Raw genomic sequence first — 72,089 nt, forward strand, 5'->3', positions numbered from 1 at the left:
CTTCTGCTTGGAAAGAGATTGTTTATCTTTCCAGCGAGGAGTCTGTTGGATCTTCCAATGGGGAGTTAAGTTCCTGGTCTACCATCTTTGCAGGTGTGTTGAGTGACTTGGGTATTGACCCAGAAGAGAAGAAAAAGAAACCCAAGAAGAAGAAGAAAGTCATCACCATAGATGCTGATAAGACCAGCAAGAAAGGTGGTAGCAGCCACGCAACTTCTGGTGTTGCTGATAAAGGTACCCTCCGTCTTCGTCAAAGTAACTTAGAAGATTACGTTATTATCAGTGACTCACTTGAAGGTTTATCGCGCATAGGCGAGAAGAAGGCGGGAGCTGCTGGTTCAAAGAGCTCAGGGAGCGGGGGTTCTCGCAACCCTGATGCTGGGGCCACTCCGTCTTCTTTCGCGCATGAAGAAGAGGATGACGAAGAGGAAGTAGAAGAGGAAGAGCCTGCTGTGCAGTTGATTAGGAAAAGGAGCAGGGAGGCCGCGGTTGGTGCCTCTATGATGTCAAAGCCTGGTGGCGTCCCTCTGATCGGGAAAAAGAGCAACCTGCGCTCTCTGTACAAGTTTTCCCCTGGTTAGTTTCTGTTACCTTGCTTTGCTTGCTGTTCCTTCTATTTAACACTTCATTTTTTGCAGAGGCCAAAAAGAAGACCCCTGAAAAGAAGGGTGTCACTATCACAGAACACTCGGAGCCGGCACAGAAAAAGCCCAGGGTTACCAAGGTTACCATCAAACCCTTCAAGGGTACTGATCCTCAGAAGGAGAAAACAAAGGCTGGCGAGAAGCCTATTGAGAAAGAGATGGAGAAAAAAGGGGCATGTTGACCAGCCTCCTACTGAACCCAAGGAGCCCGAGGTTACTGCTGCTATTCCTCTTGAAAAGGCGCAGGGTCCGGAGGAAGTTCATATCACCGGGCATGATCAGCCCATTTATGAGAGGGGGAAAGGTCCGAAGGTGAAGAAACCGGTTAAACCTTTATCAGCTGATGCCCCCGTTCAAACTACTCAAGTAGCCTCTGCTGGTGGTTCTGGTTCGGCTGTTGATAAAGAAAAACTTGCTGCTGCTGGTGGCGCGAGCTCTGGTGGCCCTGGAGGTTTTGTGCTGCAATCTCCTATCGGTCCAAAAGATACTATCTGAGATTTGTATTACAAGACATATACCGAGGAGTTGCGCGGCAATGCTCCACACCAAGCTCTGTGGGGTCTGAAGCAAAAAGACACATTCAAGGATTTCTCGGCATGTCGATAATGGTTGTTAAATTCCTTCACTCCTGGCAAAGTGAATCACCAAAGGGCGCGAACCCATGATGGGTTGTACCAATTCTATGTTGTTGGGGAGGCCAACACTCGCGCTGCCAATCACCAGATTGTGCGCAAATGGCGCACAATGGACTGATTTGGAGAAATATCGTGACCGCATGTTGAAAGAAGTGAGAGATTATGAGACTGCTAAAGCTGCCTTTGTTGAGAAAAAGGCGAAACTTGAATCTGATAGGAAATCAGAAGAGTGGGGTCGCGAAGGCCTTGCGGCTGAGGAGCTATTGTCCAAGGAGCGTGGTGAGTTCAAGAGAATATGTGAAAAGGACAACCAGCGCGCGTACGCGGCTCTCAAAAAGATTACGGAGCTTGAGGGTAAGGTTGTGGAATTGACCGGGAAGGTTGAAGATGCGCAGGCAACAAAGGAGAATGCTGAGGTTTGTGACACGTTTATCTTTTTCTCCCTTTGTGTTTTGTTTGTATAATGTGTTTTGAATCTTCTACCCCTCGTAGGTTGAGCTGGCTGAGGTGAAGTTGCAGTTGTCAAGAAAAAACAAGGATCTGGTCGCCAAGGACGTCGAGATTGTCGAGCTAAAACGTCGCCTACAAGAGCAGGTTGACAAAAGTGAGTCCTTGGAGATCGATCTTGAGGCTGAAAGATCGAAAGCTGCTTCTGCTGAGGAAGCCAGGAAAAAGACCGAGGAGGCGCGTGCCATAAGTTCGACTGCCCTGAACGTGGCGCAAAATAACTATGCTGATGTCACACCCCTAATTTCCACGTGTCACCGGTGGGCCCGGTGGGGGATTAACGTGACGTAGTTGATATCATCATAGTCAAACAACACAAATTATATTGCACAGCGGAAGCAGAGATAGATTCATTTCAACTTAAATTATTGTAATATTCGAGTATCACAAAATGTCGAAATAGAATCCACAGGCAGAATCAAATAAACAGGAAACTTCATTTCAACAGACTTCATACATCCTAAGCTTGCGAGACCTCTATGGATGCTTAAGGAGTGACCAGCCTATTACGCGTAGTACCTGCACTTAGTCTTTTTGGAAAATACGTCAGTTTACACTGGTAAATACAATTTAACTGACTCATTTTGAAAATGTTTAAAATTGATTTAAATGCTCGTGGCATAAAACTTTTTATAACTTGGGATAATTATTTGCTTAATAATCTTGTAAAAGAATTACATGTTCGTTCTGCGTTCAGTAGCCCGGGTCGTGCCGGGTTAAAGTTTAATAGACACACCACTTAATATAATTCCGCCACGAGACTTCTCTCGTACCGACGATTATACATGTTGTACAACACTACGGGTGTACGCCTACACCCGAGTGCTAAGGTCGTGGCCATTCTTTGAATGATGCCAAGGATATCCGGGACATGGTCATTAAGCCCCCAAAGGCGTTAAACAAACAAAACAACATTTTCAAACGGGTTAATTTGACTGCACATAACCAAGACCGGTTATGGTCAATTCCCCGACCAAGCGGAATTTTATATACCGTACTCCAAGCCCGTATAGGGAAAATAAGTTAAACGTATTTACCTGAGCAAAGTATAAACCAAATATAACGAGTGCAAGTAGCTTTTACTGGGCTCCTAGATCTGGAAATTAAGGTTTAATAACCTATTAGAATCCTAACGGGTCTTAAGCTTAGACCGGTTAGTTTTATATAAAGATTACGGTTTTAAACGCACAATAAGGCGAAGACCGTTTAAGAATGTGGTTTTGACCCAACAAGCTTGCACACTTGTTTTATATGGGTAATATAATCACATTCTGAATTTTGAGACCAAAAAGATATGGTTTGACCCGTTTCGGCTAAAATGGCCAAACTAGTCACTTAAGCCGATCCGAACGCGTATAATGCGTAACGAGTAACCATAAGAGTCAAATACAAGTTTCTGAAGTCAATATGCTCAAAATATGTTGTGATATCAGAATGATATCTTCCATTATGCCCCAAATGATTATAAACCAAAACTATGCCTCAAAAGGGCGTTTTGGTCATTTTATAAGGTGAAAAAAGGTTAAATGATAACCTGAGTTACATGTCTGATTCAATTAGTAAATATACTTAATTTACTAAGTCATAACAGTAGGGTATCAAATTTATGTGAAATTTATTATCTTTAACCTTACTATGCACCGTAGGGGCATTTTGGTAATTTCACATGTGCCTAAAAGGTCAATTCTGGAATTCTGAGTTCAAAACATTTGCCTATTGTTTAGAATATAACAATTTACTAATTACATCAGTAGGTTCAAACCCTTAAGCTTAATAGGCTCTAGTGCACACTTAAGCGTTAAAAATGCCTAAAAAGGCGATTTGGAGCCATTTCTGGGTTTTCTGTAAAAAGCTGATATTTTTAATATTCCAGAAGGCTCAAAATAATTTATTTATCATAACAAATCAGTAGAAATTGGTTTGAAGTCAAAAGGATTTGTAAAACTCATTTTATGGCTAAAAAGGGCAAAACCGACATAAACCGAATTATTCTTAGAACACTAAGTTATGCTCAGCTTAAAAATAAATAAAAATCACCAAAAATCCCAAAATATTATTTTATAACAGTGGGTAAAAAGTTTGGTATAAAAATTTGGGTTTTGATAGGCTATACATAATTTACGCTATTTAATTATCAAAGAAGCCCTTAATTACGCTATTGAGCATAACTCTTAATCTAGACCTCAAACTGACTTTAAATTTTGGGTGCAAGTTTATAAATCAGTAGCTAAGGTGGTTACCCTTTTACATTTTCAAAAATCACGTTTTAAGGTCAAATGGGCATAATGGTCAACATATAAGCGATTAACGGAAACATGCACGTGAATAGGATATCCAATGAACCAAGTTGTATAATCTCAGAGAGTTATACTAACATGTAAATAGGTTCAAAAGAAGCTCTAAGGCAATTCTAATCTTGGCTTAAACGGGTCAGAACTGAAAGTCAAAGTAGAAGTCAAACTTTGCGACTTTCGGTTCCAAACCGAGCCTAAACTGAAAATTGTCGAGTTGAACATGTTCTTACATTAATTACCAAGTTATTTTAATGATCAAACAGGTTGCATGTAACCTACATTGCTAAATATGCATTAATTCGCAAATAACCTTTCTGTTGACTTTTTATAATAAACTTTGACTCGACAATTAACATAGTTAGAGTGGGATTCTGGAAATACCCTTTTGAGGGTTTGTTACCCACATAATTACCTACTTAAAGGTATCTTTAATTCGTGATTTGACAGAGCACATTATAATTAATCATGAAGTCAAACCTTAATTACGACGGTTTGACTTTTAGCTAATTAACTAAGCTAGAAAGGATTAAGGGAGGTTAAGGGCACTTATAAGAGTCCTAAGAAGGATTAGGGACCTAATGAAAGTTGGTTGCTGTCCAGGGAAGCTCCAGAGAAGTCTTGAACCAATATTTCAAATGAGCATGTAAAGTGTTTACAACTTCAAGCCTTTTTATAGTGAACCTTGAGGTCCAAGATGATGCCAAGATAGTCTAGAGTGGTTACAAGATCATCCCAGGTGTCTCTATGATGCTATAAACTGCCTAGCAAGTCCCTGGTTTTAAAAACCATTCCTTTAAGTCGGTGTAACAGGCTGAACAGGCAGCTGTCCAAAATCTGCTGCCAGCGACAGCCTTACGGACCGTAAGCTTAAGGCCTTGCGGTCTGTAAGCTCCTCTTGCGGACCGTATGCTGAAACAGTTACGGTCCATAACCGACCCTTGCTGAAATCGCCCAGGTACCCTTCTTACGGACCGTAAGCCAGGGGCCTTGCGGTCCGTAACCGATGGTCAGAGGACAAAAATTTCACAAACTTCAAGTCTTGACCATGCAACCTCGTGGATTCCGAATTACATGCTAACTTTCTCAGTTGTGGGACCTAGTGGCTCAGCCATTGCATGCTTGTATGTCCCTTACATGTTTCTACAACCTTGGCATCTTGTAATCTTTTAAAGTGACGGATATTTCTAAGTCTTGGATTCTCACAAGAGTTGGTCATGATAGTTAACTATTATTAATTTCTTTTACACAAGAATCTTATTCAGCATTTTAGTAGCAATATTCTCAATAATCCAAATTCCATATAAAAGATGGAACTTTAGAAACGACCGGTTAATACATATATATATATAAGATGTTTATCAAACGATTTAAGGATCTTGGGATTTATAAATTTGGGTCGCTCAGAGGTATTTTAATAACATGTCGCCCTTGGGTCGTTCAGAGGTATTTTGAAATAACATGACGCCTTTGCATTTAAAATCCTACCATACATCTTTATATTTATTCCGGTTTCCCTGACACGTTTGTCCCTCATGACACGTGTCTTTATTTTATTGGACAGGAATTTCCGAGTGTTACATCCTCACCCCCTTAAAAGAAATCTCGACCTCGAGATTTAAGGAAACAATTGAGGGTATTTTTCCTGCATTTTGGACTCTAACTCCCATGTATATTCAGGACCTCTGCGAGCGTCCCACTTTACCTTGACAATAGGTACAAGCTTTCTTCGAAGCTTTTTCACCTGTCGATCTTCAATCGACACAGGTTTTTCCACAAATTTTAAGCTCTCGTCAATATGCACATCCGTGTGTGGTATGACTAGCGACTCGTCAGCTAGACATTTCTTCAGATTGCAGACGTGGAATACATTATGAATACCATCGAGCTCCTCAGGTAAGTTTAACTTATAAGCCACTGATCCTACACATTCGATGATCACGAATGGTCCTATATACCTTGGGCTTAACTTACCTTTCTTTCCAAATCGCATCACCCCTTTCCAAGGTGATACTTTGAGCAAAACCTTATCGCCAACCTCAAACTTGAGAGGTTTTCGCCTTTCATTCGCATAGCTCTTCTGCCTATCTCGAGCAGCTTTCAGGCGGTCGCGAATTTGGACAATCTTGTCCGTTGTCTCGAAGACTAAGTCAGGACCTGATAATTGCGTATCTCCCACTTCTACCCAGCAAATGGGCGTTCTGCACTTTCTACCATATAGTGCTTCCAAAGGCGCAGCCTTAATACTAGTATGGTAGCTATTATTGTAGGAGAACTCGACCAATGGTAAATGCCTGTCCCAACTTCCTCCTAGATCAATTACACATGCACGCAGCATGTCTTCCAGCGTCTGAATAGTACGCTCACTCTGCCCATCCGTCTGAGGATGGTAAGCCGTACTGAAATACAATTGAGTGCCCAGAGACTGTTGGAAACTCTTCCAGAAATGAGATGTGTATCTAGTATCCCGATCTAAGATAAGAGATACTGGTACGCCATGCAAGGTCACAATCTTATCCACATACAACTGGGCTAGCATGTCAGAGCTGAAGGTCTCTTTAATGGGCAGGAAATGTGCTGACTTAGTCAGTCTATCAACTATGACCCATATAGTATCATTTCCCTTCGGCGTCTTAGGTAATTTGGTAATGAAGTCCATCGTCACCATTTCCCATTTCCATGTGGGAATTTCAGGCTGTTGCAGTAAACCTGACGGCTTCTGATGTTCAGCTTTGACTTTAGCACACGTCAAGCATTTAGCTACATAAGCAGTTATAGACTTTTTCAAGCCTATCCACCAATAATTCGCCTTTAAATCCTGGTACATCTTATCAACTCCAGGATGGACGGAATATTTGGAACTGTGGGCTTCCTTGAGGATAACATCACGAAGTCCTCCATATACAGGAACCCATATTCGTCCATTTAATCTCAACATTCCGTCTTTATCGTAGGACAACTGTTCTTCAGCTACTCCTAATTTCTCCTCAGGATAGTAAGCTTCCAACCCAGCTTCCTTTTGTGTGGCTAACAACCTTTCATTCAAACTACTCTTGATTTCAATGCTCTTGGCATTGATCCTTATCGGCTTCACTCTTTCCTTCCTGCTCAAAGCATCTGCGACTACATTGGCCTTGCCTGGATGGTACCTTATTTCACAATCATAATCGTTCAAGGTTTCCATCCATCGTCGCTGCCTCATGTTCAAATCCTTCTGATTGAACAGGTGTTGAAGGCTCTTATGGTCGGAATAGATTACACACTTCGTCCCATACAAATAATGCCTCCAAAGCTTTAGTGCAAATACAACGGCACCCAACTCCAAGTCATGGGTGGTGTAATTCTTCTCGTGCACCTTTAGTTGACGTGAAGCGTAGGCTATGACCTTGCCCTTTTGCATTAACACACAACCCATTCCGGTGTGTGATGCATCACAATACACCACAAATTCTTCAATGCCTTCTGGTAGAGTCAGCACTGGTGCGTTACTTAACTTCTGCTTTAAGATATCAAAAGATTCTTGCTGCTTAGGCCCCCAATTGAACTTAATGTTCTTACATGTTAACGACGTCAAGGGTGCAGCGATTCTGGAGAAGTTTTCAATAAAACGCCTATAGTATCCAGCCAAACCTAGGAAGCTACGAATCTCTGAAGGTCTCTTGGGCTCCTGCCAGTTCATGATAGCTTCTATCTTGGCGGGATCCACTTGAATTCCACGCTCACTCACAACGTGTCCAAGGAACTGGACTTCGCGAAGCCAAAATTCACACTTTGAAAACTTGGCATAGAGCTTCTCTTGATGGAGCAGCTTAAGAATGCACCGAAGATGCCTCTCATGGTCAGCTTGGTTCTTTGAATAGATGAGGATGTCGTCAATGAAGACGATGACAAATTTATCCAGATAAGGCTTGCATACGCGATTCATGAGATCCATGAATGCGGCAGGTGCGTTAGTGAGCCCAAAAGGCATCACTAGGAACTCGTAGTGATCATAACGAGTCCTAAACGCGGTCTTATGAACATCCTCCTCCTTAACCTTCAGTTGATGATAGCCTGACCTGAGATCTATCTTAGAAAAGTAACTCGCTCCCTGAAGCTGGTCGAATAGATCATCGATTCTAGGCAAAGGATATCTGTTCTTGATAGTAACCTTGTTTAGCTCACGGTAATCAATGCATAGACGCATTGATCCATCCTTCTTTTTGACAAACAGAATCGGCGCTCCCCATGGAGATGAACTAGGTCTAATGAAACCTTTAGCTAGTAAATCATCTAGCTGTGTTCTTAATTCCTTCATCTCTGTTGGTGCTAATCTATATGGTGCTCTGGCTACTGGTGCAGCTCCGGGGATGATGTCAATCCTAAATTCCACCTGCCTGTCTGGTGGCAAACCAGGTAGTTCCTCCGGAAAAACCTCGGGATAGTCAGAAATGACCGGTATGTATTCGATCCTGGGCTTCTTCTCGTCAATGGTTACTTTTGCCATATAAATGACACAACCCATACTCGTGCATCCGGATGCCTTAAGCATGGCCACACGCTCTGGCATTCCGTGTTGAGTATCTCCCTGAATAGTGAGTGGCTCACCAGATGGGGTCTTGATTACTACCTGTTTCTTATTGCACACTATCCGGGCTTGGTTACGCGATAACCAATCCATTCCTATCACTACATCAAAGCCTGGTAGCTTAAAGGGTAACAAGGACAAAGGAAAAGAGTGGTTCCTAATGGATAAGACACATCCATCTAACACAGTCGAAACTGTTTCTATTGTTCCATCAGCTAATTCCACTTCATATTTCATACTTAAAACTTTAACAGGTAACTTCAACAGTTCACAGAACTTATTATCTACAAAGGACCTATCCGCCCCAGAGTCAAATAATACCCTTGCGTAGACATCATTAATGAGAAAAGTACCTGTTATGACATTATCGTCCTGAATGGCTTCCTTTGCGTCCATGCGGAAGACTCTTGCATTAGTCTTCTTTCCCTCCTCCGTTTTCTTGGCAAGCTTCGGGCAGTTGAGTCTAGTATGTCCCTTTTCATTACAATTGTAGCAGGTGGCATCCTTAAGCTTCTTGTAGTCTAATGCCTTATGATCCGGGGACTTGCAAATCCCACATAATTTCTGCTGAGATTGGGATCTAGACTCCTGCCTGCATTTCCCGAAATGGTGCTTCTTACAAACCTTGCACCTGGGCTTTTCACCCGCCTGTTGATCTCCCTTCTTAGATCCCGACCCTTTCTTGTGGTCGTCATTGCCCTTACGCTTCTTATCTGAGCGTCGCGAACCATCATCCTCGCGTTTTCGTTTCTCGGCATCTGCGGCCCTCAGTGATCTCTGTCTAACTGCGTCTTTTGTAAGGGACAGAGATATGTCAGCCACTGATCGAAAAGTAGTGGGCCGAGAGGCCTTGACGCTTGCTTTAATTTCTGGGGCCAGACCCCCAATGAAACGAGCTATCCTTTTTGGTTCAGGTGTTACAAGGTAGGGAACTAGCCTTGACAAGGTATTGAAGGTTGTGAGGTAAGCCTGGCAGTCCAGGTTCTTCATCACCAAAGATAGAAAATCAGACTCTATTCCTTCAACCTCATGCTGGGGACAGTAATTCTCTTTGATTAGGGCAACAAATTGTTCCCAAGACATGTTGTATAGCGGTATCTTTCCGGTGGCTTGAATCAGCGACTTCCACCATTAAAGTGCATCACCTTTGAAGGATTGTGTCACAAACTTCACAATATCCCTTTCAGCACAGCCACTTATATCCACTACTGTCTCCATCTCATCAAGCCAAGTCATACAGTCCACCGCCCCTTTTTCCCCAGTGAAATCCCGGGGTTTACAAGACACAAAGTATTTATACGTGCAACCCTTGGCACGTGGGGCATCATAAAGCACAATCTTCTTGGAATGGTTATCATTTTCATTTGAAGAGTGTCTATCATCCTCCTTCTTGGATTCCTCCTTCTTGGATTCCTCCTTTTTAGACTTGGGTTTGACAGAAGGTGGCTTGCTGTGAGCCTCAGAATGAGTCTTAGACTTATTATGTGGTGTGGACAGGGTTTTACTGTGGGTCCCACTGTACTCACTGTACTGCCTTTCTAATGCCTTTGTAACCGCGTCATCCACCAGTGCTTTCAACTCCGCACCAGTTAACTGTATCTTTGCATTATCGTGGTTCTCCACCGGACGACTATTCACTTCATCCGACCCCGCCATGTAGCTTCAATTGCTACATATAAACAATAATGGGCAAGGTTTTATTTAATAGCTAATACAGTAGTTTATGAATTTTATTAACCATGGTTTTAAATAGCCATTGCAGGTTAACTTATTAATCATATAATAATTCAGGATCTGTATTATAATCCTATATTATAGTTAAGAATTAACATATAACTTAGTCACAAGGACAGTGTTAGTTTATAACCCGGATTCTTACAGAATCAAGGTATTAGGGTCTGAATCACAGTTCATTACCCTATTCTAGACAGTGAGTTGCAGACTCAAACTGTCTTTTAGTCCTTAGGACATTAATTATTACCCGTAGGCACTTCATTCTCAAGGAATGGACATTTACTTACAGGGAATTTTATATTAACCCAATTTTCAATGATGGCTCATGTGACTTTTATTGTGTCACAATTTGCCCAGTATGTTAACATACTTACAGATGTTGACCGAATTTGGAATCTTCTAGACAGGTTCTACCATCTTGGCCATGTCTATGACGACACGTGGCTAGGTCTTACCCCTTAGATTCTTTTAATAACGCAGATCAATCCTAAGTTGAGACGTTAATTATGGACCTGAATCTAATTATGGAGATACCTTCTTGGCCTTGTCTTAAAATGACACGTGGCTAGGTCTTGTCCCTTTTTAGATTTTGCCATTTATGTTAATGGTAGGTCTTCTTTAATTTATGAAATGTTATTTTCATTTTTACCTTTTTATTTTAAGTTTATTCATATACTTATTTGTAGCGATAATCATGAAAATTTTAAATGCAACATTTCATTAAATAAAGATTCAATAGTACCATACTTGCCCTAAACGGGACTTCTACAAATAACATGCCCACGCAGGGGCGAAATACAACTAACAACAAACAAAATAACAAACAAACCCACGCAGGGGTTAACTGAAAGATATGCCCACGCAGGGGCAAAATACAAAGAGACAAGCTCGCGCAGGAGCTGAATACAGAAATAACAAGTCCACGCAGGGACTGATTACAACTAAGCAACAAACAACAAGGTCTTCAGTGACCCCTCCTCTTGGACTTCCCCTTTAGCAAGTCTGACAGACCCTTGAAGAAGCCTTGCCGCTCTCTGCGGTCTTCTCGAACTTCTTGTTCGACCTGGTTTAACCTATTAAGAACCTCCTGCTGACCCTCCGGGGGAATAAGCTGTGGCTGCGGTGGCTGGTACAACGGCTGAGGAGGAGGTGGCTGCTGGAACACATACGGAGGGTACCCGGTAGTCCAAGGACCACCATAGGGCCCTTCAGGGTGTCGAGCGTTGTAATCCCAAGCCTCCTGATATGGGTCCACGTTGGCATAGTTAAAGCTGTTGTGGCCCGACATTTCAAACGGGTTGTATGCCGCCGAATAAGCAGGAATTGGGTTGTCAAAACCCGAAGGAGGTGCCACAGGCACTGAGTTGACTTCTGGTATGGGGTTTGATGGACCCCCCTGTCACACCCCAACCGATGGCGGAATCATCGGGGCGCGGCACTAGGCGAATCAGATTGCTCAAGAGAATCCATAACAACTATATTGCGATAATATTTATTACATTTGTCATCCCATACTAACAAACAATACAATCACGTAAATCATCACAGATTTCTTGTCCTCTCGAACAATTCAAATCCGACAACCTAGATTTTTGATGAGTTTCTAGACTTCCTAGCTTGATTTGATGTAAACTTCGACTAAACCTGCAACATACGTTAAAACTTTGTCAATACATAAGTATTGGCGAGTATACAGGTTTGATATGTGATAGTGTAATAGATTAAAAGTGCTGCGAATTTCCACATGCATAAACGTAATACACAACATATATACTCACAAAACTGATACTACCAGCTAAGTCCTCGATGCTCGACTCTTGATGGCATAACTAGACCCCGTCGGGCGAAATAGTACTATACTAGTCTTGGTGGGACGTCACGAGTATAAGTCCTAGCATACATGTACTAGCATCACGTATATCTATGCAAACAGTTATTCGCAAGTGATAAATAGTCCAATTAAATCATTCGTTTGATAAGTTTGGTTGTTATGGAACGTATGTTACACCCAAAATTCGATAAAAGGGGTCAAGTATACTCACAGCGCGTTTTCGGTTAGGTTTGCGGAATCGGTGCCGGAGAATGTCCTGATTTCAGACAATTTATGTGAGTGATAGATTACTATGCGTTAAACGGTATCGATTTGCGTGAAATCGGGCTAAATTGGGTTAAAATTGGACAAAATGGTGAAATTGGGCTGAAAATTGTAATTGGGCTGGATATTGTAATTGGGCTGGCCCAGTCGAACAGCTGCTCGATCGACTAGCTGTTCGATCGACTAGCTGCTCGATCGACTAGCTGTTCGATCGACTAGCTGTTCGATCGACTAGCTGTTCGATCGACTAGCTGTTCGATCGACTAGCTGCTCGATCGACTAGCTGCTCGATCGACTAGCTGTTCGATCGATTGGGCCACTCGATTGGCCATCCTGTTCGGCTGTTTTCGATGATTTTTCGAGCGTTTTTCGGCATTTTGGGTTAGGACGTTACGATGAGGTGTTAAGCAACTGAAATCCCGTCAATTCCGACCTGTTTTAACGGCCGGGAATCACCCCGTTCGTCGGAACTGGTCGTTTTTGTCGGTTTTTCCGTGTTTAACTCGAAATCGATCATTTTATCACTAGATCTGATGTAAAAACCTTGATTTTACTTAGGAAATGCCCTGGATCTGAGTTGTTCTTGATGATATGAGGTCAACACTTGAAGTTCATAAGAACTTTGTGATGAAATCTATCCGAACATCCCAAATCCGTGGCCCTTTGATTAGAAAAACATTGATTTGGTTGAGATTCATGAAGAATCGTATGTAAATCATCCGAATCTGAGTTGTTCTTCATGGGATGACATCACCTTTGAAGAACTTTATGGTGACATCACCTTAGAACAGCCCAAATCCGTTGATTTCACGGTTGAAAATTGGGATTTGAAAGATAGAAAGATGAAGGATTGCATTTGGATCAAGAAAGTACAAGATTCGGGTTGAAAACTTACAAGAATCGGAAGAAATCGAGAGATTTGAGGGCTGGAGCGTCTTGGTCGGTTAGGAGCAGCAACACAAGTGTTTGGGAGTGAATGGAGGGGTATTTATAGGCAAGGAAGGGGAAAGGAAGGTACAACAGCAGTTGGATCGGCTGGCCCAGTCGATCGGTTGGCCCAGTCGATCGGCTGGCCCAGTCGATCGGCTGGCCCAGTCGATCGGCTGGCCCAGTCGATCGGTTGGCCCAGTCGATCGGCTGGCCCAGTCGATCGACTGGCCCATTCGATCGGACTGGCCTATCTGATTGGGCCGGTCTGACCAATTGGACTAGCCTGATCGAATTGATCCGTTCGGAAGCCTTTTGATCCCGTTTTTGGTGCGATTTCGACGGTTTGAGCCATATTTTCATATATTTATATAATTATTAAATTATTTATTATTATTAATCACAAAAGGGCCGTATATACGTATTTATGTATCCAATTCCCAGTGCGGTGATCGAGTTACGCGTGCCTTCGAGTGCGTTCTTCGATGTGATGTGCCACAATGATTTTCGGGGCACCACTTACTCATATTGCCATCATCGTCATGACGGTTAGAGTCATAGTACTCACCCGATAACCCTCGTTAGCGTTGATTACTCACATTTTGACACCTCACGCTCATCGAGAAGGGTAGTTTAGGCCCATATTCGACATCATCGTGAGTGTTATGCAAAATAGGTTTGTAATAGCGATAGAATATGCGTAGTTATTCGATTATTCTTCGATTTAGCGATATAATTGATATGATTTCATTATGATCCGAATCTCCGGTGCTAGGCGTAACGAGTGTGTCGAGTAGTAACAACGCACGAAGGTGCGGGTTGTTACAGTATCCCCTCCTTTAGGAAATTTCGTCCCGAAATTAATCCAATAGTAGGGTCGTAAGAGTTGATGCGATTGAGAGTAGAGATTAATAGCGTCCAGATAACGAGCGATCGATTAAGATTTGACGAGTGAGAACGGAGAGAAGATACGATTCGATTAGTTAAAAGTGGTAACACACACAAAGAGCAATTCCCTAGCGTTTTAAACTTACCAATACTCGATTAATCTTCGAAGTTAATTAAGAAAAATCTCCTCATGGCGCGGTGTCGACCGTTTTGATGTCCACACCAGCGCTATGTGGAGGGTTTTGTTGTTTGATAACAGGTTTTGAGTTTTACATTTTTAAAAGAATCAGGTGGCAAAATAAGTTTTAAGAAAACTTTCCTACAACGTGGGTTCGAGCGGAACTCGACTGCCGAACCCTCGTTCTTGGGAAGATTCCTGTCGGTCATTGCAAAGGTTTTTAAGAAAAGAATTGGACTTATGAAATTTTCATTGGGCACGGAGCCAAACTGATTCAATGTTTTCTCCATGTTGTAAGGAATTTCATTTGTCCAACGGTTTTAGTAAAAATTTTATAAAAATAGGTTTTCCTTAATGCTATGGAAAAATAACTTACATCGGGCCCCACGTGGCACCTTCCCACAAAAGTTCGTTAATATGGTTAAAACACTTATATATAGGAAGTACCAGCGGCGTATCCACCATGCTTTACCCATATTAACTCTGTTTCATGAGGCAGTGTCATGCGTGCCGATAAGACACAGATAGAATTTCGATTCCCTTGATCCTAGCGATGAGGTGCTAGACCGAGGTTTGAATAGAAATAAGTTGGATGCAAACCATGCGTAGGCAGCGGGTGCGAGTAGTCCGGTCGCATAACGCTGATATGGTATGCTTGGTTGGGCAACGAATGACACGATTTTGATTTGGGTAAATGAGATTTCGATTTGATTACACACGAAGTTTGCATGGCACGTTTCCACAAGACTTGCTAATATGGCAAACACCATGTTTCCATATTAGTTTTATCTTGTGAAGCAATGTCGTGCACCCTAACATTACACCACCTGCGATGACTTCCAAGTAACATTCGAACATCGATTGACAATAGATTTCAACAGATTGATAAGAGACGATTGTTGCGTTGCGAGTGATAGACGATTGATTGAACTGATTACACCACGAATAGTACTAAGGCTAGCCCACACGGCCTTTTTCCACAAAGTCAACTAATATGGTCAAAACATCACCGTGTTTCAACCTTGTTAGTTTCGTCTCGTGAAGCGAGGTCTTGTGCGCTAACATGACACGTAGAATGCGTGCATTGATAAGTAATAGCGAACCACGTTAAGAGTATCGAGTTGATGGATTAGGTGCGAGGCGCGTCAATAGTGGAAGACGGCGAGTGGTTCTCGATACTCGTCTAGCGAATCCACAATAGGCGATCCACACCAGCTGATAGAAGTTCACACAATTGACAACAACTAGCGTTAGAGATTTCTAGACAAACACATGACACGATTGCGATTCCGAGCCATATATCGATTGATTTGATTGCGAGATTGATTCGGCAAAACTGCGATTAAGTTGCGTTCTAGACTTTACGACCAGTCTCGCGTTGCTCCAATTGCTCTTCGGGGTGAACTTACCTAAGTTCATCGATGTGGCAATTTGTGTACGCGGACTTACGAGAAGCCTCGCAGTGATGCGGTTTAGTTTTGTTACGCCCTGTGATTGATGGTAGAGTGTCAAATTAACCATAATAGTATAATAGGTCTAATAACGTCCAACTCCACATGGCACTTTCTTCACGAAGTTTCGGTAGTATGGTAAAGCGTACCCCCGCGTCACCCCTATTACTTATGCCCCGTGCTTTGGTGTCACACTTTGTTGACACGACCAAGACCCTTGACCGTGCTTTGAAACGTTATGGCACTTTCTTCACGAAGTTTCGGTAGTATGGTAAAGCGTACCCCCGCGTCACCCCTACTACTTATGCCCCGTGCTTTGGTGTCACACGTTGTTGACACGACCAAGACCCTTGACCGTGCTTTGAAACGTTATGGCACTTTCTTCACGAAGTTTCGGTAGTATGGTAAAGCGTACCCCCGCGTCACCCCTACTACTTATGCCCCGTGCTTTGGTGTCACACGTTGTTGACACGACCAAGACCCTTGACCGTGCTTTTAAACGTTATGGCACCATTAGAACTTCACTACGATCTCCGTGCACTGACCAAGGTAATCCCGTGTGCACCCGTGATTAGTTGTCCCTTGCACGTATACCGTAGCTCATTCTAAGAGTGTTATTGGGATAAAATACATAATATAGTACATAGTGCTAGCGTTTAGATAGTGCTCGATTGTAAGAGAAATAGAATCCACACACGATGATATATGAAATAAGTCCCAGAAATGATAACGATAAGTCGGATTATTACAACAACATTAGGATCAAAATAACGTTGTTGTGGATACTTGTGGAGACGGCGGTTGCTGATGACTTCCTTCCAGGTCACGGTCTTGTACGGCACTGCGACGTATAATGCCCATACCAGTTGCAATTTGCGCAATAGCGACATTTTGCTTCTAGCGGGTGATGATACGTGCATGTGAAACACAGGGGATGAGATCCATTGTAAGCTCGCTTTGACTGAACTGGAACTGATCGGAGAGGTTCGGGTTGCGGCAGTCCAGTTGTTGAAGAGTCTGGGCTCACTGTCTTTCGCTTGCGGCTCGGTTGGGCTTCTTGAGTTGATGTAGCGTCGTCTTCGGATTCGTCTGACGATTTGGCGGAGGCATTGTCGGAGCAATCCTTAGAAGAATCCTCCGAGGAGCTGTCAGATGAACCACCGACCGATTCTCCAGAGGAATCGTCGGATGAGTGGATGATGATTGCTTGATGAGCTCGTTTGACAGGCTTCTTGGAGAAGAATCCGTCCACGACTCGTTTGCTGTTGAGCTCTGCGGCTAGACGGTAGGCTTCTTCGATGGTAGTAGGTTTTGCAGCTTCGACAAAATCACCCACACACTCCGGTAAGCCACGAATATACTTCGCGATAGCTTTCTTTGGAGTATCGACTTGACTTGGGCAGATTACGCTAAGCTGTTTGAACCTTGCTGTATAGCTCGCATTGTAACTTTCGGCTTGCTTGATTTCCCAAAATTCGTTTTCTAGTTTCTGGACTTCGTGAGGGGGACAATATTCTTCCTTCATGAGTTCCTTCAGCTCGCCCCATGAGAGGGCGTAAGCTGCGGAGATCCCACGTTTGTTGCGTTCGGCGGTCCACCAATCGAGTGCTCGGGATTGAAATACTCCGGTGGCGCAAGTAGTTTGAAGGTCCTCGGGGCACCCACTCTGACGAAGGGTAACCCCGATGGAATCGAACCACTGGAGTAATTGAGAAACATCTCCTTCACCCGTAAAAGGCATCGGATCACAGGCTTTGAAGTGTTTGTAGAGGAATGCAGATTCCGTCTTGACGTCTTCCGGGGCTCGAGAGTGGCTTTGAGAGTGCACTTGCGCGACAATTTGAGGAATGAGCTTGACCACTTCCTTGGTCACAATTGAGGCAATCCTCTTATCGGCGCGTCGTTGGGCTCTTCTCCTAGCTACTCGTCTCGAGATCGAGTTGTTGGAAAGCATCTAGACAGAAGGATTCGGAATGAGATTCGATCATAATGATTTCTGAACTTTTGATGCGATTTGATTCGATCAAAACTCGGTATAGAATTTAATTAAACACATAGGAGCCACATAGGAAAATTCTAGATTCCTAAACTCTCACATAATTGATTCGTTTTGTATTTAATACATATATAGATATAGTTGTAGGTTATACATAGATATTGATTCAGAATTTGTGAGGACGTGACAAGAGAAATAGCGTAAGCGAATTCTAGTACTTAGGCGTTTGTTTTGTTGCGATCATTCGGTCTTTGTTTTAGATTGCGATGGCTGTGCAAGTTGTGCGCTTGGTAAATCGAGGTTCGTAAATTCGATAAATCGAGAAATCGGTAAATCGTAAGGCTTAAATTTGAAAACTCATAGACGTAAACCATATACGTAAAATTTAGATGGAATGCCTTGGGTGTTTAGGCGTTGACTACCCAAGTAACCCGACTATACCCAACAAGTTCGGGCATACGCGTTGACCTAGGGGACTCATGCTTCCACTGGCATGCAGCTCCTGACATTCGTCTCTCTAGTCTTCGCGTAGCCTGAGTCGTTGTTATGGTCGTGACCTTGGTGAGAGCTTTTGTAAACCATTTTATGGAGTGGAACAGTTGATTAAGGTATGGGTTTCACCCCTGGCTTAACAACTTCGTTCCCATTTGTGGTTGTGCTCATCGAATAAATCCGAGAGTTCCACCAGAATTTCGAAATGGAGACCTTTTGTCGAGATGTGGATGTCACTCCTAGCTCAACAAAGAGTTCTCGTGCTAGAAAAATACGCTGAGTGAGTGATCCTATCGAGAGTTATTGGTTTTCACACCTGGTCTCGACTAGATCACTCGGTTTTGTTATGCGAGTAGTTTTGAAAACATGTGTATTGTGTCAGCCTTAGGAAAGGCTAAGTAACCTTCTAGCCTTAGGAAAGGCTCTTTGTGTGAAGCTGTAGTATGCGGTGTTCACACAATAGTTGTAACTTTCAACAAATTCGATCGAGAGTAGCAAGTTGGCCCAAACAAACCCTAACGAGTTCGTAAGAGTCGGCCTGTAGGTACTTAGACTATAGACTAGGTCAATTTTTCTAAGACATCGACCCGGACTAGGTCGAGTCTCAAACTTTGCCTAATTCCCTATAGTTATGGCTCTGATACCAATCTGTCACACCCCAACCGATGGCGGAATCATCGGGGCGCGGCACTAGGCGAATCAGATTGCTCAAGAGAATCCATAACAACTATATTGCGATAATATTTATTACATTTGTCATCCCATACTAACAAACAATACAATCACGTAAATCATCACAGATTTCTTGTCCTCTCGAACAATTCAAATCCGACAACCTAGATTTTTGATGAGTTTCTAGACTTCCTAGCTTGATTTGATGTAAACTTCGACTAAACCTGCAACATACGTTAAAACTTTGTCAATACATAAGTATTGGCGAGTATACAGGTTTGATATGTGATAGTGTAATAGATTAAAAGTGCTGCGAATTTCCACATGCATAAACGTAATACACAACATATATACTCACAAAACTGATACTACCAGCTAAGTCCTCGATGCTCGACTCTTGATGGCATAACTAGACCCCGTCGGGCGAAATAGTACTATACTAGTCTTGGTGGGACGTCACGAGTATAAGTCCTAGCATACATGTACTAGCATCACGTATATCTATGCAAACAGTTATTCGCAAGTGATAAATAGTCCAATTAAATCATTCGTTTGATAAGTTTGGTTGTTATGGAACGTATGTTACACCCAAAATTCGATAAAAGGGGTCAAGTATACTCACAGCGCGTTTTCGGTTAGGTTTGCGGAATCGGTGCCGGAGAATGTCCTGATTTCAGACAATTTATGTGAGTGATAGATTACTATGCGTTAAACGGTATCGATTTGCGTGAAATCGGGCTAAATTGGGTTAAAATTGGACAAAATGGTGAAATTGGGCTGAAAATTGTAATTGGGCTGGATATTGTAATTGGGCTGGCCCAGTCGAACAGCTGCTCGATCGACTAGCTGTTCGATCGACTAGCTGCTCGATCGACTAGCTGTTCGATCGACTAGCTGTTCGATCGACTAGCTGTTCGATCGACTAGCTGTTCGATCGACTAGCTGCTCGATCGACTAGCTGCTCGATCGACTAGCTGTTCGATCGATTGGGCCACTCGATTGGCCATCCTGTTCGGCTGTTTTCGATGATTTTTCGAGCGTTTTTCGGCATTTTGGGTTAGGACGTTACGATGAGGTGTTAAGCAACTGAAATCCCGTCAATTCCGACCTGTTTTAACGGCCGGGAATCACCCCGTTCGTCGGAACTGGTCGTTTTTGTCGGTTTTTCCGTGTTTAACTCGAAATCGATCATTTTATCACTAGATCTGATGTAAAAACCTTGATTTTACTTAGGAAATGCCCTGGATCTGAGTTGTTCTTGATGATATGAGGTCAACACTTGAAGTTCATAAGAACTTTGTGATGAAATCTATCCGAACATCCCAAATCCGTGGCCCTTTGATTAGAAAAACATTGATTTGGTTGAGATTCATGAAGAATCGTATGTAAATCATCCGAATCTGAGTTGTTCTTCATGGGATGACATCACCTTTGAAGAACTTTATGGTGACATCACCTTAGAACAGCCCAAATCCGTTGATTTCACGGTTGAAAATTGGGATTTGAAAGATAGAAAGATGAAGGATTGCATTTGGATCAAGAAAGTACAAGATTCGGGTTGAAAACTTACAAGAATCGGAAGAAATCGAGAGATTTGAGGGCTGGAGCGTCTTGGTCGGTTAGGAGCAGCAACACAAGTGTTTGGGAGTGAATGGAGGGGTATTTATAGGCAAGGAAGGGGAAAGGAAGGTACAACAGCAGTTGGATCGGCTGGCCCAGTCGATCGGTTGGCCCAGTCGATCGGCTGGCCCAGTCGATCGGCTGGCCCAGTCGATCGGTTGGCCCAGTCGATCGGCTGGCCCAGTCGATCGACTGGCCCATTCGATCGGACTGGCCTATCTGATTGGGCCGGTCTGACCAATTGGACTAGCCTGATCGAATTGATCCGTTCGGAAGCCTTTTGATCCCGTTTTTGGTGCGATTTCGACGGTTTGAGCCATATTTTCATATATTTATATAATTATTAAATTATTTATTATTATTAATCACAAAAGGGCCGTATATACGTATTTATGTATCCAATTCCCAGTGCGGTGATCGAGTTACGCGTGCCTTCGAGTGCGTTCTTCGATGTGATGTGCCACAATGATTTTCGGGGCACCACTTACTCATATTGCCATCATCGTCATGACGGTTAGAGTCATAGTACTCACCCGATAACCCTCGTTAGCGTTGATTACTCACATTTTGACACCTCACGCTCATCGAGAAGGGTAGTTTAGGCCCATATTCGACATCATCGTGAGTGTTATGCAAAATAGGTTTGTAATAGCGATAGAATATGCGTAGTTATTCGATTATTCTTCGATTTAGCGATATAATTGATATGATTTCATTATGATCCGAATCTCCGGTGCTAGGCGTAACGAGTGTGTCGAGTAGTAACAACGCACGAAGGTGCGGGTTGTTACACCCCCATTTGTGGTTCTTCCTCTTCCTCCTGAAGTGGCGGATAATGGCTGCCACTTGATGGTTGGGGTGTGCTGATGCGGACACCCCCTCGCACGGACATCCGTGCGTTCGACCTCCTCCGCCTCGGTGGCTCCGGAGGCGGCTGTTGTTCCACTGGTAGTGGTGGTGGCGGAGTGACTGCCACGAATCGTTGATCCTCAGAAGGATCTTGCTGCTGCTGTTGCTGATACGGGGACGAGTGCTCAGAGGGTGTGAAGTACCAGTCCCACTGCTTGAACCTCTCTTGATAACTATCCGGACCGCGGTATGGTGATCCGTGGAATGATGACCCATCCGAGATTTCGATGGGGTGGTTCGGCGTTCCTGTAGCAGGCTCCATTGGATCAGTATCCTCGTCCATGTCATTATCCCCAGAGAAGTGGTCTTCTGGTTCGAGTGGGTTAAAACCCCCGGGTTCTGGAAAAATGTTGGCCGGGTTGAATCGGCTTTGGAAAACTGGGGTTGGGTCACCAAAGGAATGGTGCGAGTTGGATCTCTGCAAAGGTATGAAAGAGGGTGGTTGCTCGTTGGGCTCATTTTCCGATTGAGGCCCAAAGGAGTGCTGGTAAGAAGGTGAAGAGCTGAGGGAAACTGACCGTCTCCCGGGTTCTACATAGAGCCTCCACGGCTCTTGTGGACTAGTGCTCATGGTGATGGACGGGGTACGCCGATGCGAAGGCCCGGCTTCGTGATCGTGACCCGTGACTGGTGCTTTGCCTCGACCGCGAAGAAATCTTGGTGGCATGTAGACCTGCATACAAGTTTTAGATATCAACAACAACATATATAAAATAAACCCAAAATAAAATAAAACGAAACAGAGATTGTCCTATGTTCTTTGTCTAGACTCGGAACTCGAAGAATGTGCAATTCGTGCACTGAGGCTAAACACAAAAGGCTAGTGTTTAATTCACTCAGTGTTGGCTCTGATACCAACCTGTCACACCCCTAATTTCCACGTGTCACCGGTGGGCCCTCGTAGGTTGAGCTGGCTGAGGCGAAGTTGCAGCTGTCAAGAAAAAACAAGGATCTAGTCGCCAAGGACGTCGAGATTGTCGAGCTAAAACGTTGCCTACAAGAGCAGGTTGACAAAAGTGAGTCCTTGGAGATCGATCTTGAGGCTGAAAGATCGAAAGCTGCTTCTGCCGAGGAAGCCAGGAAAAAGACCGAGGAGGCGCGTGCCATAAGTTCGACTGCCCTGAATGTGGCGCAAAATAACTATGCTGATGTCACACCCCTAATTTCCACGTGTCACCGGTGGGCCCGGTGGGGGATTAACGTGACGTAGTTGATATCATCATAGTCAAACAACACAAATTATATTGCACAGCGGAAGCAAAGATAGATTCATTTCAACTTAAATTATTGTAATATTCGAGTATCACAAAATGTCGAAATAGGATCCACAGGCAGAATCAAATAAACAGGAAACTTCATTTCAACAGACTTCATGCATCCTAAGCTTGCGAGACCTCTATGGATGCTTAAGGAGTGACCAGCCTATTACGCGTAGTACCTGCACTTAGTCTTTTTGGAAAATACGTCAGTTTACACTGGTAAATACAATTTAACTGACTCATTTTGAAAATGTTTAAAATTGATTTAAATGCTCGTGGCATAAAACTTTTTACAACTTGGGATAATTATTTGCTTAATAATCTTGTAAAAGAATTACATGTTCGTTCTGCGTTCAGTAGCCCCGGTCGTGCCGGGTTAAAGTTTAATAGACACACCACTTAATATAATTCAGCCGCAAGACTTCTCTCGTACCGACGATTATACATGTTGTACAACACTACGGGTGTACGCCTACACCCGAGTGCTAAGGTCGTGGCCATTCTTTGAATGATGCCAAGGATATCCGGGACATGGTCATTAAGCCCCCAAAGGCGTTAAACAAACAAAACAACATTTTCAAACGGGTTAATTTGACTGCACATAACCAAGACCGGTTATGGTCAATTCCCCGACCAAGCGGTATTTTATATACCGTACCCCAAGCCCGTATAGGGAAAATAAGTTAAACGTATTTACCTGAGCAAAGTATAAACCAAATATAACGAGTGCAAGTAGCTTTTACTGGCTCCTAGATCTGGAAATTAAGGTTTTAATAACCTATTAGAATCCTAACGGGTCTTAAGCTTAGACTGGTTAGTTTTATATAAAGATTACGGTTTTAAACGCACAATAAGGCGAAGACCGTTTAAGAATGTGGTTTTGACCCAACAAGCTTGCACACTTGTTTTATATGGGTAATATAATCACATTCTGAATTTTGAGACCAAACAGATATGGTTTGACCCGTTTCGGCTAAAACGGCCAAACTAGTCACTTAAGCCGATCCGAACGCGTATAATGCGTAACGAGTAACCATAAGAGTCAAATACAAGTTTTTGAAGTCAATATGCTCAAAATATGTTGTGATATCAGAATGATATCTTCCATTATGCCCCAAATGATTATAAACCAAAACTATGCCTTAAAAGGGCGTTTTGGTCATTTTATAAGGTGAAAAAGCGTTAAAATGATAACCTGAGTTACAGGTCTGATTCAATTAGTAAATATACTTAATTTACTAAGTCATAACAGTAGGGTATCAAATTTATGTGAAATTTATTATCTTTAACCTTACTATGCACCGTAGGGGCATTTTGGTAATTTCACATGTGCCTAAAAGGTCTATTCTGGAATTCTGAGTTCAAAACATTTGCCTACTGTTTAGAATATAACAATTTACTAATTACATCAGTAGGTTCAAACCCTTAAGCTTAATAGGCTCTAGTGCACACTTAAGCGTTAAAAATGCCTAAAAAGGCGATTTGGAGCCATTTCCGGGTTTTCTGTAAAAAGCTGATATTTTTAATATTCCAGAAGGCTCAAAATAATTTATTTATCATAACAAATCAGTAGAAATTGGTTTGAAGTCAAAAGGATTTGTAAAACTCATTTTATGGCTAAAAAGGGCAAAACCGGCATAAACCGAATTATTCTTAGAACACTAAGTTATGCTTAGATTAAAAATAAATAAAAATCACCAAAAATCCCAAAATATTATTTTATAACAGTGGGTAAAAAGTTTGGTATAAAAATTTGGGTTTTGATAGGCTATACATAATTTACGCTATTTAATTATCAAAGAAGCCCTTAATTACGCTATTGAGCATAACTCTTAATCTAGACCTCAAAATGACTTTAAATTTTGGGTGCAAGTTTATAAATCAGTAGCTAAGGTGCTTACCCTTTTACATTTTCAAAAATCACGTTTTAAGGTCAAATGGGCATAATGGTCAACATATAAGCGATTAACGGAAACATGCATGTGAATAGGATATCCAATTAACCAAGTTGTATAATCTCAGAGAGTTATACTAACATCTAAATAGGTTCAAAAGAAGCTCTAAGGCAATCCTAATCTTGGCTTAAACGGGTCAGAACTGAAAGTCAAAGCAGAAGTCAAACTTTTCGACTTTCGGTTCCAAACCGAGCCTAAACTGAAAATTGTCGAGTTGAACATGTTCTTACATTAATTACCAAGTTATTTTACTGATCAAACAGGTTGCATGTAACCTACATTGCTAAATATGCATTAATTCGCAAATAACCTTTCTGTTGACTTTTTATAATAAACTTTGACTCGACAATTAACATAGTTAGAGTGGGATTCTGGAAATACCCTTTTGAGGGTTTGTTACCCACATAATTACCTACTTAAAGGTATCTTTAATTCGTGATTTGACAGAGCACATTATAATTAATCACGAAGTCAAACCTTAATTACGACGGTTTGACTTTTAGCTAATTAACTAAGCTAGAAAGGATTAAGGGAGGTTAAGGGCACTTACAAGGTCCTAAGAAGGATTAGGGACCTAATGAAAGTTGGTTGCTGTCCAGGGAAGCTCCAGAGAAGTCTTGAACCAATATTTCAAATGAGCATGTAAAGTGTTTACAACTTCAAGCCCTTTTATAGTGAACCTTGAGGTCCAAGATGATGCCAAGATAGTCTAGAGTGGTTACAAGATCATCCCAGGTGTCTCTATGATGCTATAAACTACCTAGCAAGTCCCTGGTTTTAAAAACCATTCATTTAAGTCGGTGTAACAGGCTGAACAGGCAGCTGTCCAAAATCTGCTGCCAGCGACAGCCTTACGGACCGTAAGCTTAAGGCCTTGCGGTCCGTAAGCTCCTCTTGCGGACCGTATGCTGAAACAGTTACGGTCCGTAACCGACCCTTGCTGAAATCGCCCAGGTACCCTTCTTACGGACCGTAAGCCAGGGGCCTTGCGGTCCGTAACCGATGGTCAGAGGACAAAAATTTCACAAACTTCAAGTCTTGACCATGCAACCTCGTGGATTCTGAATTACATGCTAACTTTCTCAGTTGTGGGACCTAGTGGCTCAGCCATTGCATGCTTGCATGTCCCTTACATGTTTCTACAACCTTGGCATCTTGTAATCTTTTAAAGTGACGGATATTTCTAAGTCTTGGATTCTCACAAGAGTTGGTCATGATAGTTAACTATTATTAATTTCTTTTACACAAGAATCTTATTCGGCATTTTAGTAGCAATATTCTCAATAATCCAAATTCCATATAAAAGATGGAACTTTAGAAACGACCGGTTAATACATATATATATATATATATAAGATGTTTATCAAACGATTTAAGGATCTTGGGATTTATAAATTTGGGTCGCTCAGAGGTATTTTAATAACATGTCGCCCTTGGGTCGTTCAGAGGTATTTTGAAATAACATGACGCCCTTGCATTTAAAATCCTACCATACATCTTTATATTTATTCCGGTTTCCCTGACACGTTTGTCCCTCATGACACGTGTCTTTATTTTATTGGACAGGAATTTCCGAGGTGTTACAGCTGAGGTCTAGGGTATTGTTGACACACTGTCATCTGAGGCTGAATGGATGCGTGGCGGGGGATTAGTGCTGGTATTGTTCTCTTTTTAGCTTGTGCTTTGTTTAATAAAGCCAATTTCTCATTCATTTCTTTTGCTGTAGGTGGCCAACTCGATTTTGAATGCTGGGGAATTGGACAGGACTGTTGCTGCTCTCATAGATGCCTCGCGCGTGGTTGGACACCGTGGAGGTTATCTGGAATCTGCGCAGCATGCAGAGGAGATTTTCGGGCAGGAGTTTGACACAAGTCACTGTTCCGTGGCTGATGAAGCTAATGCGGAGTTTACTCATGCTGAAAATGCATACGATCACCTAGCGCTGCCTGTGATGGACTTGATCACGAAAGCTTTAGAGCATGATGACTGGTGTTCTCGTCTTAAGGCTATTCTGGACCCACCAGAGATGGTTGAGTTATCTGATGAGGAGGAGCTGGCGGGCGATGGTGGTGATGATGATGGTGCTGGTGACCAAAATGACGATGACAAAGACGATGGCGATGGTGATGGTCACGAATGAATAGATAGGCTTTTGTGCCTTGTATTTTGTTTCTAGGTTTCCAATGTAACTGATGGTGACTTGTTACTTTTGCATGTAATTATTGCTCCTCTTGTTAAATGTAATGTTTTGTTTGCTTTTCTTGTCCAGTTACAATTATTGCACTGTTGTTAGAAACTTTGGTTAAGTTAGCACGAATAAATGTAAGTGTGGCTCTTGTGTGAGTGTAACTGCCCGGTCTCACGCTATGCTCGCGGAAGACCTTGGAGGCGTAACTCAAGAGCTCGTAATTTACTGAAGTGTTTTCGTGCTAATCAAAAGTTTAACATGCATTTGTAACGTAGAAGTCATTATGGTAAGGGAAAACATAAGGCATATGCTTTCATTGATTTGAGAAACAAGCGCTTAGGCCAACGTACACCGTAAACAAGTAAGGCGATTAGCCAACATAAAAATCAGAAAAGGCGCATAGCCAACATAAGAAAGTAAAGGCGCAAGGCCAAAAGTAGTTACATATAGCACTTGCGCAGTTGTTGCGCTTTCCACGTGCGCGGGATGATGTATCCATCCAGAGTGCGCAATTTGTATGCCCCTTTCCCAAGCACTTCGTGCACTAAGTATGGGCCTTCCCACTTGGGTGCTAGTTTTCCTGGGCGTTTAGCGTTTGAAGCTTCGTTGTCTCTGAAGACGTACTCTCCTGGAATGAAGGTACAAATGCGGACCCTCGCATTATAGTACCTTTCCAGCTGTGTTTTGTACTTTGCTTCTTTAATACGCGCGATCTCGCGCCTTTCCTCCAGTAAATCTAGGTCGAGACGGCGCTCTGCTTCATTGTCAACCGTGTTGACTGCTGTCAAGCGCGGTGAGGGGAGTCCAACTTCAGCTGGGATAACTGCCTCCGAGCTGTATACTAGGCTAAAAGGAGTTTCGCCAGTGCTTGTCTTCGGCATGGTTCGATGAGCCCACGGGATGCTCGGGAGCTCATCTACCCAACCTCTTCTCTTTGTGCCCAGTCGGGCTTTTATCCCCTCGACGATACTTTTGTTGACACTTTCCACCTGACCATTGCCTTGAGGATGCGCAACGGAGGAGAAGGTGTGCTCAATTTTCATTTCCTTCAACCAATTCTGAAGATCTTTTGAAGCAAAATTGGTACCGTTATCTGTGACGATTTTGAGTGGTAAACCAAATCTGCAAATGATGTGCCCCCAGATGAACTTGCGCACCATCATTGCAGTAGTCGAGGCAAGAGCTTTGGCCTCCACCCACTTAGTGAAATAATCAACGACCACGATCCCGGAGCGTCAGGGAAAGGTCCCACCATATCAATTCCCCACTGCTGGAAAGGCCAAGCAGTGGATACAGGGATGAGATCATTCTTCGGGTGCAGGGTCTTCGGGGAGTGTCTTTGACATGAGTCACATTTGCGCAACTCCCTTAGAGCATCGACATGCATCCCTGGCCAGTAATAACCAACATTCATAATCTTTGCGACAACCATGCGTGGCCCTGCATGGATGCCGCAGATCCCTTCGTGAATCTCTCTGATCAAGTAATTCGCGTCTTGGGGGTCTACACAGCGCAATAAGGGCCCCAAAAAGGACTTTCGGTATAAAATATCGCCATTAATTTCATAATGCAGGGCCTTGTTCTGAATCTTCCTTGCTCTCTGGGAGTATTCCTTCTTGTAGATATTGAATTATAGGGGTCATCCAAGATGGCTGCCCTACTTCGATCACATTTACCTGGCGCAGCAGGACTGATGGATTCTTGAGTACTTCAATCCTTACATCTTTGGCTAGATGTTGAAAAGAAGTTGAAGCAAGCTTGCTCAAGGCGTCTGCTGGTTTGTTTTCAGAGTGGTTGATGTGAACTACCTTGTATGACTTGAAGCGTTGAAGTAGCTCTTTCGCCTGATCCAAATACATGGCCATGACCTCGCCCTTTGCATCATAACTTCCATTGATTTGACTGGCGATCAGAAGCGAATCGACATTCGCTTGTAGATTTTGAGCTCCCATTTTTATGGCGAGGCGCAAGCCTGCCAGGAATGCCTCATATTCTTCCTCATTGTTGGTGTTTTTGAAATCCAACTTGATGGTGTATGTAAATTCATGCTTCTCGGGGCTCACTAGGCGCAACCCTGCTCCTGCGCCGTCCTCATTTGATGCCCCATCAATGTACAGTAACCACAACTCATTAGATGTGTCTTTTGCGGGAGTCTCAATAATCTCACAATCTTTGATTTTTTCCACTGGGACTTCTGTGACGAAGTCTGCTAAAACTTAACCTTTAATGGCTGGGCGCGGCCTGTACAAGATGTTGTGGCCTCCCAGCTCGATCGCCCACTTTGCTAACCGCCCAGACGTCTCTGGTTTTTGCAATATTGTGCCGATGTGAAAGTTTGTAAGTACTGTGATTACATGCCCTGTAAAGTATCTTCGCAGCCTTCTAGAAGCATGAAGCAGCGCCAGTACCAACTTTTCCTTTGTTGAATATCTCGTTTCTGGATCAGTAAGCACCCTACTGACATAATAGATTGGAGTTTGAACTCCGTTCCGCTCTACCATCAATACCGACCCTACTGCCTTATCCGAAGAAGATAAGTAAAGTATGAGTGGTTCTTTCTCATACGACGCGGTCAGGGTAGGGAGTTTTATCAAACATTCCTTCATCTGCTGGAATGCGGCTTCTGCCTCGGGTGTCTACTTGAATTCTTCCTTCTTTACGCAGTTGCGCAAGGTGCTGATAAAAGGATATACTTTGCAGCATGATTTGATCGGAAACGGTTTAGCGCGGCTAAATGGCTGGCTAATCACTGCATCTCCTTGATTGTTTTTGGTGACGGCATTCGTTCTATTGCTTGAACCTTCTCTGGGTTTACTTTAAAACCGCCGTTTGTGACTATGAAGCCCAAAAACTTCCCTTCTTCCATACCAAAGGAACATTGGGCAGGATTCAATTTCATGTTCACACTTCTCAACGAGTTGAACTTTTTCTCAATATCCTTTAGCATTTGATCCTCTTCCGGACTCTTGATTACCAGATCATCGATGTAGACTTCGATGTGTTTCCCAATATCATCCGCGAAGATTTTATCCATCAGGCGCTGGTATGTCGTGCCGGCATTCTTGAGACCGAACGGCATCTTTGTATAGCAGAAGATGCCGAGATCGGTTCTAAAAGTTGTCTTGTCTTCATATTCGAGTTTCATTTGAACCTGGTGGTACCCCTTGTAACAATCTAGAAAGCACTTCCATTTGTACAATGCGAGAGAGTCTATCTTTTTATCAATCTCAGGCAAAGAGTAGCAGTCTTTGGGACATGCCTTGTTGAGATCGGTATAATCGACGCACATTCTCCATCCTCCATTTGACTTCTCCACCATTACGGGGTTTGCCACCCAACTCTGATAGCGCACCTCTCGAAGGATTCCCGCTTTTAGGAGCTCACATACTTGCTCGTTCATAGCTTTGGTCTTATCCGCTCCCAGACTACGCCTTCTTTGTACTTTTGGTTCAACAGAGGGATAAGTGTTTAGACATTGCTCTGTGACGTCGCGCGGGACACCGGTCATGTCTGCCGGAGTCCAGGAGAAAATATCCATGTTCTTGAACAAGAGCTGTTTGAGGTGCGTTCTGATGTTCTGCGAGATAGCGTGGCCTATCGTCACTGTTTGTTCATGGTATTTGCGATTTAAGACCCATTTTTCTGGCTCTACCGTGGAAACTTTGCCGCTTTGGTTGGGCGCATATCATCTGTTGACATCACTTCCTTTTTTGCATAGATAATTGCCACCCCCGTCTCAGTTGGAAACCCGATTGCTGAGTGTGGGGTGGAAGTTACCATGTTGAGCTCTCCTTGGGTCTCTCTCCCTATCAAAACATCATGACTTGATTTGACAGGCATTACCATGAAGTTGACCATTGTTGTTCTTGAGTGCTTTCCATCAGAAAGCGTGAGGGGAAAGCTGATTTGGCCTAGTGGGAAGACCATCTCATTGCAGAATCCTGACAAAGGATAATCGACTGGCTCAAGTCTTGCTTTATCTTCATCGTCGAATTGATTAAAGCATTGCTCATAGATGATATCTGTTGTACTTCCTGGGTCAACGAATACGTATTCAGTCTCGTAATGGCCGATAATGCCGATAACGATGACGGGGCGCGTTGCGCGTGGACCCCCGCGCACTACCGGGAAGATAACCTGTTGCTCTTGTCATGCTGGTTCGAAAGGTCGCTTGCCTTTATCTCTCGCGCTATATCTCGGTTCGTTGACCATATGTGTTTCCAAGCGTCTGACTTTTTTGTCTCTTCCATCATCGTTGCGCTGAATCTGCCGTGTCTCTTTGCGCACGTTCTTTACAAGATGACTCAGTTTCCCACTTTTCAAAGCTTTCTCGATTTCTTGCCTCAAGCTGATACAGTCATCTGTTAGATGGTCTGTATCTTTATGGAAGTCACAGTATAGATTGGGGTCTTGCCCCTTCTTGTTGGTCATAGGCCTTGGCGCCTTGAAATCGTGGTTCTCCGTCATGAGCACCTCTTTAGGTGTCTTTATGAGCGGAGTCTAGTACTTTTCTCGATTTTCATTCCTGACTGCCTTCCTGTACCCAATGCGATCAATAGTGTCTCACGCGTCTTCCTTGTAGCGAGATCGTTCTTCATAACGAGGTCGTTCGTCATAACCGCTAGAGTGATTGGCTTTCCACCCAGGGTTTCTGCCTTTGTTTCGTCTGCTGTTATCGCGCGAGCTTCCCTTAGAAAATCGATCCTCAGTATAAGAGTTTTTGTTGCCAGCCAGTGACTCTTCAGTTTGCGCGACTATTTTTGCGGCTTCCATGAGCTTATCCCACTCTTTGGGCATTCCATCTTTTCCTGTGATAGTCCTGATAAGGCTATCACAGCGAATAGCTTTCTTGAAATGAGCGCGCATGAGTTGCTTGCTTACACCACCAATTTCCAGACATTCTTTGTTAAAGCGCGTGATGAAATCTTCTAACCCTTCGTTCTCTCTTTGCCAATTGTCTGTTACCTCAGCTGTGTCGCGTTGGTAACGTCTCTGTTGACTGAAGTGGTTCACAAACTGTGTTCTGAAATCTACCCATGACTTGATCTTTCCTGGTGGGAGGCTGTCGAACCAAGTGCGAGCAGCTCCCGTGAAAGTTTGGATAAACAAATGGCACCACATGGGCATATTCCATCCTCCCATGCAACCAGCGCTTGTGAATACTCTGACATGATCATCCGGATCAGTCAGCCCGTTAAACTTCCCCACCGTTGGAGGCAATTTTTCTTTTGACAATGGCGCCAGAGCAATCTTTGGGATGAACTTTGAGTGTTCTGTAGCTTCGGTTGGTCGATAGGCGAGGCGAAAGTCTCGCTCTGCCTCTTCACTGTACCCAACGTGCTGCCTTGGCCTATAGTATTCATGATTTCTTTGCAAGCGCTTGAAAACTGGGGAACCCTCATCATCTTTCCATGTTGGATCATTTGGGTCTGTATCATCCCACCCGTTGTTCTTGTTGCGCGGCGTGAGCTGGCTATGAACTGGTCCTCTCTGGACATTAGACGGATAGTCATAATAGCTTTCTGTTTCTCCCCGTGAATCGCACGTGTCATGCACGCTTGGTCTTCTCTAGGGAGGAGGCTTGTTGATTCTTCCTTGGAGGTTTTGCTGTGGGGGTATTTGGCGCGCCCCCTGACTCTGGCCCTGTGGTGTAACCAAGGACGGTTCTGCCGTTAAAATTGCTTGCTATGCGCTCAAAGATTGATATGCCGCATTGATGGTGGCAATTTTCTTGGCGTACCACCAGGCTGGAGTTTCGCCTTCGGGTAGCCCTAGTAGCGCCGAAATATTCTGAGGTGGAGCTGGATTTGAGGGTCCCGCACCATTGTTTCCTGGGGTTACCGTCTGAGTGATGAGAGTGATGCTCGCGCGGGGTCCCCCAGTGTTGACTACTTCGATTTCGCCGATTTCTTCCATCTGTTGGGCTTGGACGTTTTGATTGTCCTCCCCCAACACCGCATTGGAATTTGCTCCAAAACCAAACTCGTGAACGTTTCCTTGACCAGCCATGATCGAAGGAAAAAACAACGAAAGCTCAGAAAAAAGAAGATGAAGATGATTTTATAGAAAACCGGTGGGCGCCAATGAAGAAACACGTAACTAATTTAGTTATTAATTAGCTTGGTTTATGTTTCGACCATAGTGGTTAATCTTCTTTGGTTTCCTGAGCTCCTTAATGACCAGATGATCCTGCAAAACAGAAACACCGTTAGCTCGTTAAGAGGGGAAAATGGGGGTTTCCCTCTTAACCAGACTCTAGCGTGAGAATAAGTATCCGCTTTGAGGAGATTAAAGTGAGTAAAGAGTGAGAGTAGAAGGAATAAAATGGTTTAACCTATGAACTAAGGTCTCTATTTATAGCCGGAGTGGTGTAGAGGATGTGGGCTGCTGGGCCTTGGGCCGGAAGACGACAACTTAGCGGATATGCTCCTTGTCTCACTGGTGACGACCGTTAGTGGCTTCTAGAAGCTTTCCGGTGCTGGCGCACCGTGATTGGAGCCCCGTGTCACTGTTGTCGGCCTCGTTGTCCCTCTACCACCAGCAGGTAAGTGGAGATCGTGGGACAGATGTCTCTGCCCGGTGATTGGTGCCACGTAGGCGTCCTTGAGTATATTTTGTCTCCTGTACGTCAGACAATCGTGGAGCACGATTGCGCAGAGCCTGGCGGGTGCGGATTGGCTCTTTCCATCTGCCACTTGTACCTTTGTACCCTCTGGAGTGGTCATGCGCTACCAGTCCTGTGCGAACCTTACTGAGCACGTAACCAACCCGCGCAGGATTGTAGTTGTCGAAGACTCTTATCCAGAGAGCTAAGTGTTGAAACCAATGTTCTTTCTTGTTTTATCCCCGCGTGGGGTTAATCAACACTGAAGTAGGCCGCGCGAGGTTGGGATTGAACATCTTGCTGATTAAGGAGTATGGGCCTGCGCGCGACCTGTAAGAAGGTCTGCGCGGCTTTTTAGGACCATACCCCTTCATATATATATATATATATATATATATATATATATATATATATATATATATATATATATATATATATATATATATATATAGTGGGGTTCTAGAATGAACACTACTGTATTTGTGAACTGAGTGAACAAATCCTAACTATTGATTTACATCATCAAATCGTAAAATACACTAGTGTATTTTTATCATCAAATCATGGCCGTTGATTTACACTTGTGTATACACTTATGTATTGATAATCAAAGGCTATGATTAGTTCACTAGTATTCACTGTCAAAGAGGTTGTTCACTGATGTATATTTGATGTATATATAAAATCAAGTAAACAACACTTTCCAAATTCTTTTAGTGTATTTGATTCCAGAAATTCACTAGAATTTAAATTCTGTTTCTACTTTTTAATATGTTTGATTTATAGAATTTATTAAATAGTTTCTACTTTTTAATATGTTTGATTTATAGAATTTATTAAATTCGAATATAGCTTTAATCTTTAACTAGCCAAAGAACCCGCGAGTTTCACGGGTGGCTAAACACCAACTAAACACATAAAATAATTTAAACTAAGAAGCGTTAAACTGTGATTTGTTAAGCCTAATATTTTAAGACCGTTGAGCACGTCCCAATAGTACATCTACATAATGTTCGTTACACATTAAGTTTTTGTCAACGAAACATTCATTATGATGTTTTCATGCTTTTTGTCCAAAATGACTTGCACCGGCAGTGTGAACATAAAAATATACATTAGAAATGAAGGTAGAGTCATAGATAATACACACGAATTCATCTACGTAAAGGTACTAACGAACATTGTATGACAAAAATCGTAAACGAAATGCGTTAATGCTATGCATGATATGATTGATATTTAGTAGAAAGCAATTTTAGGGAAAAAAGTAAAAGCAAAAACAAAAGAGTCTGAAGTGAGATTAACACAACAAAACATATATAGTAATAATTGTTCCAAAACTGTTACCACACATACGACATGCTTGGTAACGATATTAATTGTTTAGTTGTTACGCCATCTGTAAATAGGTACATTCCCTAGGGGTTCGGATTAAGAATTCGCAACGTGTTTTGATTCCTATCATATCGCAGCAAGAACTGAGCTCCATTTTCCAACCTAGCCTGCAACAGGAAGTTCTGCCATAAGCATATCGAGGTCTCCCACATGCCATTTCTTGCCGCATCTCTAGTGTCATTGAAAACCCGTCCTCAGTTTCTATTACCATCTCATCAAGGACAGACAAATCTACATTTGCTGCAAATGCCTTTGGGAACCGCTGCATTACAGTCTGATAAAATAAACAAATTAAAAAAATAATAAAAAAATACAAACTTCAAAACGTTACATAATATTAAAATAAAGCATTTAAAGTATGAAAAACTTACAAAACGAAAAGATAGACACCATGTTAGTTCGTATTGGTTGGCTTACAATGGCCAGAATCTGTGGAACGTCAACAAACTCTGGTTCCAACACAGGATCGGCTTCAAATACTGGAACATCATGTTCAACGTCTACAATGTCATCTTCCAATACATGCTGCTCTTGATATGCTACATCAGCATGACCATGGCCGATAAGTTCTTCTTCATAATCCATGTCTTGATTCTCCCCGTCTACTAACAAATCTTCACTAACATCCATTTCTTCTGTGTCTTCCTCTTCTTCAACACCAACACTATTGGCAACCTCGGGAACAACAGACTGTATTCCATTAGGACATAAAAGCAGAATGTTGAAAATACGTCTCGCAACCAACTCAAACACGATTACATCACCTGATATGAGATGAAGTTCCTTGGTGATTTGTGAGAAATCTTGAATGAAGTAGTTCGATCCCCAGAGCCTATTCACTTTGACATTCCACATGTGTGTACCTCCAAAACCAATTATAAAGTCATCGTCCAAAGTGTCGGTTTTGAAATACCTGTTCATAAACTCTTTCGGCAACCACTAAATCAGGAATAAAAGCAATCGTCAATAAAAAGGTCACTTGGTATGAAAATAAGTAGTACAGTATAAAGTACCAAGTTAGCGTTCTCGGGAAATAACATCTCTACAAAAAACTTGTTGTTTACACCGGAAAGACAATCAGCCTTAAAATGAGTCAACTTTAGCGTTTGAGCATCAACAACATGGTGTTGGTGCATACGTCTGTCGACTTTGTCTTGTATCGAGTCTTGTATGTATATAGATAGATCAGAGCATGTAGTTCGAGAAATCTGTCATATATGGGTGTGGAGGTAATTTCGCACGAAATTACACTTAGGTAATTTCGTACGAAATCAAGCTGTAATTGTGCACGAAATCAGATTTCGCATGAAATCTAATTTCGCTTGTGGTATTCCATGCGAAATCACACGCCTATAAATACCCAAGGTGCCTTGTCATTTGTAACTTTCTGGCTTGAATACCGAACTGCTGCCGAAGTGTCAACTCGCTGTAAATCATTTTCAAATCAATCAAGAGACAGTATAAAGTGAATGTCTAGCTGAACTGAACTCGATACGACTGTTTCCGCCTTTCGTATTGAGCAAAAACTCTTCTGATCGACTCGTTCGGGTCAGAAAACGATCCTACATGTGGTATCAGAGCTCAGGAGGAAGAGTTCTTACCAATTCAGCTGCAAATTCTGATTTCTACACCTTCTTTTCACAATTAAACTTGATTTCACGGTCAAAATGTCTTGAATTTCACACATTATGTGCGCAATAGTGTTTTAACAAACCCTTGAAAATTTCAGAACTAAAATCAGAATGTAACTTGATCAATTTGAAAAAATTCAGCTCGAGATGATGACATCAGCATAATTTCGCACGAAATAGAGCTTTGATTTCGCACGAAATTACATTTTGTGATTGATTTCGCTTAAAAGTGTTGTTAATTTCATACGAAATTAGTATTTCGTTTGAAAAATTAGTTGATTTCGCACGAAATCAGTATTTCGTGTGAATATTTCGTACGAAATCAGCCTATTTCATATCTAAGTGATATTTTGTTTGATATTTCCGCACGAAATCAGTTATTTCGTGTGAAAAGTGTTATTCCATTTGAACTGATCTCGTTTGAAGTTGTCTTGTAGGTTATTTCGTTTGAACAGGTAACATGGAAGAGGAATTCTACAATGCGTTTGCCACTCCGATTACGATTACTCAGCAAGCAATGTTGGAAAATGAAACGGGCACTATGCAAAAATCGCCAAAGCTCATGAACATTGAAAAGTATAAAGGATGGGAAGAACGTTTCGAAAACTGGGTTCAGGCAAATTACCTAGATGCTTCGAAATGTGTTGAAACAAAGTATAATAGACCGGTGAATGATGATGAAGAGGTAATTGCAATAAAAGATCTTAGTGCAGAAGAGAAAAAGAAATACAAAGATGAAAAGATGATGACAAGTTTGTTGCATCAAGCAGTTAAGGAAGATATCTTGGAATTATTGCAACACAATGGAACGGCTTATTCAATCTGGAAAGCTTTAAGATCAAAGTTTGTCGGAAGCAAAGAAATGATCAAAAACAAAAAGTCACTTTTGAAAAAGGAATTTGACTTATTATGTGGTTTGAGAACTGGGAGCACAAAGCAGATTATTGAAAGATACTGCAATTTGTTGGTGAACATGAAGAGAGTGAGCATCACAAAAGATAATGAAGAATTGATTGAAAAGTTGACTGATGCTTTGCCACATGAAACTTGGGGCACATATCTTATGATGCTAAGAAATAAGAAAGATTTTGGGAATCTGACACTGAGCAAGTTCATTGAAAAGCTTGAAGCTCAGGAGATGGAACAACGGAAGATTTCTAGAATGAAAGATTTTGATGGTGAACAAGATATTGGGCTGTACTACAAAGCAGGGTTGAATGAAAAGACCAACATGTCACCAAAGGTTGAAACTGCTTTCAATGCAAAGAGTTCATCGGGAGGGTCATCCAAAGGATCAAACAGCAAAACAAGTTTTTCTTCATACCAATCATTTGATCCAAACTTGTTAACAACCAAGAAGGGCAAGATGCTTCAATGCAATATTGTACTAAATCTTGAAAATGATCAGGATTACTCAGAAGAAGTTGCAAAAAGTCACATGTCTTTGCTGGGAACTGTGTTAGAATCATATGGTAGTTTAGTAGCAGGGAGGATCGGGAATCCAATGCTTACAAAAGAGGATTACGATCAAGTAGATGCTGAGGAGATGGAATTGATGGATATAAAATGGTGTTTGGCGAGTGTGTTAAGAAGAGCTGAGAAATTCAAACAGATCACTGGAAGAGATGACTTCCGTGATGCTAATGTTTCTACTTTAGGTTTTGATAAATCTAAAGTTACTTGTTTTCGTTGCAGGGAAAAAGGACACTTCAAGAGGGAGTGCACGAATCGAGAAGCAAGTGGAGCTCAAAATCCGTTCAACAACAATGACTACTATCGAAAAATGATTTATCATCAAGTTGCTCAACAATCACATCAACAAGAACCACAAGTGGCACATGGAAAGAAATCAATTGAGGAATCATCAAAGAGAGCGTGTTTGGTGAAAAATCGTCAAACGGATTCAGTTGGGACAAATATATTTCAGCTGATAGTAAAGCATGTTTAATAGACCAAGCTGATGAAAAGTTACCAGAAGGTTTTAGCTGGGAGAACTTTAGTTGGGATACTTATTGTCCGGAAAAGGAGATCTTGCAAGCCAAAGCTTTTGTTGCTCGAGTTGCTGAAGATAATGATAATGATGATGATTACTATGCAAGAAGAATGGAAGAGCACTTAAGAATGATGGAAGAAAGTGACAGTGATGATGAAAAAGCAAAAAAGAAAAAGAAGAAAGTTAAAACACCAGTCAACAGTGATGATGAAGAAGTTCTAGTGATCAAGAGAAAGGTAAAAGAAGTTCCAGCTTTCAAAGTTAAAGAAGAAGCTGATGCACAGAAAATGCCTGTGATATGTGAAAATTGTGAAGCTGTGAAGAAACAAAACAGTACTTTGATTCATAACATGAATAGGTTGAAGGATTCATATGATGTTCTAAACAAAACCATGAATCAATACAACCAATCCAGCAGTGAACAAGCAACAACAATGAAGACACTTCAAGGAGCTTTCATGACAAAGCAGAAAGTAGTCAACAATTACATTGAGAAGTGTGCTGTTCTGGAATAGAAACTGGAAACACAAAGAATTGAGACAGAAAGGGTAAACAGGTTGTTGAAAAGTTACTCATGTCTTCTTATGTTATTGACAGGATTTATCCAACAGTTGAAGGCATGAAGGCTTTTGAGGAAAAAATTTCTGAAGGAAAAAAGATAGACACAAAAGAAGAGACTAAAAAGAAAAATTCTAGTAAGAAACAAAGTGTCAGTTATAACAAGTGTCCACCCCTGCTTGAAAATGGATATTCGCCACGAAATCCAAATTCAGAAAGAGTCGAAAAGGCAACCAACTTACAGTGGGAGTCTGAGTCTTCAGTTAATTTGCCAGAAAACATTGATATCACGTTTACATCATCGGACACTGATTATGAGTCCGAGTTAATAAAGAAAGTGGTCGATCAGGTGTTGGATAAAGATGAAACTGAGGAGTCAAAGTCGGAGTCAAAATCAGAGTTAAAGTCTGAATCCGACATGAAAAGTTCAAAAATCAAACATGGCAAAAGAGTTTACAATAAAGAATTCTTGTTATCAAAATCTAATTTGAATGATGAAACATTCAAAGTGGCTTATACTTTGAATGATTCTGACAAATTATATTCTGATGAGGAATTTCCAATAAGAGGTGTCAAACCTGAAATGATAAAAAAGGTTTTCAAACTAACAGAAATTAACATTTCTGAAATAAAAGATGTAAATCTTTCTGAAAAACCTAAAAAATACACCTCAAGAGTTCAACAAAGAGAAAACAAGAAAAAGGGTTACAGTTCTGGTTCAGGTTTTCAAAAGAAACCAAACCATAACGGTAATTTCAAAAAGAAAGGTCTTGGATTTATTCCACCAGAAAATCATAAAAATGAGAAAATTTCTAAACCAAAAATAGTATTTGTTTCAGGAGCAAGCTCGGAAGAAGAGGATAAGAGTTCATTCTGGAAGCAGACAAACAGAGAATTCCTTGCAAAGAAGCAAGATGAAATGAAGAATGGAGTTGTTCAGAATAAAGAGACGAGAACCTGTTTTCAATGCAAAACAGTTGGTCATATTGCCAGAAACTGTCAAAAGACAATCAAATCGAAACAGGGAGTCTCAGAAAAACTGAAAGAAAAGATTGATGAAAATGAACCACCAACCAAACCTTTTTTTGTTTTCGAAAATTCAAATTTTGAGGTTGGTGAATGTTCAAAGAGGTTTTACAAGAGAAAAGCAAATCTTGACAATCAAAAGTGGATTGTTAAGAAATCTGATGATAGTTCCACCAATGATTCTGATTCAACAAAATCAGAGGAGCTATCTACTGGTGATGAATCTGATTCCACAAAATCAGAGGAGCCACAAATTGAATTAAAAGGTGAAAAATCAGTTCCTCCAATGGATGATGCAAATTTTCCACCTTTGAGGGCTGAAAATTTAAACAAAAAGTTGGTAAATTTGAGATTTCAAATCAATTTTTTTTTTTGAAAAGAAAGAATTTGATGTTGAAAAGGCCTTTAACCCCAAAGTGAAACATATTTTTGGAAAAATGATTGATGGGAAAGCAAAAGGGGTAAAGGAATTCTATGAGAAGAAGAGGAAAGGTAAGAAACCGAGTGTTGATGACTCGGAATCTCCCAAGGACTGTCAAGCTTGGGAGAACATTCTTAACTGAAAAAACTGACTTGCCGGAACTCCCAGGTTGGTAATTGGGGAGCAGGAATCGGCATCTTTTTTGAGAAATTCACAGGTTGGTAACTGTGATATTTCAATCTTCAAGTGGTAAATCAGGGACATTTAGTTGTACTTGATTTTCTACAAGTGGTATTTTCATGACGTTGTCATATGTTTTTCAAGTGGTACAGAGGTTAGCAAACTTATAAGTGGTTGAAAACAATGTGATGAATCCCCATCCTACAAGTGGTAAAATCAACAAAACTAATTTTCCAGAAAAACCATTTTGATTAAAACAAACTTAAGTGTTTTGAAATCTTAATGGGAAAATAGTTTGTTGTCAGGGGGAGTTCTGATTGTTTATGCCAAGTGGATGGCGAATTGAAGCAATTCACAACAGTTGTCACTTTACTTGTACAGTTTGTTTTCGAATTTCTTTAAATGGTTTTGAATTTTAGGGGGAGTAAGAATTTCAGAAAATCCAAAAACATTAGAAAATTTGAAAAATACAAAAACATGATAAAATGAAAAAGAGTTTTGTTGTGACAAAGAGGAAATGATAGTACATCAGTGGACTATCACAACACGCTAAAGAATTGGAAAGTAAAAAATGTGATAAACGATCTCACTGTGGATATGCCAGTAGGGTTTTACACATTTAGTAGATTATTTTCGAGATATAAACCTATATACAAATACTTACTTATATCGTGGGGAACATCTCTTGGATATATGGGTAACCCCCGAAATCTTGTTTGAAAGATTTTCTATTTCTGACATACTAGGTCTTTGTGCGTGGTGATATCTGGGGTATTATACCAGGACTTCTGATTTTGCGGAAGCAATAGCCTAGTCCTCGTATAATACTTTGCATAAGCTTTAAATCTTAAAGCCAGCCCTCAGTACAAAAAATGATGAAACATTGAAAAATGTTAATCATGTGCTGTTGAAGAAAAGATCCCCAAACGGGACACACCTAAAGACGAGCTGTCATCTCTTTGTACGAACGGAAGTTCTAGCCTGAGCTCTCACGGTCTCGCATTTACCCGTTTACAGATATCATTAGTGTACATTCACCTGTAAGACTGAATATAGAAAACTGGATACAGGAGTATATTCTGAGGTGGGACAAGCAAATAAGTTTAAGTCATTAAAATACTAATCTCGTATCTCAAAACAGTTGAACTTTGTGTGAAAATTTAAGTGGACCAGTATACTGACAATCTTGGTGAATTGTTTAGAACATAAAATGTTATAAAGCTTAACGGTGTTGGTGATTTGTCTCAAAAACTGATATGATTCTCTTACACAAACTCACAAAAAATATTGTTTGTAAATATTTACTGCATTTCTTTCAAATCAAAAATCCAAAAAGATTTTAGTAGTATTTTAGCATAAAATTTTGAAAAAATCCAAAAAGATTTTCGACAACTGATGTTGAAGAGCTGATTTTCAAAATTCCGAGTGCTAAACATGATGAACATTTCATGAGGGGGAGTTTGTATATAATGAGAAAATGTTTTGTTTACAAGTGGTCATCAGAAATTGTTAAGTGTTAAATCATTCTATTTCTAAAAGTGGTTCATCAGAGAATAACATCGTTAAATCATTTACTGATTCATATTTTACAAGTGGTAAGCAGAATACATATATTTGTCAAATGTTAAATTTTATAGCATTTATTGTGAGGAACAGTTTGTGCAGGTATGAAATCTGAGAAGAGCCATCCGATTCCTGAGGAGTCTATGGTTAGAGAAAGCCAGGTTCCAATTCTGAACATGTGTATGCCAGGTCACGATCATGATTCTGTAGGAGCTAACTAACAATCCTGGAGCTAAAGTTCATGCAAGCTAATGATGCTGATGAACTTAAGGAATCAAGAGATCTGATAAAGAGAATGTAAGAGCCAGCTACAGATCTTGGAATGTTAGATTGAGATAAAAGCCATGTCGAGATCGTGAAGGTGAAGAGAAAAGACAAGTTTGAGGATGCTTTACATTGTTAGATACTTCCAAAGAGTTCGAGAGGACTGATAAAGACTGAAGAATGAAGACTCGACACACTGAAGACTTCGTCAACATCCGAGGGGGAGTCTATTGGTGCATACGCCTGTCGACTTCATCTTGTATCGAGTCTTCTATGTATATAGATAGATCAGGGCACGTAGTTCGAGAAATCTGTCATATATGGGTGTGGAGGTAATTTCGCACGAAATTACACTTAGGTAAGTTCGTACGAAATCAAGCTGTAATTCCGCACGAAATCAGATTTCGCATGAAATCTAATTTCGCTTGTGGTATTCCGTGTGAAATCACACGCCTATAAATACCCAAGGTGCCTTGTCATTTGTAACTTTCCGGCTTGAGTACCGAACTGCTGCCGAAGTGTCAACTCGCTGTAAATCATTGTCAAATCAATTAAGAGACAGTTTAAAGTGAATATCTAGCTGAATTGAACTCGATACGACTGTTTCCGCCTTTCGTATTGAGCAAAAACTCTTCTGATCGACTCGTTCGGGTTAGAAAACGATCCTACACATGGAAAACAATAATATCTTTATCCTCCACGCCAACATCACGAACCATAACAGACCAACCATTCGAGAAACAATACCCAGTGGCAGTAGATTTCACCAAAACAGTCCACTCATTCCCCTCTACATTTGTAATAATCACAGGACCAATCTGATAGCCCTTCAAGTTGTCAAACTTATTATACCATAAAGGGAGAGACTGTAATTTACAAACAGATTACATTAGTTGATGATCAGACGCTCGACACATTACAAAAGGGACTTCATTACAAAACCATTACCTGTTCGATTTTTGAGGAGTCCGCAATAACAATATAAAATCCTCGGTCTAAAACAAAACCTTGCACCTCATTCTTAAGGGCTTCCACAACTGGTACGACAAGGTACGGACTAAGCGACTGAAGACCGTTAGGATGGAACAGTTTAATCCTAAAAACATAATCATCAACCACTCGAAAATAATAACATCGCCAGTTATTAAACATAGATCATTGGAAACTTGAGAAAATCAACAAAGAAATGGTTGATATCCCAGAGTCTTCTCATAGTAACAGTCCACATGTGGTTTTTGTCAAAAACAATCAGAAAATTGTCAAATAGATTATAACCGTTGAAATGGTGTTGCATGAACTCTCTGGGTAACCACTGCACTTGGTTAAAAAAACCATTGAATAACTACAAAATGTAAATCTTTACTGAACATAACAAAAATTGTTTAAAGCATACCAGATTCCGGTTCTCGGGGTGTAATATAACAATGTGGAAGTTTGAACCTTCATACGTGTGTGGATAATTCTTAAAATAAGTTATTCTAAACGTCAATGCATTCATAAGTACAAATACAACATAGTCTCCATTGTCTACTCAAGCACATTTATAAGAGTTGACCAACCGTCTGAAAGACAAATGAGACTTATTTATAAAAGAAAGTGAGCATATAATTTTGGTAGTGATTTTTTAAATTTAATTATAATTGTCAACCTTTACTAAAATATAAAAATAGGGTAATCTAAATTTTTATGATTAATCAGTTTCCATAATTCTCAGACTATTCCAAAGGAATGACGAAATTTTGAAATTGATACCTATTAAGTGAGAGTTGACTTTCTATAATTAAAAGGACTATAATAGGGTAATCTTATGTGAAAAGCATACTAATGTAGCAGGTCAAAACTATAATGCAAGGTTTACAATCATAGTGTTATATTCTATATTTATTACTAAAAGTTCATACTACTGTTATTCACTAATAACAACACTTTATTCTCTCTGCAGCAAAGAGGAAGGTCAAAGCAAGAATGGCATCCTGGTTGTTTTCAATCATGTTAAATGGTTAATTGATTAAGAGATGATAAAATAAGAATATCTTTTTGTTGAAATTATTAACATGATTAGCATCATTTACGGATGTTATAAAATTATAAAAAACAATCAACTAAATTTGAAATAGTTTAAATATTATTTCAATAAATATATCAACTTCTTTTAGGTTAATTTAGTTACTTAAAGGAATAATATCAAACACACATACATATGATTCACTTCCCTGTTTAATATTTAAATTTTGTATATATATTTGTGTATATATATAACACATACAACACTGAGTTATATAAACACTAACATTTGTACATAAACAGCCATGGTAATATATTTTTAAAAAATAAACAGCAATCTTAATATCTGAATATGTTAATTTCTTTATATCTTTAAAAGTTGTTTCTATATAGTTTTTTATCTATCATATGTTTAATGGGAATAAAAACTACTTAAAACATAGATTAAACTTTTTAGACATGGCGTAGTTAATAATTTGATATTATCTTATAGATTGTTATTATAGTGGCTCAAAGTACAGTTAAGATATGATAAAATGTGATAACTTGAAATTCAAAACCATAAACAATGTTAAAAACCAATAACCATAGAAAAAGTTAATATCTACTATATGAAAAGGAAAAAACGAACCCTAAATGTCAAATAACTAATCAGTACACCTAACATAAGGTAAAACCTTTTCAACACTCAACACTTGGTCATTTTCATCAACAGAATAGTGAACGGTGTCACCGACCTTAATTCCAGCAGATTTCATGAACTTCGACCAACGGGTTAACGCATATCGAAAACCTTCTTGTTTCCTTTCACGTCTGGTACCGTTGGTAAACTGCTCTAGCGGATCCCGATGCAGAAGTCTGACGGTGATATCTTTTAAACCAAGATCAAGTTTAGCCATCCGTGAAACAGGATCAGGAAGCCTCTGTATTGTTGTAAAAATAAAATTAATAATAAAGATGAAACTAAAAAGAATAATGTATTATTACGTCAAAGAAAATATGTAACATTTAATTTTTAGTAGTTTGTAAAATGATATTAAAACTTACAAATCGGTACCAGCCATACGAACAAACCAACGAACACGACCATGTGGTTGTTCATAAAGATCATTTACAGAATCGATAGGTGCAACTACAGCCTGCAAATTAAGGAGCTGTTTGGCAACATCTGAATCAATAAGTGCTGAATGAATAAGAGGTCTGAATGGGTAAGAGGCTCTGAACCAGTAAGTGCTGAACCAGTAAAGTGCTGTTTGGTTGCACATCTGAATGACCGTGTGAAATTACATTTTTACCCCTCTAAACAAACTAAAAATAAAAAATAAAAACATAAAAATGTCTACTTTTTTGCAATTTATATCACAAAATACAAAACCCATATGAGAAAATCAACAAATTCATACAAAAACAATAATATACAACATATTGATGAACCATCAAATTCAAGAACAAATACAAAACCCTTGTACGACGAAAAAGACCCAAGAATCAAAGACTTCATGATTCGAATCAAACCCAAATCTTTATATGAACGAGTCAAATGATTCACCTGTAAACTCAAATCTGCCATCACCGACCAACGATTTGTCGCCGCTGGAGCTTCTTCCGGTCCTGTGGTGGAGGCCGCCGGAGCTTCTTACGGTTGTGAGTTCTCCGGTGACTGTGTCGAGGAGAGAGAGAATAGCGAGGGTGATTCCGCCATAGCTTCTTACGGTTGTGAGTTCTCCAGTGACGGAGGAGGCGGCTGTTCGGTGGTGAGGAGAGGGAAGAGGAGGGCGGCGGGAGGCGTTCGGTGGTGAGGAGAGGGGTGGGGGTGGAGGTCTTGGCTGATGAGAGGTGAAAGGTAGGGTTTCTTGTTTATACAGAGAAGAGAAGAGAAGGGAAAGGGTAACAATTGTCTTTTTTTTCATTCAACAAGTTCTTATAGCTGAATGATTCAGCACTGAATCATTAAGAGGTTTGCCAATAAGAGGCTAGTATTTTTCCAACCAAACACATACACCTCTGTCCGAATAAGAGGGGAACCTCTTAATGATTCATTAAGAGGGTTGCCAAACAGCCCCTAAATATAACATTTATTAGATTAACAATATATCAAATATATAAAGAAATAGCCAAATGTATACTTACCTCATCGACATCTACATCAGGAAAATTCTTTCCAACACCGTTTTTTCCAAAAAAAATTTAAATGGAAATAATCACCAAAAAATTTTGTAAATAACAAATAACAACCCGCCTCCAATTCTAACTGACTAACAATTACGTGAATACCAATGGTAAAACCGACTTTACCATCAATCGTTTCAATAATAACGTGAAACGTTTTGTTGTCTATAATTATAGTGGAGATTACATCATTTGATGTATAATCATAGGTTTTGGGCAGGATACATTCTGGAATGACCTGTAGGAGTGATACCACCTTCTGTCGCAACCCCCGTCCCCTATTTACCCGGGAACAAGCGGCCACGGCCAGTTTCAGTGGTATCGGTGTTTATCAGTTTGGCAGCGGAAAATTCATCAGGACCGTAGTTAGGAAATATTTTATCAGAGTAAAATACCACACTTTTATAATATCAAACACATGGGAAATTCCCAAGTTTCCAATACACACATTTTCATAGGGATAAACCCTATTTTATTTAAATAAAAACATCTCTTTATTTAGGTAACTTTTATAGCCACTTTTCCAAGCCTTCAGTGCTGTCCAGCTGGCTTCAATTTGGCTTTCATATTTTGTTACCTGAAACGCGTTTAAAAACATTTTGTAAGTGGGAAATACTGGTGAGTGAATCCCAATTTAATCAACATAGGTAAAACCGTTTACAGCATTGAGGGCGGTCGCGCAATTACATTTGTTTATTTTCTACTTTAATTACCACCCACAGTACTGTCAACCCGACTTGTGGTCATGTTACTACTCATAGTGTAGTAACAAATTTTGTATACAAAACCCCAACATACCGATGATAATTGTAGAATACAAATACTCAATCACTGTTTAATATAATGTAAAACATTTGAGGATTTGTAAAAACAGTTTGCAAAAAGGTTTACATAAAAGAGATTACTCACATTGCTATCTTAGGGTTTTCCTTTGTGATTTCCTGGTGATTATCTTTTATTTACACAACACACACGCGCTAGTATAATAACCCAATATTTACATTAGTAATACCCTCCCCGAGACAGAATTCCAACGACTATGTCGGGCAGAACCTCGACAGCCGTTACGGAACCCTAGATCAATTGGGCAACGTATCTAATATGTAACCGGGGGTTAAAATACTTACAATGAGGCAGAACTTCGTTATTTAGGGGGTATTATGCCCGGAAATTATGTATACTATGCAGAAATTTGAGAGAGAAAGTTGTGTGTGAGCGATCGAAAATGAAAGCCAAAGCCTCCTATTTATAGTTCTGGTCGACCAGACTCTCGCGGCCCGCGAAGGATCCCTAAGAGATCTTCGCGCCCCGCGACATAGGGGATGTAGGGTTTAGCTGGGCCTGGTCATGGGGTAGGCTCGACAAATGGCGAGACACGTGGAAGCACCGGGCTGCACCTTGATGATCAGTTGTCGCGCCCAGCGTAGCCCGAAGACTATGTCTTCGCGCCCCGCGTAGCCCGAATACTGTGTCTTCGCGGCCCGCGAGCGATTACTGGATTTTTGTTTATATTTTATTTTTTAATTATATAAGGTATTTTGGGGTGTATTTTAAGACGTATAGGGGCACTCTAAACATATTAGGGGTGTTGGAAATAATTTTGGAGGGTTGTTATAACATGGGTCTCTTGTGGGAAATTGGAATTTATTATCACAACATAGGAGTGCAAGAAATCTACACAAGCATGTTGACGGTTGATAAATGGAATTGAAATATTTTGAATTAATTAGAGTATGTTCGCGTATGGTTAATAGAATGCAATGAATGGAATAAAATCATTATAATAATCATGTGGTTTGTAAAAGTGTGGAGGGTTGAAAAGTAATATAGTGAATAAATGGGAGAATTAGAATACCCTTAATTGCATTATTAAACTTATATCAAAATATATCAAATAAGCTATGGATAGTTGCATACAACATCTATAGATAGATGTATATATAATAGGGTTTGAACTCATATCAATATTTATATAAAATTATTGAATAAAACCTTATATGATACAATCAATGGAACAACTTTATTGTAAAAAAAACTCTTTTATGAGAATATACCAACATTTCATTCGATTATTGTACTAGCCCATCTTCTCAATATGACCACTCAATAAAACCAATCCATTCATAAAACTAGTTTGATGAAACCAAATTTACAAACTAAGCATCAAAACAAACCGTCAACAAAGAAACTTGTTTCTAGGAGTCGCATCCTGAGGCCCTTGGTTGACATCATCAGCTTTCGAGAAGTCTTCTGTTTTCGAGAAGCCTTCGGTTTTTGAGTTCTCATCAACTTTCAAGAAGTCTTCTATTTTTGAGAAGCCATCTGTTTTCAAGTTCTCAACAGCTTTCGAGAAGCCTTCCATTTTCGAGTTCACATTAGCTTTCGAGAATCACCTGATTTCGAGAATTGACCTATATTGCACTTAAGACTTTGGACAATTTGAACTAATATTAAATTGACCTTATTTATATCCGATAATTTTTAACAATGAATCCTGCTGACTTAACCAATGCTACTCTCACTGTTGTTGCTGTTGGCACTCTTCAACAAGAGTTGGATTCCATTATCAGAATTTCCACTCGGATTCCATGCCTACTTGTACCTAAAGATTACTTGGAATGGCGTTTTAGGTTTGAGCAGTATGTCAAGGTTAAAGAGCCAAAGGTGTGGAGATGTATTCTTAGAGGAGCCCGTGTGATCACCTATACTGATCCAGCGGCACCTGATGTTGTTATGAAGAAACCAGTTGAGGATTACACAAATGCTGATTTTGACATAGTTGAAGAAGATGACAATGCCTGGTCATTCTTGACAATAGCTTGGGGACCTGATATCTCTGTTGGATTCAGGGAGGTGAAGCATGGTCATAATTAGGCAGCGTTTCTAGCAGATCCTCCGGAGAAGTTTAGTGCAGAAATCATGTCGATGATCGTAGGATTAAACCGTTGAAGGATTGCACATGCCTTGCGAGAGAACCCGAAGATCGATGCTGATTTGATTCAAGCCTTCTGGAAGACAACTTCCATCAAGCGGAGATGAGCTAATGGTGCGGGCACAATTGAAGCCAAGATTCAAAGAAAGGAGATCAGCATTTCGGAAGCAATTGTTCGTGAAGTATTGATGTTCGGTGATAAAGCTACTTATCTAACATTGTTCTCAAAGGATACTGTGATGGTCGTTTTGCCCAAGCTGAGTTATGAAGGAACCTATCCACCGCTGCTAAAGAAGATGTTGCCACCTTATTGGAGATTGTTAATGCACATGTTCTTATTGTATTTTTTCTGAGAACAAGGGTGGGTCAGATCAATTGTCACACCCCCGATATTTCCACGTATTACCGGTGGGCTCGGTGGGGAGTATCGTGATGTAGTTGATATCATCATAGACAATTTATCACAGTTTAATACACAGCGGAAGTCGAAAGATAAAAAATATTACAAATCGAATGAGAGTAATATCAATTATTACAAAAACAGTTGTAAGGGATCCACATGCGGATCAAAGTTAAAAAGATCATTGTTCAACAGATTTGTAAACATCTAAGCTTGCAAGACTTCTTTATTGATGCTAGGAGTGGCCAGCCTATTCCGTCTAGTACCTGCACTTAGCCTTTTTGGAAAATACGTCAGTCTACACTGGTAAATACAATTAACTGACTCATTTTGAAAATGTTTAAGAAAATTGATTTGAATGCACAAGGCACAAAATATCGTTTATAACTTGGGACAATTATTTTAAAATAATCTTGTATACAGATTTATATGTTTGCCGTCTGTCAGGGCCGGTTAGAAGAGCCGGACAAGATTAATTGACACACCATAGGTATAATGCCCACAAGGAGAATTCCTTATTGTGGATTACCTTTTTATACATACACAACTGTCAGGTGTATGCCTACACCCCGTGCTTAAGTCGTGGCCATTTCAATGAATGAGCCGAGGATATCTAGGACACGGTCATTAACCCCCCAAAAGCCATATACCAAACAATACATATTAAAACAAGTTATGCAATTATATTAATCACAATACGATTTAAACAATTTACACGCCCGACCAAGCGGTATTATTATAATACCTTATCCCAAGCCCGTATAACGGAAAATAAGTTAAAAGTATTTACCTGAGCAAATTATACAATTTATCCCAGCGTATACAATTTAGTAAGTGTAAGTATCTTTTACTGGTCTCCAAAATCTGGAACGAAGGTTTCAATAACCTATTAGATTCCTAACCGGTCTTAATTAAGCCTAAACTTAGACCGGTTAGTTTTAAAGGAAGATATACGGTTCAAAACGCAAGATTAAGCGAAGACCGGATTAATGTGGTTTAGCCCCAAAAAGTTTAAATACTTGTATAATATGGTTAAACTAAACACATTCTGGATTTTGAGATAAAAATGATAAGGTTTGACCCGTTTCGGTTAATTTATGCAAACTAGTTACATAAATCGTACCGAACGCAAAAAATGCATAACGGGTAAACAAATGAGTGATGAACAGGTTTCCTAAGTTAATATGCCTTAAATATGTTGTGATATCAGTAGGATACCTTCCATTATGCCCAAAACGAGTTTAAACTCAATTTAAGCCCCGTAAGGGTATTTTGGTCATTTTAAATGTTATAAAAGAGATTAAATATAAATCTAAGGTTCAGGTCTGATATGATCAGTAAAAATAATTATTTTTGCAGGTCATATCCGTAGGGTATTGCCTTTATGTGAAATTTATCATTTATAACCAAACTATGCACCGTAGGGGCATTTTGGTAATTTCACATAAGCTTTAAAGGTTAAATCTGGAAATCTGAGATTAAAACTTTGGCTTACTATTTATTTGTAAAAATTTACTTAAAACATCCGTAGGTATTAAGTTTTATATGCCAAAAATAGTTTTAACTCATACTATGCGCTTAAAACGCGTAAAAGTCGGTTTTAAGCGATTTTCGGGTCATAATAGGAAATCTGAGTTTTTGATCAGTTTATAAGGTTCAAAATATTTTATTTATTATATAAAATCAGTAGCAAAAAGTTAGGTATCAAAGTATTAAGTAAAACTCATTTTATTAGCAAAAAGGGTATAACCGACAATCACCGAATTAAAGCAAGAACCCTATGTTATGCTCAGCTTAAAAATAAATAAAAATTTTCAAAAATCTCAAAATATTATATTACATCAGTGGGTAAAAAGTTTGGTGTCAAAATTTGGGTTTAAATAGGCTTTGTGCTAATTATGTCGTTTAATTAATAAAAAGCTTTCTAATTACGATATTGAGCATAACTCTTAATCTAGACCTCAAACTGTTGTCAAATTTTTAGGACATGTTTATAATTCAGTAATAAAGGTTTTTGTCCTTTCAGATTTTCAAAAATCTCATTTTAAGGTCAAAAGGGCATAATGGTCAACATTTAGGCATATAACAGAAACATGCAAATGAATAGGATAAATTAGGAACCAAGTTGTATAATCACAGAGGGTTATACTAACATATAACCTGGTTCTAATGGAACTTTAAGGCATGTCTAAACTAAGCTAAATTGGGTCAGAACTGAAAGTCAAAGCAAAAGTCTACTTTTGCGACTTTCGGTTCCGAACCGAGCCTAAACTCAAAATTGTCGGGTTGAACATGCTTAGGCATGTTCTTACATTAATTACCAAGTTATACAAGTGATAAAACAGGTTTCATGGCTTCTACATTGTCAATTATGTGTTTTTTTGAAAAATGGCTTTCTGTTGACTTTTTATAATTAAGTTTGACCCGACATTTGACCAAGTTAAGTTGATAATCAGTAGGTGCCCTCTTAGGGGTTTATTACCTATATTATTACCAACTTATAGCTACTTTTAATTTGTCTAATGACTGCACCATTAGTGATTAATCACTAAGTCAAACCTTAATTACGATAAGTTTGACTTTTAGTCATTAAACTAATTAAAACTGAAATTAGGAGGTTAAGGACACTTACAATGGTCCTTAGCACGAAATTGAGACTTAAGGAAGCTTGCTTGAAGACCAGAAAGCTCCAGAGAATGATTTGAAGTGAATTTGAAATGAGCAAGAATAATGGTTGCAACATGAAGCTCTTATATAGGATTTTTAATCTTCCAAGATCATTCCACCTTAGTCTACAAGTGTTCCCTGATGATCCCAGGTGTCCCTATGCATGAAATACCATTGGAGCAGCCCCTGGAATCGAGAAATCAGGCTTCTAAGGCGGTGGAACCTGCAAACAGGCATCTGCCAGTTCTGCTGAAAAAGTGCCTCCGCCACGCCACGCGCCAGGGGAAGGTGATCCCGGCGCCACGCGAGGCAACAACTTTTAAAGTTGTTTTGTTTTGTTGCATGTTCAGTCCCTTCACTTTAATTACTCGATAATCTGACATTTTCAGCATGCATGGTCAGTGTAAACAGGTCAGGGGTGTCCTAGGGAGTATGGCCATGCATTTACAAGTCTTGGACACATTGAGAATGGCTCCCGAATGAAGAATTGTGATATTTACACTTTTAACCCCTATTCTTGGAAACTTTAATTTACATCATAATTTTGAATCGGATCTTTACGAAACTTTTATCAAATGTTCTTGAGGGTGTAATAATGCATTACAAAACTTTTGAGAATGTAAAAAGGCCTCTCAGAGGTAAAATTAACATGTTGACACTTTTAACCCCTGTGTTTTGTAACCTTTGATATTTAAGCGCAAACGGCTTTTAGTGTCTGACAATTTATTCAGTAATGAATACGGACATCATACAGAGTCATTCAGAGGCACAAGTTTGGCATGTTGACGCTTTTGGTCCTTCTATTAATATCTTTGCATTGTCTGACACTTTTAGTCCCTCAAGATATTTTTAATTGCAATTAGGGTTTATGACACGTGTGATCACTGAATTGGACGTGATTTTTACGAGGTGTTACATACTCACCCCCTTAAAAGAAATCTCGACCTCGAGATTTACTGGAACAAATGAGGGTACTTCTCTTTCATTGTGGACTCTACCTCCCACGTGTACTCGGGACCTCTATGGGCATCCCATTTAACTTTCACAATTGGCACGTGCTTCCTTCGAAGCTTCTTAACCCGCCGATCTTCAATCGACAGGGGCTTTTCTACAAACTTTAAGCTTTCATCAATATGCACATCTTTATGTGGCATGACTAGTGACTCATCAGCTAGACATTTCTTCAGATTGCAGATGTGGAACACATTATGAATACCACTGAGCTCTTCAGGCAGGTTTAACTTGTAAGCCACTATTCCGACACATTCGATGATCTCGAACGGTCCTATGTATCTTGGGCTTAACTTGCCTTTCTTACCAAATCGCATTACCCCTTTCCAAGGTGATACCTTCAGTAACACTTTGTCACCAACCTCGAACTTTAGAGGTTTATGCCTTTTATCTGCGTAGCTTTTCTGCCTATCTTTGGCAGCTTTGAGACGATCTCTTATCTGCACAATCTTGTCTGTCGTCTCCAGGACTATATCAGGTCCTGTTAGTTGGACATCTCCAACTTCTGCCCAACAAATGGGCGTCCTGCACTTCGTTCCATATAACGCTTCAAAAGGTGCAGCTTGTATACTGGAATGATAGCTATTATTGTATGAAAATTCTATTAATGGAAGATGATCATCCCAACTTCCTCCTAAATCAATAACACAAGATCGTAGCTTATCTTCGAGTGTTTGAATAGTACGCTAGCTTTAACCATCCGTCTGAGGATGATATGATGTACCGAAGTTCAATCGAGTGCCTAGGGATTGCTGAAAACTTTTCCAGAAATGCGATGTATACCTCGTAACCCTATCATAGATGATAAACACTGGCACCCCGTGGAGAGATACAATCTCATCCACATACAGCTGAGCTAACTTATCTGAGCTGTGTGTTTCCTTAATAGGTAGGAAGTGGGCTGACTTAGTCAGTCTATCCACTATTACCCAAATAGTATCATTTCCTCGCTTTGTCTTTGGTAACTTGGTGATAAAATCCATAGTCACCATTTCCCATTTCCAGGTGGGAAGTTCAGGCTGTTGTAGCAAACCTGACGGTTTTTGGTGTTCGGCTTTAACCTGAGCACATGTCAGACATTTGGCCACATAAGTGGCTATAGACTTCTTCAAGCCTATCCACCAATAATTTGCCTTTAAGTCCTGGTACATCTTTTCACTTCCAGGATGAATAGAATACTTGGAACTGTGGGCTTCTTGAAGGATAACATCCCGAAGTCCTCCATAGATTGGAACCCATATTTGTCCATTCAATCTTAGGATTCCATCCTTGCCATATGATAACTGTTCTGCAGTGACTCCCAGTTTTTCATTTGAATAGTTAGCTTCTAATACGGCTTCCTTCTGCGCGGCTAACAGTCTTTCATTCAAACGGTTCTTTAATTCAATGCTCTTGGCGTTGATTCTTATGATTTAACTCTTTCCTTCCTGCTCAAAGCATCGGCGACTACATTTGCCTTGCCTGGATGGTATCGGATTTCACAATCATAGTCATTTAAAGTCTCCATCCATCGACGTTGTCTCATGTTTAAGTCCTTCTGATTAAACAGGTGTTGAAGGCTCTTGTGATCAAAATAGATCACACACTTGGTACCATACAAATAATGCCTCCAAAGTTTTAGTGCAAACACAACGGCACCCAGTTCCAAGTCGTGGGTGGTGTAATTCTTTTCGTGCACCTTTAATTGTCGAGATGCATAGGCAATAACCTTGCCTTTCTGCATGAGCACACATCCCATACTAGTGTGTGATGTGTCGCAGTATACTACAAATTCCTCTATTCCATCAGGCAATGTCAACACAGGTGCATTGCTCAATTTTTGCTTAAGAATATCAAAGGATTCTTGCTGCTTAGGGCCCCAGTCAAACTTGATATTCTTGCGGCTTAGTGAAGTTAGGGGCGCTGCAATCCTAGAGAAGTTTTCAATAAAATGCCTGTAATATCCTGCCAAGCCCAAAAAGCTACGAATCTTAGTGGGCGTCTTTGGCTCTAGCCAATTCATGATGGCTTCAATCTTAGCGGGATCCGCCTGGATACCGCGCTCGCTAACCACATGTCCAAGGAATTGGACTTCACGAAGCCAAAACTCACATTTCGAAAATTTGGCATAGAGTTTCTCATGCTGCAGGAGTTTAAGAATACAACAAAGGTGCTTCTCATGGTCAGCTTGATTCTTCGAATAAATAAGAATGTCGTCAATGAAGACGATAACAAATTTGTCTAAGTAAGGTTTGCAAACGTGATTCATGAGATCCATGAACGCTGCTGGTGCATTAGCGAGCCAAAAGGCATCACTAAGAACTCGTAATGACCATAACGAGTCCTAAATGCAGTCTTGTGCACATCTTCATCTCTAACCTTCAGCTGATGGTAACCAGATCTCAAGTCAATATTGGAGAAGTAACTTTCCCCTTGCAGTTGATCGAACAGATCGTCGATCCTGGGTAATGGATATCTATTCTTGATTGTCACCTTGTTTAGCTCGCGATAATCGATGCATAGACGCATCGATCCATCCTTTTTCTTCACAAACAGGATTGGTGCTCCCCAGGGAGATGAACTAGGTCGAATGAAACCTTTGGCTAACAAATCATCCAGTTGAGTCCTCAACTCTTTCATCTATGTTGGTGCTAACCTGTAAGGTGCTCTTACAATAGGTGCTGCTCCAGGAATAATGTCAATTCTGAACTCTACTTGCCTATCTGGTGGTAAACTAGGTAGTTCTTTAGGGAATACTTCTGGATATTCAGAAATGATAGGGATGTCTTCAACGTTGGGCTTCGTTTCATCAATAGTCACCTGTGCCATGTAAATGACACACCCCTTCTTCAAACACCTTGATGCCTTAAGCATAGACACTTTCTTAGGCAATCCATACTGAGTGTCTCCCTGTATGGTAAGTGGCTCACCATACGAAGTCTTGATCACCACTTGCTTCTTGTTGCAAATGATCTGGGCTTGGTTATGAGATAACCAATCCATGCCTATCACTATGTCGAAACCAGCTAATTTCAAAGGAAGCAAGGATAACGGAAAGGAGTGGTTCCTAATGGATATAAAACATCCATCTAACACAGTTGAGGCAGTTTCTATAGTACCATCGGCCAATTCTACCTCGTAATTTATGCTTAGGGTTTTAACAGGCAGATTTAACAACTTGCAAAACTTATCATCTACAAATGACTTATCCACACCTGAATCAAATAATACCCTTGAATAAACATCATTTATAAGGAAGGTACCTGTTATCACATTATCATCCTGAACTGCTTCCCGTGCATTCATCTGGAAGACCCTAGCATTGGTCTTCTTGCCTTCCTTAGGTTTCTTGGCATACTTTGGGCAGTTTGTCTTAATACGCCCCTTCTCGTTATAGTTGTAACAAGTTGCATCCTTTAACTTCTTGCAATCCTAAGTCTTATGATCTTTGGATTTGCATATCCCACAGCCAATCGGCTTTGATTGCGACTTTGATTCAAACCTGCATTTCCTAAAATGACGTTTGTGGCAGGTTTTGCATTTTGGCTTCTCATCCGATTGCTGATTACCCTTGTTAGACCCAAACTTCTTCTTGTGGTCTGTGTTCCCCTTATGCTTCTTATCCGAACATCGTGAGTTGTCATCCTCATGTTTCCTCTTTCCTTCTTCAGAGCTCTTAAGCGATCTTAGCCTGACTGCATCTAGAGTAAGGGATAAAGATAAATCAACTGCTAACCTAAAAGTAGTAGGTTGAGATGCCTTTACACTGGCCTTGATCTCCGGGGCTAAACCCCTAATGAAACGGGCTATTCACTTTCGTTCCGACGTCACCAAGTAAGGAACCAATCGAGACATATTGTTGAAGCTTGTAAGGTATGCTTGACAATCCAGGTTCTTCATAACTAATGACAAGAAGTCAGTCTCGATCTTCTCAACCTCATGTTGAGGGCAGTAATTCTCCTTAATAAGAGCAACAAACTGATCCCATATCAGATTGTATAATGGGATCTTTCCCGTAGCTTGGATCAAAGACCTCCACCAAGCTAGTGCTTCTCCTTTAAACGACTGAGATACAAACTTCACCACATCCCTATCAGCGCAACCACTGATGTCAACCACGGTATCCATTTCGTCTAACCATGTCATGCAATCAATAGCTCATTTTTCCCCAGTGAAATCCCTGGGTTTGCAGGAGACGAAATATTTATAGGTACAGGTCTTTGTACATGGTTCACGATCAAATACAATCTTCTTAGATGGAACACTGTGCTGATTTGAGGAGTGTTGAACATCATCCTTCTTTGACTCATGTTGTTTAGAAGGTGGCTTACTATGAGCCTCAGAGTGAGTCTTAGGGTGAGATTTGGAATGGGGTACTGATAAGGTCTTGCTATGTGTACCACTTGATTCCCTAAGCCGCCTATCCACAGCTTTAGCAACGGCACTATCGATTAATGCTCGAAGTTCATCCCCAGTTATATTGATCCTGGTGGTATCATGATTTTCCAAAGGGCGACTATTAACTTCTTCAGACCCAACCATGTAGCTTGATTGCTACATAAAATGATGACAATGATTTATTCAAAAGTCTATAACAGTACTATCATTCTTGATGATTTATTAACCATAGTATTAATAACCATATTGGTTAATTTGTTAAATATACTCATTCAGGATTTTTATTATAATAATTCTCAATTATAATTAAAAAATAATAATAGCACAAAAGGCCAAGTCATAGGGACAAATTTAAATTATAAGCCAATATCTTATAGGATCGAGGCATTGAGGCTTGAATCATAGTTCATTACCTCTTCTTGACAGGGAGTCGTAGACCACCACTATCTTTGGTCTCAAAGGACATTAATTATGGCCCGTAGGCACTTCATCATTAATGGATGATTAAATGATAATTAAGAAAAGGAATTGGAAGAATCCAATATAAGGTTGACTTATGCGATTTTCTCGAATCACATTTACCAGGAGTGTTAACATGTTTTCATTATGTTAACAAGGATCTGAATCTTAATAAGGAACTACCATCATGGCCCTGTCTAAATAATGACACATGGGCTAGGTTTTGCCCTTAAGATTTTATTTAATAATGGCAGATCTTATAAAAAGGAATGATATTTTTATTTATTTCATATATTATATTCATGCATAAAATGACAAAATGAAATTTTAAATTCAAACATTCCATTACTAAATTAAAGAGTACATGATTGTCCTAAACGGGACTTTTAACTAAAATAACTTGCCCACGCATGGGCTAAACAGAAATGACATGCCCACGTAGGGGCTAAACTGGAAACACATGTCCTCGCAGGGACTGAATACAGAAATAGATGTCTACACAGGGACTTGATTTAAAACAAGGAAATTACAATACAAATAAATAAATAAGGAATCTTAAAAAATCCATTTTCTTCTTTCCCTTGATTAAACTCGCCAGACCTTTGAGAAATCCTCGGTTGTTCCTACGCTCTTCTTGAACCTCCCGCTCTACCTGGCTCAACCTTTGGAGAATCTCCTGCTATTGCGTTGGCGGTATCAATGGCAGCTACGCCGGCTGCTGATGTGGAGGTTCAGGAGGTGGCGGGTGTTGGTACCCATAGGCTGGGTATCCAATCCCCCAGGGAGCTTCATAGGGCCCCTCGGGATTAAGAGCATTGTAGTTCGCCGCTACAAGGTAAGGGTCAACTTCGGAGTAGTTGTAGTTAGTGTGGCCTGGCTGCTCAAAGGGGTTATACGCCGCTGCACCGACGTATGAAGGAATCAGGCTATCATAACCCATTAGTGGTGGTGCGACTGGCATAGAGTCCACCTCAGAAACGGGGTTTGAAGGCCCACCCATCTGTGGGTCTTCATAAAGTGGCGGGTAATGACTGCCACTCGAAGGTTGAGGGGTGCTGATACGGACTCCCCTCGCACGGACATCCGTGCGTTTGATCTTCTCCGCCTTGGCGGCTCCGAAGGCGGCTGCTGTACTGTCGGCGGTGGCAGTGGAGTGACCGCTACAAAACGTGAATCCTCAGAGGGATATTGCTGCTGCTGCTGTGGTGCTGAGTGGTAGGAGGGAGTAAACACCCAATCGTATTGGGCAAATCTTGCCTTATAGCTGTCTGGACCACGATAAGGTGATCCATGAAAGGACGACCCATCCGAAATCTCAATGGGGTGAGTAGGTGTCCCAGATGGTGGTTCGGCGGGATCCGGGTCATCATCCATTTCCATGTCCTGAGCTTCAGGGAAATGGTCTTCAGGGCCCAATGGGTTATGACCCATTGGTTCTTCAATCAGGTTTGTCGGGTTAAACCGGCTCTGGAAAAATGGGGTCGGGTCTTCAAAGGTGCGGTGCGACCCTGACCGCTGCAGTGGTAGGTAAGAGTGGTGCGAATCGTTGGGCTCGTTCTCCGATTGCGGCCCAAAAGAATGATGGTAAGAGGGTGATGAACTTAGCGAGACAGATCGCCTCGCGGGCTCCAAATATGTCCTCCAATGCTCCTGAGGACTTGTGCTCATTGTTGCAGAAGGGGTTCGCCGATGGGAAGGTCTGGCCTCATAATCGTGGCTGGTAAATGGCGCCTTGCCTCATCCTCCTCTTCTGAATCGTGGCGGCATTTTGTTGAACCTGTAAACAAAAAGAAACAACAAAGGAAAAACAATAAAGGACAAAATAAAACAAATTAGGATTAGTACTAAGTTCTTTGCCTAGACTCGAAAGTCGAGGAATGTGCAAACTGTGTCATTGAGATTAAACACAAAAGGCTAGTGTTTAATTCACTCAATGTTTGCTCTGATACCAACCTATCACACCCCAATATTTCCACGTATTACCGGTGGGCCTGGTGGGGAGTAATATCAATTATTACAAAAACGGTTGTAAGGGATCCACAGGCGGATCAAAGTTAAAAAGATCATTGTTCAACATATTTGTAAATATCTAAGCTTGCAAGACTTCTTTATTGATGCTAGGAGTGGCCAGCCTGTTCCGTCTAGTACCTACACTTAGCCTTTTTGGAAAATACGTCAGTTTACACTTGTAAATACAATTAACTGACTCATTTTGAAATGTTTAAGAAAATTGATTTGAATGCACAAGCCACAAAATATCTTTTATAACTTGGGACAATTATTTTAAAATAATCTTGTATACAGATTTATATGTTTGCCGTCTGTCAGGGCCAGTTAGAAGAGCCGGACAAGATTAATTGACATGCCACAGGTATAATGCCCACAAGGAGAATTCCTTATTGTGGATTACCTTTTTATACATACGCAATTGTCAGGTGTATGCCTACACCCCGTGCTTAAGTCATGGCCATTTCAATGAATGAGCCGAGGATATCCAGGACATGGTCATTAACCACCCAAAAGCTATATACCAAACAATACAGATTAAAACGAGTTATGTAATTATATTAATCAATATCTGATTTAAATAATTACATGCCCGACCAAGCGGTATTATTATAATACCGTATCCCAAGCCCGTATAACGGAAAATAAGTTAAAAGTATTTACCTAAGCAAATTATACAATTTATCCCAGCCGTATACAATTCAGTAAGTGCAAATATCTTTTACTGGTCTCCAAAATCTGGAACGAAGATTTCAATAACCTATTAGATTCCTAACGGGTCGTAATTAAGCCTAAACTTAGACCGGTTAGTTTTAAAGGAAGATATACGGTTCAAAACGCAAGATTAAGCGAAGACCGGATTAGAATGTGGTTTTGCCCCGACAAGTTTAAAGACTTGTATAATATGGGTAAACTAAACACATTCTGGATTTTGAGATAAAAATGATAAGGTTTGACCCGTTTCGGTTAATTTATGCAAACTAGTTATATAAACCGTACCGAACGCGAAAAATGCATAACGGGTAAACAAATGAGTCATGAACAGGTTTCCTAAGTTAATATGCCTTAAATATGTTGTGATATCAGTAGGATACCTTCCATTATGCCCAAAACGAATTTAAACTCAATTTAAGCCCCGTAGGGGTATTTTGGTCATTTTAAAGGTTATAAAAGAGATTAAATATAAATCTGAGGTTCAGCTCTAATATGATCAGTAAAAATAATTATTTTTGCAGGTCATATCCGTAGGGTATTTCCTTTATGTGAAATTTATCATTTATAACCAAACTATGCATCGTAGGGGCATTTTGGTAATTTCACATAAGCTTTAAAGGTTAAATCTGGAAACCTGAGTTTAAAACTTTGGCTTACTGTTTATTCGTAAAAAATTTACTTAAAACATCAGTAGGTATTAAGTTTTATATGCCAAAAATAGTTTTAACCCATACTATGCGCTTAAAACACGTAAAAGTCGGTTTTAAGCGATTTTCGGGTCATAATAGGAAATCTGAGTTTTTGATCAGTTTATAAGGTTCAAAATATTTTATTTATTATATAAAATCAGTAGCAAAAAGTTAGGTATCAAAATATTATGTAAAACTCATTTTATTAGCAAAAAGGGTATAACCGACAATTACCGAATTAAAGCAAGAACCCTATGTTATGCTCAGCTTAAAAATAAATAAAAATTTTCAAAAATCCCAAAATATTATATTACATCAGTGGGTAAAAAGTTTGGTGTCAAAATTTGGGTTTAAATAGACTTTATGCTAATTATGCCGTTTAATTAATAAAAAGCTTTCTAATTACGATATTGAGCATAACTCTTAATCTAGACCTCAAACTAATGTCAAAATTTTAGGACAAGTTTATAATTCAGTAATAAAGGTTTTTGTCCTTTAACATTTTCAAAAATCTCGTTTTAAGGTCAAAAGGGCATAATGGTCAACATTTAGGCATATAACGGAAACATGCAAATGAATAGGATAAATTAGGAACCAAGTTGTATAATCACAGAGGGTTATACTAACCTATAACCTGGTTCGAATGGAACTTTAAGGCATGTCTAAACTAAACCAAATTGGGTCAGAACTGAAAGTCAAAGCAAAAGTCTACTTTTGCGACTTTCGGTTCCGAACCGAGCCTAAACTCAAAATTGTCGGGTTGAACATGCTTAGGCATGTTCTTACATTAATTACCAAGTTATACAAGTGATAAAACAGGTTTCATAACTTCTACATTGTTAATTATGTGTTTATTTGAAAAATGGCTTTCTGTTGACTTTTTATAATTAAGTTTGACCTGACATTTGACCAAGTTAAGTTGATAATCAGTAGGTGCCCTCTTAGGGGTTTATTACCTACATAATTACCAACTTAGCTACTTTTAATTTGACTAATGACTGGACCATTAGTGATTAATCACTAAGTCAAACCTTAATTACGATAAGTTTGACTTTTGATCATTAAACTAATTAAAACTGAAATTAGGAGGTTAAGGACACTTACAATGGTCCTTAGCACAAAATTGAGACTTAAGGAAGCTTGCATGAAGACCAGAAAGCTCCAGAGAATGATTTGAAGTGAATTTGAAATGAGCAAGAACAATGGTTGCAACATTAAGCTCTTATATAGGATTTTTAATCTTCCAAGATCATTCCACCTTAGTCTACAAGTGTTCCCTAATGATCCCAGGTGTCCCTATGTATGAAATACCATTGGAGCAGCCCCTAGAATCGAGAAACAAGGCTTCTAAGGCGGTGGAACCTGCAAACAGGCATCTGCCAGTTCTGCTGAAAAAGTGCCTCCGTCACGCCACGCGCCAGGGGAAGGTGATCCCGGCGCAGCGCGCCACGCGAGGCAACAACTTTTAAAGTTGTTTTGTTTTGTTGCATGTTCAGTCCCTGCACTTTAATTACTCGATAATCTGACATTTTCAGCATGCATGGTCAGTGTAAACAGGTCAGGGGTGTCCTAGGGAGTGTGGCCATGCATTTACAAGTCTTGGACACATTGAGAATGGCTCCCGAATGAAGAATTGTGATATTTACACTTTTAACCCCTATTCTTGGAAACTTTAATTTACATCATAATTTTGAACCGGATCTTTACGAAACTTTTATCAAATGTTCTTGAGGGTGTAATAATGCATTACAAAACTTTTGGGAACGTAAAAAGGCCTCTCAGAGGTGAAATTAACATGTTGACACTTTTAACCTCTGTGTTTTGTAACCATTGATATTTAAGCGCAAACGGCTTTTAGTGTCTGACAATTTATTCACTAATGAATACGGACATCATACAGAGTCATTCAAAGGCACAAGTTTGGCATGTTGACACTTTTGGTCCTTCTATTAATATCTTTGCATTATCTGACAGTTTTAGTCCCTCAAGATATTTTTAATTGCAATTAGGGTTTATGACACGTGTCGTCATTGAATTGGACGTGATTTTTACGAGGTGTTACTGATGTGCGTGAAGTGTGATATATTTTTGATGTATATTTTTAAGCCCTTTTTACACTTTTAGCCAAGTTTTAAATTTATAAAACACGATATTCACTAACACTAAACACACATGTGGGCAAGTGCACCCATCGTGGACGTAGTATAGTGTTGGTAAGATACCAAGGTCGTCCAAGGACAAAAGAGCTTTTAATACCGGTTTATCCTCAACGTCTAATCAAATCAAAAAGTTAGAAAAGGTTTTTAAACTAGAAAAATAAAAACTAACTAAATGCTGAAAAATAAAAATAAAATAAAAACAGATAGACAAGATGAATCACTTGGATCCGACTCGTGTATTAGTATAACCTTTGATTATTTTCGCACTTTTGCACTTGTTTAAGAGATTATCTTAGTTATTGTAGTAGGCCCTCTTTTGAAGGCGACGTTACCCTCAACCCAGTAGTTTGAGTCAGCAAGGATACAATCCTAAAGGGTTGGATTATTGGAAGATAATGAATTAAGTTATTAATGCAAATTATGGTAGGCCCCGCTTTTGGCGGTGACGTTACCCTCGGCTAAGTAGTCTGAGTCAGCAGGGATACAGTCCTAAATAGCCGGGTTATAGTATTAATAGTAGTTAACTTATGAGGGGGTCAAAGAGTTTGGATCCCCGCCATCCAATACCTATGGGCATTGAAGGAGATCCTACTAAATTTGACCCAGGTCCCTTGCAGGACCTCTAAACGCTGAACAAGGGCAAGACCCTTACCAAACCGTTCCCTTAACCCCTGACCAGGTAGCCAACATACCTCCATATAGACCGTGGAGATATGAATGGTGAAAATCTTTTATTTTATATAGACAGTAAAATAATGCCAAGACACCACGGACAAACGATAAGGAAAGATCACCTTCAACATAAGTAACTAGTTATTAAAGTCATTAATACAAAACCAAATAAAAAGTGCAAAAGATTAAAAATAAAAAGTATTATACTAAACATTTGTCTTCACCAAGTGATGTAAGAGACTTAGGCAAACATGGCCTTGATTGTCAAGAACTCTTACGATCAATCTTGGATCCCGAGACGACTCACACACTCTACGATGGACAATGGATGATGGTGGTGGATGATGGTGTTATGGTGGTGGTGGGTGGTGGATGAAGTGTGAGAGAGGTGGTGTGCCAAGGGATGAGTTGGAATGAAACCAAGCACTCCTATTTATAGGCTGAACAGAAGGCTAGGCACGGCCCCGTGTCCGCTGGACACGCCCCCGTGCCCGTCTGACACTCTCTCTCTTCATTAATTGTAATTCGCAATTACAATTAATGCGCCTGCTGTACTTTCGCCATGCCCCCGTGCTCACTGGACACGGCCCCGTGGTGGGCAATAGAAGCTTCTACAGGTTTGTCTTTTCTGCTGCTTCTTGGGCACGGCCCCGTGCTGGCTGAGCACGGGGCGTGTTCAGTCTTCTGTTTTCTCTTCTTTGCTTGGGAGGATGCTGTTGAGGGTTCGGGCAATCTACTTTTGTTCCTTTTCTTGTATTTATGCTAGAATTAGCTGTCTTTTTGCTTCTTTTGTGTATTTGAGCTCATTTCATCCTGAAAATACAAAAGGAAGACAAAAACACTCTTTTTCCAACATTAGTACTTAAAAAGGGTTAATTTTATGCCTAATTTGATGTAATTTATATGTTGCATTTTACACACATCAAATACCCCCACACTTGAACTTTTGCTTGTCCTCAAGCAAAACTCTTTAAATATGTGGCTTACACTCCCAAATGGAATGGGTAGAAGAGAAGGTTTTTGGCTTGTCATAGAGTGTCGGGAATCCAAGATTTTTTTGGGTTTTATTTTTATTTATTTACAATCCTATTCGTTATGATTTATTTAGAACGTTTCATAAGATAAATTACTTATTAGGACATAGCATGTCTTTTTTAAAATTTCATTTATATACAAGTTCACATACCTCACGGGGGATCACTCAACACTCGACCGAAGGTGTATTTTTAGTGAATCACTCGAGAGCGGCATGGAACTTATTCCTACCATAAGCTTGCCAAGCAATCAATCCTCCTCCTTTTTAACTTTATACCTTTGTAGATATCAAGAGGACTTTTTGGGTGAAGGGTTAGGCTTGGGTTAAAGGTGGGTGGTTGGGTTAGTGGTTAGTAAAAGGGCGAAAAAGCGTAAAAAGCGTCGGTTTTCGTAAAACACTTTGTTTTTGGTGACTTTTTTTTTCTTTGAAGTATTTCTCCAAACAAGCTTTTGTTTGCATAGCTTTGTTTGTTTTTTCAACTTCATCAAATTTTATTTTTTTTCGTCACACGAAAAAGAACGAGTTTACGAAACACCGAGCTTGTTACTAAAATAAAGGGTGAAAAATAAAAAGGGTTTTTGGTGGGTGAAAAAGGGTAAAGAAATGAAAGGTTTAGGCTCAAAGGGGTTAACTAGGGGGATTTTGGGTAGGTGGTAAAAAAAATGAAAAATAATGGTGTGGAAAGAAAAATGGTTAGTCCTAATGCCTCCATCATTTACTTACTTGGGTTTAAGTTGGTAAGGACCGGGAATGAATCGTCGTGGCAAGTTCTAGAGTTGTAAGAACCAAGCGGCTATTCACACAAGAAGTGAAAAATGAGCATTTAGTCTAAGGATGTAAATTTGTATGCTCAATAAAGGCTCAAAACTCACTTTTGTGGGAATGGGGTTTTTTTAATGTGATCAAGTATATATAATCAAATTTTAACTAGACTTGTTATGTCATTTCATAATTTTCTTATGTTGGTTCTTGTTATCACGACGCTCTCGGTTGTAAAATTTGTAAAAATATAACCTTATTAATCTTAGGATTCCTAACTTAAACTTTAGACAAGTAAAAAAAATGAAAAATTTTGAAAAAATTTGGGGTGTTTAGCGGTTCCAATAGAGTTTTGTGTAAGGCTTGTTGTTAGGACTTGCAAAATTTCAAGGTGTTAGCTCCCCCCCCCCACACACACTTAAATTACACATTGTCCTCAATGTGTCCCAAAAATAAATTTTTAGGTTGATTGGATGTGTAATGTGGTGTTAAAAAGCAAAGATTTATGTTACTGCCTGTCTGGACACGGCCCCGTGGGGACCGGACACGGCCCCGTGTTCAGGTGCCAGTAACAGAAATTAAAGAAATGAGACAGAAGCCTGGACACGGGGCGTGTCTGGTGAACACGGCCCGTGTCCAGTTACCTGAACTGGGCATTTTTCTGCAGGTGGTTCAGCACGGGGCCGTGTTGGTTGGGCACGGCCCGTGTTAAGCCTTCTGTAATGGAGATTTGTGTCGGGTTTCCTCGTTCTTGTGCATGGGGCCATTTTTCTCGTTCCCTTTTTCATCCTTTACCACCGCGAGTGTGTTTTATTCATTATAAACCATCAAACTTTAAAAAAAAACCATCATTTCATTGCAACCGAAGAGAGATACATATAGTTCCTGAATAAAATAAAAACTTAACTAAATAGGTCAGGAGATACACGGGGTTATCATAAAGGGTTCTACTTCTAAAGAAAATTTCAAGAATAGTTTCCCGATGTGGTAGGACCTTCGGCCTATGGTTCCGTTGATGTCATTCAAAGCCATTCTTCTATCTCCCTTGGAAGGAAGAAGGCGGCTTCATTTTCCTCAGTGGGTTGAGGGGGAACATTCACCGGGACTCCTTGCACCACCCTTTGCGGAGGCTCTTGGTGCATGGCATACCATTCGGCCGGAATGATGACCTCGGGTACTACGTTCCACGCTCTTTGGGTTATTATGGGAACCAAAGGCGGGGAAGCAAGAAGGTTTAACCTCTGGTGCAAGAGGTTAACCTCCCGAAGACAACCCTCCAAGCCCACCATTAGATGGTTGACACGGTCCACTAACGCTTCCTCCACTCCCGTCATTTCGTCGATGGCCTCCCGTAAGGCGTAAACATAGTTCACCGGGGAGTCTTCTGCTGTGGACGACCTCCTCCCCTGTCGGTTATTTCTTGAAGATGACCCACTTGCTCTGCTTGTCATTTTCTGAGAAAGAAACCGAAGAGAAATAAATATTTACAAAACAGTAGCTCGGACACGGCCCCGTGTTCGCTGAACACGGCCCCGTGTCCATTTGTCTGCAGGATTTTAGGCTAAGGATTCTTGGAGTTTTAAATTATTTTCATGATTTTTAACTATAGTTTAAGCTTAGATAATTTAAAACAAAGTTATACAACTAACTTTAAACAAGAATCCATAGCAAATAACCTTACAAACTTCACATAGAGGGTTGGAATCATGGAGTTTCCAAGCTTCCATGGAGGAAATGTTGAAAAAAAAAATTTTGAAAGAAGGGGAAATGAACAAAAGTGGAAGGGACAAGATGATCCTTGAGAACCTTCTTTTAGCACTTACCTAGGATGGTATGAGTGAAGATCCCAGGAATCTCTGTCTAGTGAAGTGGTCAAAAATGAGCAGGAATCAGGCTGCATTTACAGAAAACGACAGCGCACTGGACACGACCCCGTGTTCGCTAGACACGGCCCCGTGTGGAGAGAAAATCCTGACACATTTTGTCCGTATTCTGACAAAATCAGCAGAGAATCTTTTTAGGTGAGCACGGGGGCGTGTTGACCGGACACGGCCCCGTGTCTGGAGGCTGTCTTTTGGAGTTTTGTTGTTCCTAAGGACCTTATTGATATCGGGTGGTTCCTTACTGGATGGAACAACCCCAAAGTGCCTAAGATACCTTAGTTGTCCTAGACTAAGGCGAGAACGCAAGAGGTTGTCGGTGAGGGTAATTCCTATTTTCATTCTAGGTGGATAAGTCCAACCCTTTCCCGGGCTCTCGTTAAAGAAGGTGTATGCCGAATCGCTCAAGTCTATGTATGCACCGAACGAAGTCGATGGAGAGTCCTTCACGGCACAATCCGCACAGGGACGACTATCGTCCAAGTCTTTTCTAGGTATGAAGGTATTTTCGGGAGCAATGAGGTTGTCGGAATGCGGTTCCAACATTCCTTCATGGTTATCGTCTTGGGGTGGATCAATAAAATCCTTCCTAAGTTCTTTTGACCAATTTAGAATTAGCTCTTCTAGTTGAAATAACTCGTCAAGGAGCATTTCCCCTAGAATATCTGGCTGGGCGCATTCGAGGGAGAGATAGTGCTTATTTTTACTTTCGCCCCTCTTAAGGTTATAAGGAATTGGTGGGTCTATATAGTGGGGCCTGTAATTTAGAAAGTAACATTTTAATTCTTCATGTTCGCCTCCACATAATTGACACCACATACCATAAGAGTGCCGAAAGTAAAAAGAATTACTATCACTCATGTTTATGTCAGAAATTACCAACCGCCGGGATCTAACGGTTCTGTTTTCAGTAAGAGAATCTTGGGCACGGGGGCGTGTTGAGTGAGCACGGCCCGTGCTGAGCTCTGCAGAAGCTGAAAAACTAAGAAAATCCTAAAAAATTAAAAAGAAAAATAAAAATATGATTAGGCCGTTGATTCCTAACTTTCTTAAAATCCTTGTGTCCCCGGCAGCGGCGCCAAAAACTTGATGTATGTGAAGTGTGATATATTTTTGATGTATATTTTTAAGCCCTTTTTACACTTTTAGCCAAGTTTTAAATTTATAAAACACGATATTCACTAACACTAAACACACATGTGGGCAAGTGCACCCATCGTGGACGTAGTATAGTGTTGGTAAGATACCGAGGTCGTCCAAGGACACAAGAGCTTTTAATACCGGTTTATCCTCAACGTCTAATCAAATAAAAAAGTTAGAAAAGGTTTTTAAACTAGAAAAATAAAAACTAACTAAATGCTGAAAAATAAAATAAAAACAGATAGACAAGATGAATCACTTGGATCCGACTCGTGTATTAGTATAACCTTTGATTATTTTCGCACTTTTGCACTTGTTTAAGAGATTATCTTAGTTATTGTAGTAGGCCCCTCTTTTGTAGGCGACGTTACCCTCAACCCAGTAGTTTGAGTCAGCAAGGATACAATCCTAAAGGGTTGGATTATTGGAAGATAATGAATTAAGTTATTAATGCAAATTATGGTAGGCCCCGCTTTTGGCGGTGACGTTACCCTCGGCTAAGTAGTCTGAGTCAGCAGGGATACAGTCCTAAATAGCCAGGTTATAGTATTAATAGTAGTTAACTTATGAGGGGGTCAAAGAGTTTGGATCCCCGCCATCCAATACCTATGGGCATTGAAGGAGATCCTACTAAATTTGACCCAGGTCCCTTGCAAGACCTCTAAACGCTGAACAAGGGCAAGACCCTTACCAAACCGTTCCCTTAACCCCCGACCAGGTAGCCAACATACCTCCATATAGACCGTGGAGATATGAATGGTGAAAATCTTTTATTTTATATAGACAGTAAAATAATGCCAAGACACCACGGACAAACGATAAGGAAAGATCACCTTCAACATAAGTAACTAGTTATTAAAGTCATTAATACAAAACCAAATAAAAAGTACAAAAGATTAAAAATAAAAAGTATTATACTAAACACCTGTCTTCACCAAGTGATGTAAGAGACTTAGGCAAACATGGTCTTGATTGTCAAGAACTCTTACGATCAATCTTGGATCCCGAGACGACTCACACACTCTACGATGGACAATGGATGATGGTGGTGGATGATGGTGTTATGGTGGTGGTGGGTGGTGGATGAAGTGTGAGAGAGGTGGTGTGCCAAGGGATGAGTTGGAATGAAACCAAGCACTCCTATTTATAGGCTGAACAGAAGGCTAGGCACGGCCCCGTGTCCGCTGGACACGCCCCCGTGCCCGTCTGACACTCTCTCTCTTCATTAATTGTAATTCGCAATTACAATTAATGCGCCTGCTGTACTTTCCCACGCCCCCGTGCTCACTGGACACGGCCCCGTGGTGGGCAATAGAAGCTTCTACAGGTTTGTCTTTTCTGCTGCTTCTTGGGCACGGCCCCGTGCTGGCTGAGCACGGGGCGTGTTCAGTCTTCTGTTTTCTCTTCTTTGCTTGGGAGGATGCCGTTGAGGGTTCGGGCAATCTACTTTTGTTCCTTTTCTTGTATTTATGCTAGAATTAGCTGTCTTTTTGCTTCTTTTGTGTATTTGAGCTCATTTCATCCTGAAAATACAAAAAGGAAGACAAAAACACTCTTTTTCCAACATTAGTACTTAAAAAGGGTTAGTTTTATGCCTAATTTGATGTAATTTATATGTTGCATTTTACACACATCAGTTACATCAATTAAATCAGATTCTGGCTTCAGCTTTTGTAGCTCTTATTGAAGACTAGGATTTCAACTACTCATCATTTATTTTTTATAACATGAAGAAGAATCTGGAAGATGCTCGGAAGAAGTGTTGGTGCACTACATCTGTCGACTTCGTCTTGTATCGAGTCTTACATTGAATTGTATAGATTAGGGCACGATTTACGAGAAAACAGGAGAATGTATGTGTTTTAGGTGATGATTTCACTCATATGGTCATAGACAGGTGATTTCGCTTATTTGGACATGTTGGGATTTCGCTTTTATGGTCATGTACATAGGGGCGAAATCAGAACATTGTAAATAGGTGTTCCTTGAGCGAAATCATTAGTGATTGCCTTGTATTCCACGCCGAAGTGCTGCCGGTGTGAAGACTGCTTGTAATCGCATTCAGATCAATACAATCAGTAGTTAAATTGAAGAATCAGCTGTTTCTAGCTTTGTTTCTTGTTATTCCGCACCTGAAACAGAGTAGAACAGACCTCTGAACGACTCGTTCGGGTCGGGTCGCGAACCTACAATTGGTATCAGAGCTTCAGGAGGAGGAGTTCTGCAGAGAATAGCTGGAATTCATCGAGATTTCTTACTTCTACACCTTCTTTCATCAGTTCAGATAGATTTAATGGTCAAATTTCGCTCAAAATTTCACAGATCATAGATAATTGGACATAGATAAATCCCTGAAAGTTTGACACTGAAA

General features: G+C 40.4%; 1 protein-coding gene across 1 annotated transcript; it reads left to right on the forward strand.

Annotated features, from left to right (window-relative positions):
- Positions 1 to 1,308: 1,308 nt before the first annotated feature.
- Positions 1,309 to 26,960, forward strand: LOC110925124 (myosin-6-like). The gene is made up of 3 exons (XM_022169095.1): positions 1,309 to 1,695; positions 1,772 to 1,963; positions 26,547 to 26,960. The coding sequence occupies exons 1-3, from the start codon at positions 1,309 to 1,311 to the stop codon at positions 26,958 to 26,960; spliced, it is 993 nt and encodes a 330-aa protein (XP_022024787.1).
- The last annotated feature ends 45,129 nt before the right edge of the window (positions 26,961 to 72,089 follow it).

Source organism: Helianthus annuus, chromosome 11 (assembly GCF_002127325.2).
Source record: "Helianthus annuus cultivar XRQ/B chromosome 11, HanXRQr2.0-SUNRISE, whole genome shotgun sequence".
Lineage (NCBI taxonomy): Eukaryota > Viridiplantae > Streptophyta > Magnoliopsida > Asterales > Asteraceae > Helianthus > Helianthus annuus.

What these genes read in the sequence shown, in the direction of transcription:
- LOC110925124 (XM_022169095.1), top strand. Translation starts at nt 1,309, where the DNA reads ATGGGTTGTACCAATTCTATGTTGTTGGGGAGGCCAACACTCGCGCTG. An exon ending in CAACAAAGGAGAATGCTGAG is followed by an intron (nt 1,696 to 1,771) that starts GTTTGTGACACG and finishes TACCCCTCGTAG; the next exon opens with GTTGAGCTGGCTGAGGTGAA. An exon ending in CCAGGAAAAAGACCGAGGAG is followed by an intron (nt 1,964 to 26,546) that starts GCGCGTGCCATA and finishes CTTTTGCTGTAG; the next exon opens with GTGGCCAACTCGATTTTGAA.